Below are 72,089 nucleotides of genomic sequence, written 5' to 3' on the forward strand. Positions count from 1 at the left end.
ACACACACACACAAACACACACAAAAACAAACACACAAACACACACACACAAACGCACACAAACACACACAAAAACAAGCACACACAAACACACACACACAAACGCACACACACACACAAATGCACACACACACACAAACGCACACACACAAACGCAAACACACATACAAACACACAAACACATACGCAAAAACACACACAAACACATACAAACACACAAATACACACACAAACGCACACACACAAACGCAAACACATACAAACACACAAACACATACACACACACACACAAACACACACACAAACACACAAACACACAAACGCACACACACACAAACACACAAATGCACACACAAACACTGTCTCTCACACACTCTCTCTCTCGCACAAACACATACACTCTGTCTCTCTCTCTCTCACATTCTATCTCTGACACACACGCTCCATCTCTCACACACGCTCTTTCTGAAACATACACTCCAAGGAAAACCTTGCTAGCGCCCGTTTCATTTCTAACAGAAACGGGCCTTTTTTACTAGTATAAAATAGAACATCAACTGTCTTATGGCTGCAGTAAAAATGGCCTTAGAGCTAAAGGGGCTCATTTTCAAAGCACTTAGACTTACAAAGTTACATAGGGGCCCTTTTACAAAGGTGCACTGAAAAATGGCCTGCAGTAGTGTAGACGTGTTTTGGGCGCACACAGAATCATTTTTTCAGCACATCTGTAAAAAAAATGCCTATTTTAAATTTTTGCCGAAAATGGACATGCAGCAAAATGAAAATTGTTGCCTGTCCATTTTGGGTCTGAGACCTTACCACCAGCCGTTGACCTAACGGTAAGGTCTCACGTGGTAACCGGTCAGTAATGGTCTAAGCGCGTAAAATGCCAATTACCGCACAAGCACCATAAAATAAAAATATTTTCTGGCACGTATATCTGACGCATGTCAAAAATGAAATTACCACAAGGGCCACGTGGTAGCCGAGCAGTAACTCAAATTTGACGTGCACTGGGCACGCATAGGTGCCTACACGGCTTAGTAAAGGGCCCCATAGTAACCTATGGAACTTTCTAGGTGCTTTGAAAATACGCCTCAAAGTCGCTTTTTGCTGTAGCTTAGTAAAAGAACCCAAAATTTGTCACTTTGCTGAAAAGGTTTCTTTGAAAATATAACCAACTTCGAGTTATTACCACTGTCTGCTTACATGGCAAGTTGTGACTGAGATAATAATATTACTAATACTTAATTCTTTATGCTTTTTATAATAATGCTTGCATTTTTTGTTGCTTTCTTCAATTGCAGAAAATAGGGATTTTTCTAGAGACTTTCAAAATAATTTCTGTTTTTCATTTTCATTTCAGCCCTATGATTTTCTGCTCTACTGAAGTTAATAAATGTTAAAATATGTAATTTAGCTGAGAAACCTTAATACACCTTTAACTTTGCCAGTATTTTGTATGCACTGTAATTACAGTAGGCATCAGCTTCACTGTGCCTTAATATAATCTTGATTACAACTACATTTTGATTATCATATCTCACAGAAATTATTTTTTTCTTCTGGGCCTATGTCTTATCAAAATGGCTTAGAAAGAATGGAGCATAACACTGCAAGTACATTCCCTAGTTAGAAGTGAATAAATAAATCTGTTAATATATGAAACTGCTGGATATGTAGTAATTATTACATTAAATACTTTTTCTTCTATTTCTTGGCCTTGGAGTGTGTAGCAGGTATCACTGAAAGATTGTCTTTCATTGCAAAAATGTGTGACATTGCACCAGTAAATACTTACAATGAAATGTGAGGCTACATACTTCCTTTTAGTATTGTATTATCAGTCATAACACAAGTATTTTGACCTTCAATTTTGTTGAACTAATCCCTGTTAAGTAAATCTGAAATGTCAACAAATTGGCAGGTAGATTTATGTGTGCCTGCTGTAGCCTTTATAAATGATTAGATGGCCAGTCATTATAGCTAGTATGGGATTAAACTGGTCACATGTGTAGCCAGGACTAATGTGTCTTCTTCTCACAGACACCCTCTTTCATACATTGTGCATTCACATAGAGGGGCATAATTGAAAGGGGCCAGCCATCTATATGGCCGGCCCATAAAGCGGCGTCCCGACCGTATTATCGAAACAAGATGGCCGACCATCTTTCGTTTTGATAATACGGTCAGAGCCGGCCAAATCTCAACATTTGGGCCAGCTTTAGAGATGCCCGGCATTAGTTTTCAGCAATAACGGAAACTAATGGCGGCGATCTCAAACCCGGCCAAATCTAAGGCATTTGGTCGTGGGAGGAGCCAGCATTTGTAGTGCACTGGTCCCCCTCACATGCCAGGACACCAACCGAGCACCTAGGGGGCAGTGCAGTGGACTTCAAAAATTGCTCCCAGGTGCATACCTCCCTTACCTTGTTGCTGAACCCCCCAAATCCCACCCAAAACACACTCCCCACAACTGTACACCACTACCATAGCCCTTAGGGATGAAGGGGGGCACCTACATGTGGGTACAGTGGGTTTTGGGGTGGGGGGTTGGAGGGTTCCCATTTACCACCACAAGTGTAACAGGTAGGGGGTGGGCCTGGGTCCACCTGCCTGAAGTGCACTGCTGGCATAGAGGCTGGCAAAAAAATGATTTTTTTTGGGGTGGGAGGGGGTTGGTGACCACTGTGGGAGTAAGGGGAGGTGATCCCCAATTCCCTCCAGTGGTCATCTGGTCAGTTGGGGCACTTTTTTAAGGCTTGGTCCTAAAAATAAATGGACCAAGTGAAACCGGCCAAGTGCTCGTTAGAGCCGGCCTTTTTTTTTTCCATTATCGGCCGAAGCCGGCCATCTCGTAACCACACCCCCGTCCCGCCTTCCGTACCCTGCCTAAACGCCCCCTTTAACTTTGGCCTGCTCTGCAATGGAAAGCAGTTGAAGCCGTCCAAAATCAGCTTTCGATTATACCGATTAGGCCGGCTTTAAGAGATGGCCGGCCATCTCCCGATTTGTGTCGGAACATGGCCGGCCATCTCCTTTGAAAATAAGCAGGATAGTCATTTAACAAAGCAATTGAGATATGTAACTTGAATACTCAGGTCACAGATACAGCAGCACAAATAAGCATGTGACAATGCAAGAGCTGGCCAAACAGAGTAAAGATGCCCTTCCCCCCCCCCCCGTTTCTCCCCCCCCCACCCCCGCTCCACTCTGAGCAGTCCATCTGCGACAGGCTGTGTTTCTGGCATCACCTGGCAAAGAGAAGTATTCCGGACAGGCATTGCAAATATCCTGTAGCTTAGCAGATATGTTACTATGGGTCCATTTACCAAGCTGCAGAAAAAAGGGACCTGCGTTAACGGTGGAGACCATTTTTGTCACGCGGTGCGGCCCTTTATACTGCAGCAGGTAAAAAGGCCAAAATATGTCATGGCCATGCGGTACAATTTCACTTACCACATGGCCATGCGGGGAGCGGGGAGCACTTAACACCACCCATTGAGGTGCTGTTAAGGGCTCCAGCGCTAACCCGGCGGTAACCAGATAGCGCTTAGCATTGCCTGATTACCGCCAGATTAGTGCCGCACTGAAAATACAACACTATTTTTTCCAGCATAGAAAATGGCACGTGTTGGGGCTGGAACTACCAACGGCACCCACATTGGGCTGATGGAAGCTCCTGAGTAGCGTACGGTAAGCCTGCGTTGGGCTGACTGCCACTGTGTAAGAGGGCCACTACGTTACTAAGAAGACAAACTGCAAATTATGAAACTGTTAAACCCTATTTGCACAAGGCTTGGCAAACCAGCTCAAATCACAAAAGTTTGATTTTGAACTTTCATGTACACAGAATAGATTAGGCGGAACTGGCGCATTGCTGGATTGACATACTTTCTGTGCCAGTTTTGCTGATCAGTGGCATTGTTTGAGCCAGCCTATTCTTGTTTGCAAACAGGGAGAACTTGTTCAGACAGTACCGACATCCTAGAATGCCATTTAGGGATTTAGTAAAGTGTAAGCAGTCTTCAGAGGGCAGCTTTTTTTTTTTTTAATCCTTATTACACTTTTTCCACAACAAAGACAATTCAGAAACAATGAGAGAAAAGTCAGACTCCTTTAACAGCACACTGTGAGCTGAACATGCTACAATCTTAGCTATACAGTAATACCTCTGTTTTCGTTGACTTTGGTTATCGTCGGTTTCGGTTTTCGTCAATTTTTTCCGCAAAAACTTTGTCTCGGATTTCGTCGGTTGCCTCGGATTTCGTCGTCGTGCCCACATGTGACCTCGCTGCTAATTTTGCGAAAACAAAGGCGACCCACGCGTTCTCCTGCTCAGTGTGGTGTTGTTTCTCGTTGTGTGAGCATCCCCCCGCTCGTCTAGCCAAACAATTCCATATGGAAATAATTGCCTCAGTTTTCGTCGGTTTCGGATTTCGCCGATTGTTTTTGGACGTATTATCAACAAAAACCGAGGTATCACTGTACATTGTGGCTATATTCTTACTAGTAATTAAAATGAAGTTAGGAAAGGCGGAATAGCAAATGCCAATAAACTAAACTAACTAAACTAAATGTTCATATATTAGACCTTTGTCTGAAACGGTAAAGCACATTAAGGGGCCCTTTTACTAAGACGCACCGAAAAATGGCCTGCGCTGGTGTAGGCGCGCGCATTGGACGCATGCAGGTCTATTTTTCAGCACACCTGCAAAAAAGGCACTTTTGGGGGGGGGGGCAAAAATGGATGTGCGGCAAAATAAAAACCAGCGCGTGTCCATTTTGGGCCTGGGACCTTACTGCCACCCGTTGACTTAGCAGTAATGTCTAGGCATAGTTTTAGATGCAGAGGGCCATATCCTATAACAGTGTGTATAAATTTTGAAATGCCCACGAAATGCCCATTTCCTCGCCTATAACCACACCGCCTTTTGGTTGCGCACATTAAAATGTAGGCGCTCTGCATTACAGAATACACTTTAATGAGTTCTGCATGTAAATTCTCATTATTGCCAATTCATGCTCATTATTCCTTGTTAAGTGTTGCTATCAACGCTGATTAGCTTGTTAAGCCAATTAGGTTACACACTTGGTTATAGAATATGCTTGGATTTTGGCGGAACACCAGGCGCAATATATAGAATCCATGGGGGTATGTGTCTAATAATTTGAGGGAGGAAAAAGACCTCAGTGAGTCCTTCCCCTCTTGTCACTTTCTGATTCTGGGCCATCATTGTCTTGTATTGTATCCACTTGATTTATTGTAAGCCACCTTGCGCCTGCTCATGTGGGTAAATGTGGGGTAGAAATGCACTAAAATAAAATAAATAATAAATAATAATAAATCACTCTCAGGGGCATTTTCGAAAGAGAAGGAGCTCATCTTCAGAAACAAATCGGGAAATGGGCGTCCTTCTCTCAGGGTCGTCCAAATCAGCATAATCAAAAGCCAATTTTGGGTGTCAACAACTGCTTTCCGTCGCGGGGACGACCAAAGTTCCCGGGGGCATGAGGGCAGTGTATCGAAGGTGGGACTGAGGCATGCTTAACAGATTGGCGTCCTCGGCCGATAATGGAAAAAAGAATTGCGTCCCTGACGAGCATTTGGCCGACTTTACTTGGTCCATTTTTTATCACAACCAAGCCTCGAAAAGGTGCCCAAACTGACCAGATGACCACAGGAGGAAATGGGGGATGACCTCCCCTTAATCCCCCAGTGGTCACCAACCCCCTCCCACCCTAAAAAATAAATTTAATTTTTTTTTTTTGCCAGCCTCTATGCCAGCTTCAAATGTCATACCCAGCTCCATGACAGCAGTATGCAGGTCCCTGGAGCAGTTTTTAGTGGGTGCAGTGCACTTCAGGTAGGTGGACCCAGGCCCATCCCCCCCTACCTGTTACGCTTATGGTGGTAAATGTGAGCCCTCCAAAACCCACCCGAAACCCACTGTACCCACATGTAGGTGCCCCCCTTCACCCATAAGGGCTATGGTAGTGTTGTACAGTTGTGGGGGGGTTGGGGGGCTCAGCACCCAAGGTAAGGGAGCTAAGCACCTGGGAACAATTTCTGAAGTCCACTGCAGTGCCCCCTAGGGTGCCCATTTGGTGTCCTGGCATGTGAAGGGGACCAGTGCACTACGAATTCCAGCTTCTCCCATGACCAAAGGGCTTGGATTTGGTCGTTTTTGAGATGGCTGAAAACTGGGGACGACCATCTCTAAGGTCGACCATCTCAACATTTAGGTCGTCCATCTCTAAGGTTGACCTAAATGTTGAGATTTGGGCGTCCTCGACCGTATTATCGAAACGAACGATGGACGCCCATCTTGTTTCGATAATACGGGTTTCCCCACCCCTTCGCGGGGCCATCCTGCAAGGATGCCCTCATGAAAACTTGGGCTCCCTGTTCGATTATGCCCCTCCACGTATATCTTGGGAGGGATGGCAGGTGTCTTTTTCCAGATAATAGTACACATGCACCCCACCACAAACATAATCCTCAACTGGCATAGGGCTAGATTCTATATATTGCACCAAAAAAATATCCTGATTACTGCCGGGTAAACACTGGCTCTACAAAAATAAAAATGGTGTGCACTGGGGGTAGAAACTATGAATGATTCCCTAAGAGACAACTGGTCTAGTTTTTTTTTCTTTTAATTTGTACCCTGTGCTTTCCCACTCATGGCAGGCTCAATGTGGCTTAGGTGCTTATTTGTACCTGGGGCAATGGAGGGTTAAGTGACTTGCCCAGAGTCACAAGGAACTGCAGTAGGAATCAAACCCAGTTCCCCAGGACCAAAGTCCACCACTCTAACCACTAGGCCACTAGGCCACTCCTCTACTTAAATTATTTACTGTTAACTTTATGTTTATATTTCTAATTTGTAACCTGTTCCGGTTCAAGTAATGTTTGCTAGTAATTTTTGATGAAAGAAGGAAAAAAAAAAGAAGCACTGTGATAATATTTCAGCTGAAAACCTAAAAAGCACTGTTATAAGATTCCTCTGTGTTCTGACTGACAAACATATATGCTGCTGCCTGCACAAAACAATACTTTCAAAAATGATATTGTCAGAGCGATGAAACTGATGCCCATGTGATTAATCAAAACAGAGATCTGTTCCAAATACAGCCCAACAAATTAGGAAAAACTATTGTTGAGAATCTGCTCCAACTTTACATTATGGGGGTCTTATACTAAAGCTTAGCTCGAGTTATCTGCAGCAAGGCCAACAGGAATAAAATGGGCCCTGCTGCAGATAACTCGAGCCAGGCTTTACTAAAAAGACCCCCTATGTACATTAAATAGAAACTCAGATTAGGAGAAGTTTGGGGGCAAAAAATGGAGTACATCCTAGGATATTAAGAGTGTGCAGCGAGGTTCTGGTGGGTCGGTTGAAGAATCTATTCAGTAAATCTTTAAAGGAACTTGAGTGGTTCCACAGAACTGGAGATATATATGTATGTTTTCCTGATTCATAAAAATGGTGACCTAAAGGGAGATTACTCTTGCCTCAGTAGTAGGACAAGTACTGGAAAACCTACTGAAAGAAAGAATAGTGATGTATCTACAGTATAATTCAGTGGGTTGCAGGAAACAGTGCATCATAGTGTAACCAGAGAAAGGTGATGTCAAACAAATCTGATCCTTTTTTTTATGGGGGTGCATGAAAGCTTTTGATACTGTCCAGCAGAAGAAGTTCATAAATAAGCAGCCTGGGGGTGGGTCCCAAGGTGATAGATTGGGTTAGAAACTGGATGATTGAGAGAAAACAGAGAGTAATGGTTAATGGAATTTACTCAGAGGAAAAAAGTGATTAGTTGAAAGCCTCGGGGTTTAGTCTTAGGCCTTGCTCTGTTCAATATCTTTGTGAAAGATCTTGCAGAGGGGCTAAAAAGAAAAAGCTTTTTGTAGATAACACTATAATTTGCAAGAGTGGACACCATTTGAGAAGTAAAGAGAATGAGATCTATGAAAACTTAAAGAATACTTCACAACCAGGAAGATAATAGAGTACAAAGCGAGGGGTATAACCAGTAATAATGCTTCTGTACAGGGCATTGATGAAACCTCACCTAGAATATTGGCTTCAATTTGGAAGACAATATAGCAAAAAGTGAGCTTATGTTTTAGTATGGATTGACAATGCAAAAGTAAAAATGCAAAAATAAAAAACGGGGGGAAAGACATCAGAAAATAGTGACCGTCAGCTCCCAGATTAAAGTGGCTGAATCCAACTAGTCACAGTTCTTCTCTGTAATCATCGGTCTAAACCCCCCCCCCCCCCCCCAACATAACCAAAATATGGTTATGCAGGTTTGTACTGATCTTTTTGAATTTTCTTTTAAATTTTCTTATTGCATTATGTGAAAAAAGCAAAAAAAACAAACGAAAAAAAACAACAGGAAGGGAAATGCATCCAATCATCAAACGCTCCCCATCGCAATGCTGTAGTTTTCATTTTAGTTTTAAGGTTTAACTTAACTGGCTGAGCTTGACTGCGTGCAACTGTCCCAGGAAGGCATCCAGACCCGACGGACCCGTTTCACCGTGGGGCTTCTTCAGGGGATGTAGGACACTAAAACTCCTCAGTGCAGATTTCAACTCAGCAGATGCGCCACAAGGAAACAGAAAATAACAGAAAACATCACCACCGAACCTGTCAACTATATTGTCAACGTTGACTTTTAATGAGCTTTCAATTTGGAAGGCCATACATGCTAAGAACATGCACAGGTCAGAACTTTTCAATTCTTTGGCTTTTTATCTCAATTTTTAGACCTTTTTGTTTTATTACACATATTTGTTTTAATAAAAATAGTAATATATGTTAAAACTTTCTAATACATGCTAATCAACTTAACACACACTAATTCATACTTTAACACACATTCATTGAGGGCATGTTAGATTTTTTTTAAGGTACACTAACAAACCAAATATGGACCAACAAATACACATCCCTAATGGATACAAAAATGATGGCTTTTTCTGTAGATTCTGTACCATTTTGATAACCCTTTTCTGGACCCCCTTACAGCCTCTTTATATTGTATTGCATCAGATATTATATAGACAGGCTGGAGGTGGTTCAGAGAAAGATTACTGTTCTGCATCAAAAGTCACATATGAAACTGGAAGACCTAAATCTGTATACCATAAAGGAAATGAGAGACAGAAATGATAAGATAGAGGTATTCAATTACCTCAGATACAAATTATGTACAATCACCAAATGCTTGCCAAAGGAGACAATGTTCTAGGGCCAAATGAGCTGAAGGAGGGTTGCCAAATATCTTCCCATGTAGGGCTGCAACACTGTAGCAATGATATCCATACCTATCAGCCTCCTTTTCATTGGGGGGGGGGGGGGGTCATCAAGGAAATGGGTGTTTCCAAATGCTTCTACTGAGATATTCCTTGTCCTTCAAACAAACAACTCTTTCCCCCTCTCGTTCCATCATAAACTTGGGTAGAGAAGGTGAGAATAGCAAAAAAAACAAACAAACATGGAAAAACTAAGAACAACAACTAACAAACAAAAAGCAAAATGATGATGGGAACTGTCCCAGAGGTCTCCAGGGGCAGCCATTGGCCCCTGGGCCTTGCATTGAAGAACGCTGTTCTACAGCAAGAGGTCACTGTATGAAACTATAAAGAGATACTCGGGATCAGCACAAAAAAACATTTTTCCTGGAAAGGGTGGTGGATGCATGGGATGACCTCCCATGGGAGGTGATGGAAATGAGCCTAAGAAAGCCTATGATAAATACAGGGAACCATTAAACATAAGGAAGATATCAAGAATTCAACTAATACAGAATATAGATAAAAAAATATGTTTCAATGCCCAGAAATATGATCATATGACACAATTACTGAAAATCGAGCACTGGCTACAAAGTCTTTGGCATATTAAGTTCAAAAATTTAATCTTGGCTTTTTGGGTAATGCATTTAAGAATCCCTCTATAGTTGTCAAATCTTTTAATTCTCTGTGTTCATACATACTAAACAGAGAAAACACAATTCTTAATACTCACATCCAACTACTGAAAAAACACATTCCCCAGCATCACTCTAAATGGACACACCTACCCAATAGCAGACAGCCTAAAAGTCCTGGGGATTACATTAGCCAGAAACCTCTTACCTGGATATTGAAGTGTTTGTAATTAGTGAAAACATCCAGAATATGCTGGCAAAAAGCTACAAAACAATCAACATCAACTTTGTTAGTAAACAGAGACAAGAACTAGAAAATATGAGCACCAGAAGGGAAATATTCCAAGGGAATTCACTATCACCCTTGCTATTCAACATTGATTTGATCCCCTTTACTTAAATCCTATACAAAACAAAATTGGGCTAGAAAGTGTCAAAACAGATTGGAAAAATCTCCCATTCACTGTATATGGATGATCTGAAACTTTCCAGAAAGTCAAAAGTTGAAATTGAATCACTGCTGAACAGAGGAAAAATTTACGGTACAGTACTGATTGAATTTTGATTTGACAAGTGTGTGATGATCCGAATAAAGAACAGCAAAAATTAAGCAAACAGAAGAGATACGGATGAAAACAGTTACAAGTACCTGGAAATGTCAGAATTGAGTAACATGTTACATAATGTAGTTAAACGTAAAACATAATTGGAATACCTAAAGAGGGTCCAGAAAGCCCTAAATTCAAAACTATATGGTAAAGCACTATCAAAGGCATAAACACCTAGGTCATTCCATTAAGTCCGATAAACAGCTGAAATTGTAGACTGGACACAACTAAAATTGGATAATCTGGACCAAAAAACTTGACCCCTAAAGTGACATCTATTTATTGTGAAAAATTGTTGTAGGGGTCTGCTCTAAGTTATACAGACTGTGAAGAGGAAAAACAAGGACTGAATTATTATATCAGGACCAACGATGAGAAATGTTAATCAAAGTTTGCAGAGAGAACGTCAATGTAACAGAGAAGAAAAAATTAGTGTAGTTTGGCTAACAGAAAAAGCAAGGCCTTATATGGACAATACCAGAAGGAGATGATAGAGGCATATTTTCAAAGCACTTAGCCTCCCAAAGTTCCATAGAAACCTATGGAACTTAGCCTCCCAAAGTGCTTTGAAAATATGCCTCAGAGTGATTTTGCAGCTAAGAAGCATTACGAACTATGAAAGCAAACAATCAACATATTACAACTAATAGCAAACACAGCGGTCCTTTTACCAAGCTGCGGTAAAAGGGGGCCTGCACTGACATCAGTGTGTGTGTTTTTAATGTGTACTGAGGGCCACTTTTACTGCAACACGTAAAAGGCTGTTTGTGTTTTAAAGAAATGGCTGTGCAGCAAGCGAACCCTTTGCCACACGGCCATTTTGGGGGGAGCACTTACCACCACCTATTGAGGTGGTGGTAAGGGCTCCTGCGGTAACCCAGAAGTAACCGGGCAGCGCACAGCACTGCTGATTACTGCAAGGTAGACACCAACACTACAAAAATTAAAATATTTTTGTAGCACCGGAAGTGGCACACACTGGGGGTGGGAAATACCACTGGGCTGCTGCAGTAGACCATGTATTGAAAAAGATGAAACTATTGACCACTTACTTAGTGGATGTAGTAAAATCATCCAAACAGACTACAATGATATGACAGGGTAGTCACAATGATCCACTGGAGCTTGTACAAAAAGTACAACTTTAGAATCAAGATTTCATGGGACTTCATTCATATAGACCGGCATTTGGAACATAACACACTGAAATCATGGTAAAAGAAAATAACACTGATACTCATCAACATTGTGATACCAGGACAAACAAGAATTAAATAGAAAGAATTTGAAAATTTTAAAAAGTACCCAGTCCTGAAATGGCGAGACTTTGGAACAACCAAAGGCAAACAGAACAGTCCTCCACAAAACAATAGAGAAGAAAAAATTAAAGTGAACATAACTCTGGAACACGCCATATAAGGTTATCTCTATCGCTGTAGGAAGCTTAGGCAGTGTTACATCAAGGCTGAACAAAAATGGCTGTGCAGTAAGTTAAACAGAAACAACACGGGTGAAAGTGAGGAAAGTTCCAAATGACCAAGTCAAATAAGGAGTAAGTGCATCCAAAGTTTATTTGTCAAAGTAAACTGACCCAAAAGACCCTACACAGGTTGTGTTTTGGCACAGTGCCTTTCCTCACTTTCACCCGTGTTGTTTCTGCTTGACTTTTTGTGGAAGTTCTGAGGACCCCCCTCCTTTTTTCCCCACACAGTGTTTCACTTACCACATGACCATTTCTTTTTTCTTTTCAAAACATACCTTTTACCCACTGCAGTGAAAGGGGGCCTCAGCACGTATCAAATCTACGCACCGATTCCACTGCAGGCCCCCATTTACCACAGCTTAGTAAAAGGGGCCCTTAATCTTTACAAGTAAATAGTAAGTATTTGTCCACTCAAAGAATAGTTAGGTTTTGGAACTCATTGCTAGAAGATGTGGTAACAGCAGTTAGCGTATCTGGGTTTAAAAAAGGTTTGGACAAGTTTCTGGAGGAAAAGTCCTAAGTCTGTTATTGAGATAAACATAGGGAAGCCACTGCTCTCCCTGGGATTGGCAACATGGAATGTTGCTACTATTTGGGATTCTGTCAGTTATTTGTGACCTGGTTTGGCCACTGTTGGAAGCAGGATACTAGGCTAGATGGACCATTGGTCTGACCTAGTATGGCTATTCTTATGTTAATTATAGGTGGACGATTAGTTTTTGGAATCTTCAAGACTTCCAACAAGTACTTTCTAAACATGTATTTTGATGATATATTTGGTAGTTTAGCAAAATTTATCAAAAAAAGGTTTTTACTTTTTATTACATTCTCCATATTTTATTCTGTAGAACCAAGTTATCCTTCTTTAATGCAGAGTTTTGTTCAAAAACAGACTCTCCTTGAGTCTACTTTCTGGACACACAAATTAAGAGAATTCAATTCTTGTTGTTGAGCTTTAAGTTTATCACCAATATCCTGGTTTTGCAAAAATTGAGATGCAAAGTGTAAGGGTAAGAATTTACCAAATTCTTGAATGGCTGACGAAATAGAAGCAAAGGAAATTTCAGCTGGTCACTGCAGGGTGAAGGCTAAATGGAAGTAGAATGTCCTCTCTTCAGTTCCTGCTCTGGGATCAACAACCCAGATTTGCCCTGCAAATCCTCTGAGGGGGTTATCCCTCCCTCTGGGAGCTCAGCTATGCTGGAGTTGAACAACAGCCACCTTATAATTGAAAGAGAAAAACGCCTAGATTTCGACCCAAATCGGGAGATAGACGTTTATCTCACAAAAACGAATAAATCGGTATAATGGAAAGCCGATTTTGGACGTTTTTAACTGCACTCCATCGCGGAAGCGTACAAAGTTGAAGGGGGCGTGTTGGGGGCGTGGCAAAGGTGGAATTGGGGCGTGGTTATCGGCCGAGGAGAGATGGGCGCCTTTCGCCGATAATGGAAAAAAAGTATGCGTTTGTAGCTAGAATTTAGGGCACTTTTCCTGGACCCTGTTTTTTCACGAATAAGGCCCCAAAAAGTGCCCTAAATGACCAGATGACCACCAGAGGGAATCGGGGATGACCTCCCCTGACTCCCCCAGTGGTCACTAACCCCCTCCCACCATAAAAAATGATGTTTCACAACTTTTTATTTTCACCCTCAAATGTCACAGTCACCTCCCTGGCAGCAGTATGCAGGTCCCTGGAGCAGTTGTTAGGGGGTGCAGTGGACTTCAGGCAGGTGGACCCAGGCCCATCCCCCCACTACCTGTTACAATTGTGCTTCTTAATGCTTAGTCGTCCAACCCCCCCAAACCCACTGTACCCACATGTAGGTGCCTCCCTTCACCCCTTAGGGCTATAGTAATGGTGTAGACTTGTGGGCAGTGGGTTTTGAGGGGGAATTGGGAGGCTCAACACACAAGGGAAGGGTGCTATGCACCTGGGAGCTCTTTTACCTTTTTTTTTGTTTTTGTAAAAGTGCCCCCTAGGGTGCCCGGTTGGTGTCCTGGCATGTGAGGGGGACCAGTGCACTACGAATCCTGGCCCCTCCCACAAACAAATGCCTTGGATTTATTCGTTTTTGAGCTGGGCGCTTTCATTTTCCATTATCACTGAAAAACAAAAACGCCCAGCTCACAAATTGTCGAATAAAACATGGACGTCTATTTTTTTCAAAAATACGGTTCGGTCCGCCCCTTCATGGACCCATTCTTGGAGATAAACGCCCATGGAGATAGACGTTTTCATTCAATTATGCCCCTCCAGGTCCACTACTACTACTACTACACATTTCTAGAGCGCTACTAGGGTTACGCAGCACTATACAGTTTAACAAAAAAGACAGTCCCTGCTCAAAAGAGCTTACAATCTAATGGGCGAAATGTCAAGTGTCAAGTGAGGGCAGTCTAGATTTCCTGAATAGAGGTATGGTGGTTAGGTGCCGAAGGCGACATTGAAGAGGTGGGCTTTGAGCAAGGCTTTGAAGATGGGCAGGGAGTGGGCCTGGCGTATGGGCTCAGGGAGTTTATTCCAGGCATGGGGTGAGGCGAGGCAGAAAGGGCGGAGCCTGGAGTTGGCAGTGGTGGAGAAGGGTACTGAGAGGAGGGATTTGTCTTGAGAGCAGAGGTTACGGGTAGGAATGTAAGGGGAGATGAGGTTAGAGAGGTAAGGGGGCTGCAGATCGAGTGCATTTTTAGGTTAATAGGAGAAGCTTGAACTGTATGCGGTACCTGATCAGAAGCCAGTGAAGTGACTTGAGAAGAGGGGTGATATGAGTATATCAGTCCAGGCGGAAGATAAGACGTGCAGCAGAGTTCTGAACGGACTGAAGGGGGGATAGATGGCAAAGTGGGAGGCCAGTGAGGAGTAGGTTGCAATAGTCAAGGCGAGAGGTCCACCTTTGACACTATACAGGCCGAGGCCTCCACAGCGTCAGATCTGAGTTATCTTTAGATATGACCTTCAGTTATCCTTTGTACTTCTGGTATAGGTTTGTATGTACTATATAGACACTTTAACACTTAACATTGCTCTCAGTGTTAAAAGCAACATGACAATTAACAGTTTTAATTTATTTATAGAATGTCCCATATATCAGGCTCAGTATTTGGGTAAAGCCAGCATACCTTGAAAGAGAAAACATGTTTTACTTTTTATCCATATTTGGGAAGCTGTAAGAATCTGAATATTCTTACTAAGGGACCCTTTTACTAAGCCGCGTGAGGTGCCTACAATCGCCCAAAGAATACCAAATTGGAGTTACCACCCGGTTACCGTGTGGCCCTTTCTGTAATTCAAATTTTGGTGTGCGTCTGCTACGCGTATCTGAAAAATATTTTTTATTTTCTGACGCGTGGCAGCCACACGCGTCAAGTGGAACTTGACACGCGTGGACAATTACCGCCCGGTTACCGCTTGAGACTTTACCACTAGGTCAATGGATTGCGGTAAGGTCTCAGACCCAAAATTGACGCGTGGCAATTTTCATTTTACCCAATTCTGCATGCGCCCAAAACACGTGTCTACACTACTACAGGCCATTTTTCAACGCACCTTAGTATAAGGACCCCTAAATGTGCACACAGCAATGGTTTGCACCTTTGCAAATCAAAGCAAGGAAAACTAATTTTGTTTTTAAATGCATTTCAAGAGCTGAAAATCTCCAGCAACTGAACAAAAATCTGTATTTGCCGAACCACAGTGCTTGTTAATGGCCCTTCGAAAGTTATGGTGAAAAGAGAGAGACAGTGAATGCTCTTGTGCATTGTTTGTACGTTTAGAGCCACATTAAAGTAAATTGTGACCCTCAGGATGATTTTACATGTTTAGTTCTTTTCTACGGTTTACAGAATGATGATCCACATCAATTAAAAACAGATGAGAGAATGTTTTAGTTGAAGAGTTTGTTTCCTTGTAATCAACAGTAAAGAGACCAAGGTCATGAAACAGATTTTCTTCCTCGTTTTGTGTTAGCCAGGAAGACTAAGTGAATGTAAATTGCTTTATTTGAGAAGGGAATTAAAATTACAGAAAGCAAAGCTGAAAGAAGTACAAAATCAGGACTGTGTCGGAAGAGGGACAATGTAATTGTGGTATGGATTCCCAAATGGGACTAAATTATCTAGATTTCAGTAATGTCAGCAGTTCCATGTGGTTGCTGGATTCAAGCCAATGCGCCATATTTACTTCATTTTTAAAAAAAAGATTTGTTCTAATTCTTCACAACTTGAAAAATAGGAGAATTAAATTTATAGGTAAAATGATGGCTTTTATCTGATGCATAAATTTGATTTTATGCATTTTATTTTACTAGCAGGAACATAACTTCTCTGATTTCCTTTGCGTCAAGGGTAAATAATATCTTATTATTTTGTTTCAGTTATATAAAGTCTGGAAAAAAGAGCTTTCATTTTGTGCTAGCACATGTCAAGATTGTCTTTCTTTATGCACCATTCAGTAATACTATTCTGTAGCAACTCAATAAAGCTGATAGTTTTTCTGGGTAATTACCCACAGCCCCCTGCAGGACAAATTAGCATTCATGACCTGAATAATGCTTACTAGAAAGAGTTCAATGGAATTTATTTAATCAGAATCAGTGCTCTGCTTGAATATATTTTACCTGCTTCATATTATATTTTAACAGCCAAACCCTTTTTCAGCTCATAGGGCACATTGACACATGCCAAATACAGTAAGTGAGAACAGGAAAAACATATGTAAAGCTTCTAAATACATTTTGACATGCACAATATCCCAATGTCTTATACAAACAAAAGTATTCATTAACATTCCCCCTGGCTGCATTGTTGTTACATGGAACTTCTAAAAGACTGTAAAAGGAGCTATGTTTTGTTTGTTTTTGTTTTAATGGCTGTTAATGACTGTTTCTGTCTTTAATTCATTTTCTAATTTTGTTCTGTAAATAAAGACTAGACTTTGTTTATCGTAAGTTTGCCATCTTCGGTTTACTTCCCTTTCCCTCTAGAATTCTGTGACATTTCAGTACCCTGTTCTGGGTTGAAGGTTAGCTGGTTTTGCTGTAAATCTTGGGTTGTTGCAAGCGGGTGATGGCACATAGCTGTTGGGAGATTTTATCTGTAAAACAAGGGTGGTTGTATAATTTCAGATGCTCAGACTTCACTCAGTTATATAGTCATAAATCACTTGTCAGCCACAGAATTGTGTTAACTCTTTCAGAAATCTTGGATCTGTATCAAATGCTCGTAAAAAGCAGGGCATGGTCTAACTACGGAAATAAATTAAAAAAAAAAAACACTTTACCAGATATTGAAAAAGAATAACTCACTAAGGTATAACATTGGTCCTTTTATCTGTCTGCAGTTGTGGTATATGGTTAATGTATAGGTTTGATTTAAAAGAAAAAGTAGACTATTAGTGGTACATGAAGCAGCACTGACAGTTCAAAACCAAACAATTCTGTTTTATTTCAGGCATCCATTTAAATCACTATCTAAAGCTAATGGTATGGGCAATGTCATCTAAAGCCATGCGTCTGCAAATCATGATTCAGGCTGGCAGTGTGAAACTAAACAGAAAGACTGCCCACTTATTGCATATTTTTGGAGTAACTATACTAAAAGGCTTCCGTGTACCTACTACCTACTACTGCTAAATATTTTTATACTGCTACAAATATGCAGTCCCTGCTTTACAGAGCTTCCAGTCCAGTCAACAGAGAGACACTGAGGACAGGACTGCTTTTGTGAGTCAAGAATCTTTCCCTTGTAGATTTAGGGTCCTTTTTCTGTGGTAAGAAGTGGCTTTAGCACACTCTTACATGGTTTTTTCCCATGTGCTAAGGCCATTCTTACCGTAGCAGTAAAATGGCCGATTTTCTATTCCTCCTATTCATGGCCACGCACTAATATTACACAAAAATTAGTGGGATTCTCACATGAAGAGTAAGCTTTCCAGAAAAGTGTTAATGTAGAAGGAGGAAAAAGGCTTGAGAAGCTCCCAATTGTACATATACACTGCAGGAGCAGGACTTTCTCATCATCGGCAAAAAACCTCCTTTCTTCTCCAAAAGCAATGAAAAATAACTTAGCTTTAGCTGTAAATCTCTTCTCTTCTTGCTAACAAGGTCTTCAGCCCAACCGTGACCAACAATGGCCAGCGTTTCGAGAGGCTGCGTCAGGATCACAGGTCCAGGAAATGTAAATTCCGTTCAAGAAAAGCCAACAGTAGCTGCTCAGACCTGGTCTGAGCACTAATTTTTGTGTTGTGTTGATATCTAGGGTGTCTCTTCCTCTTAATATTGTTTAGTTCACATGCACTAATATTGCCATTAGCACATGTCCACTAAAAATAATTAGCGCCTGAGCACTTCCCAACCCCTATTTTATAGGCAGGAAGAGCTCACGCGCTATTCCTGCGTTAATCAGTTAGCATATGGTAATGTAGCTGTGCTAAATCGTTAGCACAGGAATGTCTATTCTCTGCCCCCAGGCACACACCCTCAAAGAAAAATTAAAAAATCTATTTTAGCGCACGGTTACCATGCGCCGATTTGGAAATTACAGCACAATGCCTGAGAGCTTTCTACAGTACACCATTTTAAGCTGTGGTAAGTATGTGTTAACACTTACTGCAGCTTGGTAAAAGGGTCCCTTACAGAGAGACTAATCAGAGGCAGCTACGGGTCCAGGGAAGGGATGCCGGTAGGATGATTTGCTTCTGTTAGTTAAGGTGTGTTGCATAGAAACAAGAGTGTGGTCAGAATGCATGGTCAGCGTTTTATCTTACTATCTTCATCTTCCACATTATTCTTTATCAGCTGGTTAGGTCATGGTGGAATCTGTAATAGGAACATTTATGAGGGGGAAAATAGAACAAAGCTGTAGTTAAGAAAGGCCGTGACTACAAACGTTATTCCCACTACTGCAGAGAAACATCACATCACTACAATCACACAAGATACCTTCTGTGCGCTGTCTGACCAGGCACACATGAACTTTGAATTACAACAGAATTTTAAGTAGGACTTCTAAATTTAGGTTTTAATCAATAAACATTGATAACCCCCACCCCTAAAGCAAAATAATGATAATATTAGTGCCAGTATTCAAATAATTTCTCTGGGCATATATTGCTCCTGGCTAGTTAAATTGCCAGATTGGGGCTAACTGCCGAACTGAAAACCAGCTTTTTTGGGGGGTGTTCAGTGGGGCGGAGGAAAAGACAGCATTGGAGCTATTCAGCACTTAATCAGCCAGGGTAACCACATAAAGAGGAACACATAAAAGTCAATACTGTCCTTATGCAGTACCCTATAGCCAATTAAGTACTAAATATTGCACTTAACCGGCTGTGCGTTAGCAGATGAACCCAGAAATTTAATACCACATGTGGCCTGGCATTGAATTTCTAGATTTAACCCTGGCGGCGATCAGCAAAAAACTTATCACAGCCAGCTGAATATCGTACCCAATTAATGAATAAATAAACAAACCAGTGGCATAGCTACGTGGGGCCACGGAGGCCTGGCCCCCCAAACTTCCTCTGGGCCCCTGGTTTTGCTGGCAGGGGTCCCCAACCCCGTCAGCTGAAGCTTTCTCCAGCGCCGGTCTCGGCGCCACCATGTTGCCTGCCCTACTTTTTCTTCCTTCTGATGTCCTGCACGCTCCTTTTAGTGAAATTCAGTTTCACTAAAAGGAACGTGCAGGAGATGAGGGGGAAGAGAGAGCAGGGCAGGCAACGCGGCGGCGCCGGAGACAGGCGCTGGAGAAGACTTCAGCTGGTGGGGGTTGGGGACCCCTGCCAGCCAAGGTATTCGCTGCTGCAGGACGGCAGGAGGGGAGCCACCAAGGTATTTCCTGCAGCAGTGGCTGGGGAGTGGCAGGGCAGCAGGGGGGTGGCCAGGTAGTGGGGGGGGGGGTGGCGGGGGGGCAGAAGACCAAAATGTGCCCCCACCTCAGGCTCTGGCCCCCTCCCACCATATGGTCTGGCTACACTCCTGGAACAAACACACAATTAATTAAAAAACAAACATTTCCTCCCTTACTCTTTCACCCTTTTCCTTCCCTGCCTTGGTTCTTCCTCTCTTGTCAAAGCAGACAACTTCTCAGCTTTATAAATGGATATATTGGATTCCACCAGAAAAGATACTCAGCTGTGGCACCTAGGCTGCAAAAACAGAATAGGTTCCTACCAGGTACCCAGTTATAGAATTACCCCTACCCTGCAGAACACATGTTTTCTTTTATGTGGGGGAAACTGCTGGGGTGCTTTCGCCCTTACACTTTTGCTGAATTCTAATCTGTCAAATCACAGAAAAAGGGGGCTGGTAAATAGAGCTCCAGGACAGTCATTTAGGACAAAAGTAATATTGCACTGGCCAGTAATGTATTTTATGACAGCAGGTGGAGGAACACGAATGAACTGCAGAGCAAATCAAGGTCTGGGAGTATATAAATATAGGACACAGAGAATAGGGGAGGGAAGATGGAGACTTAGCATGACAAGTTAATTGGAGAGTTGGTGTTTCAGAGAATGGCAGGTGCATTAGAAACTCATTGTCTTTAACGCTGCTTGTGCCTGTCAAGAGATAGTGTTCCTGAATGTACTAAGGCTGGTCACATAAGGAAGCTTCTCGGGAAGCACACGTAGCCATTCAGATTTTCAGGATTACCACAATGAATGTATATGCAATGAGTATATGCAAGTTTATCCATGCACAATTATTGTGGCAATCCTGAAAACAAAACTGGGTAGGGGGTCCTTTTACTAATATGCACTGAAAAATGGACTGCGCCGGTGTAGACGTGTGTATTGGACACGCTCATGTCCATTTTTCAGCGCACCTGCAAAACAAGACCTTTTGTTTTGGCCAAAAATGGACGTGCAGCAAAATAAAAATTGGTGCACATTCAGTTTGGGCCTGAGACCTTACTGCCACCCATTTGACTTAGCGTTAAAGTCTCACGTGTTAACCAGGCAGTCATGGTCTACACCCATAGAATTACTGCCCGGTTTCCACCATTCGCCAGAAAATAAAAATTATTTTCTGGCGCGCATAGCAGATGCACGTAAAAAATGAAATTACCACCCGGGCCACGTGGTAGCTGGGTGGTAACTCTGAATTGGTGTGCACTGGGCACGCGTAGGTGGCTACGCGGCTTAGTGAAAGGGCCCCTAGGTGTGCCTCCAGGACAGGGCTGAGAAGCACGCAGTGGAAAGTCAGTGACACAAGAATGCTACTACCAGTCAAGAATCAGTGTCTTCATCAGGTCTAGATTTAGGATGGGTTTTTTTTTCTGGATCCACATAAGCATGCAAGGAGGATTCATCAGATCAGTGTGGAAATTCTACTGTGTATGTTTGACCTTTATTTCTGTGCTAACTTAAGTAGAGAGGTGTGGTAGCCGTGTTAGTGTACTCTTAAAGGTTATCAATAGAAATCAAACAAAATAAAACATGGAAAAGAAAATAAGATGATACCTTTTTTATTGGACATAACTTAATACATTTCTTGATTAGCTTTCGAAGGTTGCCTTTCTTCCTCAGATCGGAAATAAGCAAATGTGGTAGCAGATAGTATATATGAGAGAAACATCAAAGCATTACTTTGATAGTCTGACAGAGTGGGAGGGTGGGGGTATGCATGGGGACATCAAAGCATTTCATTGATATTCCAACAGGATGGGTGTTGGTAGGTGAGAGGAGGGTAATAAACAGAGAAATAAACAGGCTGCTGCATTGGGCCTACCGCCGCTTAGAAAAAGGGGCCCTAACTGATCAGCACAAAACACACTTACTCTCTGCCCCACCCCAGAGCTAAAAAAATAAAGGTAAAATTATGTATAATCATACCTGATAATTTTCTTTCCATTAATCATAGCTGATCAATCCATAGACTGGTGGGTTGTGTCCATCTACCAGCAGGTGGAGATAGAGAGCAAACTTTTGCCTCCCTATATGTGGTCATGTGCTGCCGGAAACTCCTCAGTATGTCGATATCAAAGCTCCATCCGCAGGACTCAGCACTTAGAGAATTACACCCACGAAGGGACACTCTGCCCAGCTCACCACCGCCGAAACGGGGGAGGGGAATCCGTCCAGCTCATCCCCGCGGAGCGGGGGAGGGACACCACACCCGCCGATGCGGGGGGATCTGGCTTATCCTGCAACCGCAACCGCGGGAGGAGCTGACTGACCCTAACACCGCCGAAGCGGGAGGGGTACAAAACTGCCCTACAGCCGCACGAAGCGGGAGGGAGTGCCGGCAGAATTTTAAGTCTCAATCCAGCCCCGTAAAACGGAGGGGAGAGGAATGCAGCAGCTCACTGTAACACAAACTCGTCTTAACTCTTGAAGAATCCAAGTGAAAAAACTTGAACACGAAGTCTTTCTGAAGTAACTGAAGACTAAACTTGAACCTGAAATGCAACCAGAATAAAAACAATACAGATATCTGGGAGGGGCTATGGATTGATCAGCTATGATTAATGGAAAGAAAATTATCAGGTATGATTATACATAATTTTACCTTCCATATCATCAAGCTGATCAATCCATAGACTGGTGGGATGTACCGAAGCAGTACTCACCCAGGGCGGGACATAGAAATCCCTGACCGCAACACTGAAGCTCCAAACCGGGCCTCCGCCCGAGCAGCCACAGTCAAGCGGTAATGCTTGGAGAATGTATGGGCCGAAGCCCAAGTTGCCGCCTTGCATATCTCTTCCAAGGAGACGGAACCGGCCTCTGCCATCGAGGCCGCCTGAGCTCTTGTAGAGTGAGCCTTCAGCTGGATAGGCGGCACCTTCCCCGCGGCCACATAAGCCGCTGCAATGGCTTCCTTGACCCATCTTGCCACTGTAGGCTTAGCAGCCTGCAGACCCCTACGAGGACCTGTAAACAGGACAAACAGATGATCCGATTTCCGGAAATCATTGGTCACTTCCAAGTATCTGATGATGACTCGTCTCACATCCAGATATTTAAGAGCAGAGTACTCCTCTGGGTAGTCCTCCCTACGAAAGGAAGGGAGACATAGCTGCTGATTCACATGGAAGCGAGAAACAATCTTGGGCAGGAAGGAAGGCACTGTGCGAATAGTCACTCCTGCCTCAGTGAACTGTAGAAAAGGCTCTCGACACGAGAGCGCCTGGAGCTCGGAAACTCTTCTGGCTGAAGTGATAGCCACCAAGAAGACTGCTTTCAACGTCAGGTCTTTCAGAGATGCCCTTGACAAGGGTTCAAACGGCGGCTTCTGCAATGCTCTTAGCACCAGGTTGAGATTCCACGCAGGCACCACTGAGTGCAGAGGAGGGCGCAGGTGATTAACCCCCTTGAGAAAGCGCACCACATCTGGCTGCGAAGCCAGGGAAGCACCCTTCAGGCGGCCCCTGAAGCAAGCCAGAGCCGCTACCTGGACCTTCAGGGAACTGAGCGACAGGCCTTTGTCCAGACCTTCTTGCAGGAACGTCAACACTGAAGAAATTGGAGCAGTGAAAGGAGAAAGAGAGCCTGCTTCACACCACGCTGCAAAGATACGCCAAACCCTGGCGTAAGCAGTAGAAGTAGAGCGTTTCCTCGCTCTCAGCATAGTGGCGATGACCTTGTCTGAGAAGCCCTTCTTCCTCAGACGCTGCCGCTCAATAGCCAGGCCGTAAGACCAAAGGGGGAGGGATCCTCCATCACCACGGGACCCTGATGTAACAGGCCCTGCTCCACTGGCAACCGCAGAGGATCGTCGACTGAGAGCCTGATCAAGTCCGCATACCAGGGACGCCTGGGCCAATCCGGACCCACCAGGATTATCCTGCCGGGATGCTTTGCCACCCGGTCTAGTACCCTGCCCAACATGGGCCAGGGCGGGAACACATAGAGAAGCTCTTGTGTCGGCCATTGTTGGAGAAGAGCATCTACTCCCAGGGATCGAGGGTCCCGTCCTCTGCTGAAGAAGCGCGGCACTTGGCAATTGGCCGATGACGCCATCAGATCTAGGCTCGGCTGGCCCCAGCGCTTCGTGATGTCCAAGAACGCCTGAGCAGATAGCTGCCACTCTCCGGGCTCCAAGGTATGGCGACTGAGAAAGTCCGCCTTGACATTCATGACTCCGGCAATGTGGGCCGCTGACAGCTGTTCCAGGTTCGCTTCCGCCCACTGGCATAGACTCATAGCTTCCCTGGCTAGAGGGGCGCTCTTGGTACCTCCCTGGCGGTTGACATAGGCCACAGCCGTGGCATTGTCCGACAGGACCCGTACAGGCTTGAACACCAGTACCGGGATAAACTCCAAAAGCGCCAACCGAATGGCTCTGAGTTCCAGGAGGTTGATAGACCACTTTGCCTCTGCAGGAGACCAGAGCCCCTGCGCTGTCCTTCCCAAGCAGTGGGCTCCCCAGCCCGATAACGAGGCGTCCGTCGTGACGACAATCCACTCTGGGGACACCAGAGGCATTCCCGCAGACAACTTGTCTGTCTGCATCCACCAGCTCAGCGCCTTGCGCACTGCTGGATCCAAGGGAAGACGCACAGCATAATCCTCCGACATCGGAGTCCAGCGCTGCAGCAGAGAGTGTTGTAGTGGTTTCATATGAGCCCTGGCCCAGGGCACTACTTCCATCGTGGCCGTCATAGAGCCCAACAGCTGCACATAGTCCCAAGCCCGAAGAGGAGAGGCTACTAGGAACTGGTCCACCTGAGCCTGAAGCTTGACAATCCGATTGTCTGGCAGGAACACTCTGCCCACTTGGGTGTCGAATCGAACTCCCAGATACTCCAGGGACTGAGTCGGGCGCAGCTGGCTCTTCTCTCAGTTGATGATCCATCCCAGGGAGCTCAAAAGAGCAACTACCCGGTCCACAGCTTTGCCGCACTCTGCATAAGAGGGGGCTCGGATCAACCAGTCGTCCAGATAAGGATGGACTTGTACTCCTTCCTTTCGCAGGAAGGCCGCTATGACCACCATTACCTTGGAAAAGGTCCGCGGAGCAGTAGCCAACCCGAACGGGAGGGCTCTGAACTGGAAGTGTCGGCCCAGGACTGCAAAACGCAGAAAGCGTTGATGAGGAGGCCAGATGGGAATATGCAGGTACGCTTCCTTGATGTCCAAGGATGCCAGGTACTCCCCTGCCTTCACTGCCGCTATAACAGAGCGGAGAGTCTCCATGCGAAAGTGCCGCACTTTCAAGGCCCGATTGACCCCTTTGAGGTCGAGGATAGGCCGGACCGAACCTCCTTTCTTTGGTACCACAAAGTAAATGGAGTAACGCCCCTTGCCAAGCTGACTTTCTGGCACCGGAACGACCGCACCCAGGCGGATCAGATTGTCCAAAGTCTGCTGCACTGCCACCGCTTTGACCGGAGACTTGCAGGGAGAGAGTACAAACCCGTCTCTTAAGGGTCGGCAGAACTCCAGCTTGTAGCCGTCTCTGATGACTTCCAGCACCCAAGCGTCTGAAGTTATTGTGGTCCACTCGCCCAGAAACGAGGACAGCCGTCCTCCAATCTGCACTGGGGCGTGGACCAATACCCCGTCATTGGGTACGAGACCCTGGGGGAGGACCGGAGGGAGCACCTCCGGGACGGCGGTCTCTGCGAAAGGAATGCTGCTTGGGGGAGAAATTCCTCTTAAAGGAAGTGGGGGCAGAAGCACCCGACCTGCCCGAGCGGTACCGACGGGCTTCCTGAAACCGTCCTCTGGAGGTACCGGGACGAGCACTCGCCCGAGCCCTGACCTCCGGCAACTTCTTGCCCTTAGACGTGCCGAGATCAGTCACGATTTTGTCCAGCTCGACCCCAAAGAGCAGCTTGCCTTTAAAAGGCAATCTAGCCAGGCGGGATTTTGAGGCGTGGTCAGCAGACCAATGTTTCAGCCAAAGCCACCGCCGCGCAGAGACAGTCTGAGCCATGCCTTTAGCTGAGGCTCTCAAGACATCATACAGCAAGTCTGCCAAATAGGCTAAGCCCGATTCCAGGGCTGGCCAATCATTCCTCAAGAAATGATCCGAGGGGGAAGCCCGCTGCACCATAGTCAGGCACGCCCTGGCCACATAGGAGCCGCAAACTGAGGCCTGCAAACTTAAAGCAGCCGCCTCAAAGGACGACCTTAAAGCCGCCTCCAATCTCCTGTCTTGGGCGTCCTTTAGGGCCGTGCCACCTTCCACCGGCAATGCCGTTTTCTTAGTCACCGCAGTGATTAAAGAATCCACGGTAGGCCACAGATAGGCCTCACGTTCACTCACAGCCAAAGGATAGAGGCGGGACATAGCCCTAGCCACTTTAAGGCTCGCTTCTGGGACATCCCATTGAGCCGAAATTAAGGTGTGCATGGCATCATGCACGTGGAAGGTTCTAGGCGGGCGCTTAGTCCCCAGCATAATGGCAGAGCCAACAGGGGCTGAGGGAGAGACGTCCTCCGGAGAGGATATCTTCAAAGTGTCCATGGCCTGTAACAACAGGTTGGGCAAATCCTCCGGGCGAAAAAGCCGCGCTGCAGAGGGGTCATCCGCTCCATCCGAGCGGGGATCCGTCTCCACCAAGGAATCCGCAAAGGACCGTTGGGAGACCTCAGACACGCTGCCCTCATCTACATCGGAGGAGACAAACTCCTCCAAGGCCTGGGAATCAACCCGAGGGCGTTTACCTCTGGGAACCTCAACCTCTTTACCAGAGGAAGGAGCGGGGGCAGCGTTGTGCATGAGGAAGGCCCGATGCAGCAGCAAAACAAACTCGGGGGAGAAACCCCCCAGACTGTGCACCTCCGCAGCCTGGGCAACAGCCCTAGGCGCGCTCTCAACCGGCGCTCGCAATAGCGGGGGAGAGACATGCTGCGCATCCAAAATGGCGTCCGGCGCGAAACTCCGCGAAGGAGCCGCGCGGGAAGAACGGCTCTTAACTTTAGCCGCTTCTGTGCCGTCGCCCAAATTAAGGGCGTTCATGGCATTAATGTCTCCAACCTCAAGGGCGGCCCAAGAAGAAGCCGTCCGAGCCGCGTGGCCGGCCAAGATGGCGGAGGCGAGGAGCGGGGGATGGGCGTTTATGGCGGGAAAAACCGCCACGCCGGAGGAAGGACCGGGACATGCATCGGTCGCGAAACTGTCACCCACCAAGGGCGAATCCGGCTTGAAGACCCCCGCATCCCCTCTAGAAGCGCTCGAGCGACCCGGGGAGCGACCCTTTGCGCCCTCGCCCTCCGACGCCATGAGCCACGAGGAGAAGAATCGGGGAACCCCCGCCCGCTATAAAAAGGTAAAATTACCTGCTGTCCGCTCCGAGTTGTAACGACCTGGTGTCTCAGTGAGTAGCTGCAATAGACGCTTAAATAAACGTCGAAATAAACGCCTTTAAGGCCGTTCAAAAATTTTTTTTTTTCAACGGAGCCAGCGGGAGGGGGGAGAAAAGGAGGGACCTGGCACCACCAGGTTTGCACTTGCTCAAAAGAGCCCTCAACCCCAGGCACTCAACAAAACCTAAAAATTAGGCTTGGAGGCCTAGCCAGAGCTGCTGCTGTGTGTGACCACCACCTGCTGAGATAGAGAACATACTGAGGAGTTTCCGGCAGCACATGACCACATATAGGGAGGCAAAAGTTTGCTCTCTATCTCCACCTGCTGGTAGATGGACACAACCCACCAGTCTATGGATTGATCAGCTTGATGATATGGAAATCTATTTTTTAGCGCTTGGGAAGTGCCCACTGATCACAGAATTGCAATGGGACACCTGAACATGTCCCACGGTAAGGCCTTTTTTATTGCGGTAAGCATGCGTTAGTGCTTACCGCAGCTTAGTAAACGGAACCCTTACTTTTGTAGGCTTCATCCAGTGCACTTTTTAGCCCAAAAGGACTTTGGCATGATGATACTGCATTTGAGGGTCCTTTTATTAAGGCATGCTAGATAGTGGCTCGTTCTGAGAGAAGTGAGTGGGTTTGCCATGTGCTCTGGCCACTTTCCATTGCGGCTAAAAAAATAGCCACAGTTGGCTTTTAATTTTTAATGGCCAAGCATTAATTTCCCCATTACCACCGGGAGTCCTTACCGCTACCTATTTAGGTAGCGGTAAGGGCTCCCACACTGCTCCTGCACTAATTAGGTTGCGTGCAGTAGCGTATCCACGTTACCTGATTAGTGCAGGCATGCCTAATCTCTGCCCCCAGACACACCTCCCATGCTGGAAAATAAAAAAATAATTTTCCATTGCAGGAGTAGAATGTGCTAAGTTGAACCCTTCCATGGGATGCCTCAGTGTGTCCCACAGTAATGCTTTTTTAGTACATGGTAGGCTTACTATAGCTTAGTAAAAGGGTCCCTTGGTAATATACAGGGGCAGTAGAATCATTCTCACTATGGTGCAGAATAATGGATTTTTCTAGATAAATGGAAGTTTTCTGATAATAGAATTTTGAATACTAGAAATTCTTTCAGAATTTTCAGTTGAGGTTTTTACAGATAATATAGATAATGGTCCAGAAACAACAAGGTTTTTTGTTTTTTTTTTCCAGGTAATGAAAGGTTTAGATAACAGAAGAAGAGAGAGAGCACACAATGGTTCTTAACCCAATCCTCAGGACACACCCAGGTTTTCAGGATATCCACAATGAATATGCATGAGATACACTGACTTGCACAACCTCATTGTATGCAAATGTATTTCATGCATATTCATCCTGAAAAACAGACTGGCTGAATGTGTCACGAGGACTAGGTTGAGAACCTCTGAGGTAGAGAGAGAGGAATACATATTGTATAGCAAAAGACATCTACTGATTTATCACTTATAAATTTTACTGACATACCAAGGACAGATATTTATAATAAAGGTTTTGCTCCATTGCAATGATTGCTCCAGTTTTACTCTGACACTCTATGAAAATTCAGAGATACAATTTCTGATAAGTGTGAAGAAATCTTTTCCCTGGAGCAAAATGTTTATACATCTGCCCCTTCATATCAAGTTGCTGAATCAGTGAACTGCATCAGGGAGGTTATTCTGGAAGCCTTTCTAATAAATGGGAGGGTGGATGGATATTTCAGGATATGTGGGTGGGTGGATGGGTGTATCTGTCTGTCTGTGTACTATAAATAACATTGAAGACTGCCAGAAGCAAACATTTTTTTAAAAGCTGCATTCTTTTCTTCTTCCTTCAAAAGACTGGTCTCGGAGTAATTGTCTTATTCCACCTAATACAGTACCGTCAATCAAAACAATACAATTTGAAGGTGGATTGGTTAGAATTAGTAAAAATCCCATTTTTTTCTAGGTCTCTGGCAAATTAGATTTAATTTCTTCTGTCCCTTTGGGACCAGTATTCATAATAATACCTGTGCTTGATTCCTTAATAAACATGCTTTCATCATGTTAAACCAAAAATAAATTACCATTATTCAGAACCTAATTATTACTGAGCTTGTTTGCCATGGCTGTTGTGCCATCAGGTATATATGGTAGATGTTAGGGTCCTTCATATGGTTACTGCTTTTAGGGATTAGCTCTATTATTTCACTCATAAAAATTGCACATCATTTTTAAGAGTAATACATTATATGCAAATTAAGCATTTGATTCTAATGGTTAGAAACCAACAGTGATTGCTAGCAGTGTCAAACGTTGTAAATGTGTGTTCGTAATATGAAAGACAAAATGCATCACTGGAAAACTGACTTGCAAAGCAATTAACTAGATAATTTAGAGTTCCAGTCTGCTTTAGAATGCCCATTCAAGATGTTCTCACAGTATTTAAACAACAAAAGAACATGAGCAGGGATGGCTCATAGGACTTCCAATACCCAAGATCTGGTACCAGACGGTCAGAGTTTTAAAATATTAAAGTTTATTAAACATTCACTACTATTGAACTGAAAAAAACAGCAGTTTATCATCAAGGAGTCTATAACACAGAACTATTTAAAAAAAAAAAAAATGGACTGAAGACCATGTGAAAAACAATGGACTCAACACAGAACTATTTCGGCAGACATTGCCTGTTTTAGGAGTCCCAAATTCTAAATTATGTATTGCCTGGCTGATACAGGAAAATAGGCTCCACGGATGAACCATATATTAAAACCAATTGATGTGAGGGCAATGGAATCCAAACTGTTGTGTGATGCTGAAAACTAAGTGCATATGCTCAGTTTGGTTTATTTCTCACAGTATTTTAGCCACCAGACACTGATCATGCTTAGGGTTACCATATTTTGTCCCACAAAAAGGAGGACACATGCCCACCACACACCCCGCCCCTTTCACGCCCTCGCTCTGCCCCTGTCACATTCCCCCCCCCCCCCGTCACACACCCCGTCACCCCCCTCCCCTTACCTTACTACTGCCCAGGTGGTCTAGTGACCTCTTTGGGGCAGGAAAGAGCCCCCCTCTTTCCTACCCGGAGCACTGCTCTGCATGCATCTTTCCTGTTGGTGATCTCGGTGCCGATTCAAAATGGCCGCCGAGAGTTGATGTGACCTCGCAAGACTTCAACTCTCAGTGGCCATTTTGAATCGGCGCCGAGATCACCAACAGGAAGGATGCATGCAGGGCAGTGCTCCGGGCAGGAAAGAGGGGGCTCTTTCCTGCCCCGAAGGCGGAAGAGGTCACTAGACCACCAGGGCAGTAGTAAGTAAGGGGAGGGGAGGCTAGCAATCTGCCCGTTTGTCCGGATTTCTGGACAAATGGGCAGGCTGCCGGACAAACAGGCAGATTGGCAAAACCTGCCCGGTTGCCCGCGATGTCCTCAAAAATCTGGACATATGGTAACCCTAATCATGCTCAGTCTGCTCTCTCTTGCATTCTAGGGCACCTTCTCTGAAGGAAGGTCAAACTGGGCATCTTTCTGTATGCTGAGACAGAGAAGGAAACATAAAAAGATCCCCAGCCAGAAAAGGCATAGCAGACTTGAAAATAAGCATTTAGAAAAGTCAGGAAAAAAGTGAGAGACATTAAGGGGCCCTTTTACTAAGCCGCATAAGCATCTACGTGCGCCCAATGTGAGCCAAAATGGAGTTACCGCCTGGCTACCATGTGGCTCTTGCAGTAATTTCATTTTTGGCGTGCGTCCAATATGCGCATCCACAAAGTTATTTTCGGACACGCATATCGGATGCGCGCAAAGTGGCATTTTACGCGCTTAGGCCATTACTGCCTGGCTACCACATGAGACCTTACCGCTAGGTCAATGGCTGGCGGTAAGGTCTCAGGACCAAAATGGACACGTGACAATTTTCATTTTGACGCATGTCCATTTTCGGCAAAAATGTAAAAAAGGCATTTTTTTACAGGGGCGCTGAAAAAATGATTCTGCGCATGCCCAAAACACGTGTCTACACTACCGCAGGTCATTTTTCAGCATGCCTTTATAAAATAGCCCCTATGAGAGAGAAGCCTACAAAGACCAATCATACATGTGGGGGTAATTTTATGTGGCTTGAGCATATATAGAACAGAATTTTACATACTTTATGCACCAGGGGGTTCAATTGTGTTTTATAGGGAAAAAAAAAGATCTTTATTTTATTTATAATTTTTTATTTGTTACATTTTTACCCCACATTTTCCCACTTATTTGCAGGCTCAATGTGGCTTATATGGTACCGTAGAGGCTGTTGACAATTTGGTTGATAACAGATACAAAGTACAGTATATGGTGATCAGGTAACAAGGGGTTGATGGAGGTAATGATTATACATTGTCCAGTACGATCATTGGTTAAGATATGTTGCTGGGTGCTGAGATTTTATGTTGGATCATTGGGATAGGCTTTTTTGAATAGGTGAGTCTTGAGTGATTTCCTGAAGTTTAAGTGGTCGTGAATTGTTCTCACTGTGTTTGGGAGTCTGTTCCATAATTGTGCGCTTATGTAGGAGAAGTTGGATGCGTAGGTTGTTTTGTATTTTAGTCTTTTACAGTTCGGATAGTGTAGGTTTAGGTATGATCTTGATGATTTGATTCTGTTTCTAGTTTGGTAGATCTATTAGGTCTGTCATGACAATGGTTGACATTTCACTGTATAAATATTATCTGGGCAATTCTAAAACTAGGCACTAACATTTTCATGCATGGGAGGCAGGTCTATAATAGGTCACCACATTAGCTGCCAAAATAACATGGTAGCCCAGTGGTAGTGCCAGATTGATACATGGCAAAGCAGTGGTACAGGTACCGCCACTTTGTAAAAGGGGCCATTAGAACACACCAAGTTTTAGTAAAACGGCCCCCAAGTGACACAATTCTATAAGATAGGGATGAACACTGTAAATATTTCACAACTGCCAAAGGACTGGTTCAACAAATTATCAATCTAACCTTATATATTTAATTTACATGTTTATCCACTCCTACCCTAGCTAAGATAACATTCAAGCACCTTTCTGACCTCGTGTGCAGATTTCTTAAATTGATCTCCCTATCTTCTCACTCCTGCTACTCTCTTATCCTATATAATAATACTCACCTCCAACGTTCTATGAGCCTGGCTGCCTGTGTCCGTAACTTTGGGCTCCAAAGCCCCAGCTGACGTCACTGGATGCATTACGCTGAAAACCCAGGGGACATGATCACGTTGGAATCTGTGTGCGTGCGTCAGACGTCAGACGCACAAGCACAAACTGATTCAAACTTGATCACGTCATTCGTCCACACTGCGCAGCCGAGGAGACTTTGGCTGGCGGAGGTTGGGGTCCCCCGCCAGCACAGGTACGCAATGGCGGCGGGGGAGGTTTGGCGGCAGGAAGGGGGCTCGAGAGGGTCGTGACAGGGGGGTCCAGGGGTCAGGAACTCCGAGGGGGGTCTGGAAATCATAGGGAGGGGGTCTGGAAATCGGAGAGAGGAAGGCAGGGAGGTGGGCTCTGCAAATCGGAGGGAGGGAGGCAGGGAGGCAGGGAGGTGGGGTCTGGAATTCGGATGGAGGGAGGGGGGTCTGGAACTGGGGGGGGGGAGGGAGGAAGGGGTCCGGAATTCAGAGGAGGGGACTAGAGGGGAGGAGGGGGGAATGCACCACCTGTACAAAAACTAAAAAATAAAAAAAGGGGGAACTACCCTGGAACTCGGAGGGAGGGAGGGGGGGGGACAATGACAACCCTGGAACACGGAGGAAGGGGGGACACTGGAACTGGGTGGGAGGGAGGGACCCCAGGCACACACACTCTCTCTCACAGACACACACTCGCACACAGTCTCACTCACTCTGTCACACACACACACTCGCAAATTCACTCTCTCTCTCTCACACAGTCACTCTCACACACACTCTCTCAAACATACACACTCTGAGGAAAACCTTGCTAGCGCCCGTTTCATTTGTGCCTGAAACGGGCCTTTTCTACTAGTCTATCTATATTTTCCATCTTTGCTTATAAATTATGCTGTTTGTTAAAATGTTCTATTACATATTGTGTTGGCATTGTAACTAATTTACTATGCCATACTTTATATTGTTATTTGAATATTTTTACTGCTGTAATTGTCTATTGTTTGACTTATTCTTAATGTACGCCGCCTTGAATGAATTCCTTCAAAAAGGTGGTAAATAAATCCTAATTAATAAATAAACCTATATTTTAAGGACACAGACATAAATGTCCTTATAGAATACAGGCGCACACACATTTCTGACAGCTGTATAGCTTGCATAAATATGATATTTGCCCATGTAGCTTACAGTATTCTATAAGCTGCCTGCATAAAGGGCACTTTTTCTAAAGCTTAGTAAAACTAGTGTGTGCTAAATGCTAAGAAGCCTATAGGTTTCAGGATATTCCCACCAAGATTTCTGTGCATGAATATTTTTTTTGGGGGGGGAGGGGTCATCTCCCACACTTTTTTCAAAAAAACTTTTTACATGCAGTATAACTTTATTACATGCACAAATTGATTATATGTATGCTAATTCATAGGTTAATGTGTGCATATAATTGATTTTCTGTGCATTAAAACTTTTAAGGTACCCAAATGAACCACATTTTTGGGCTAACAAATATGCTTGTAGCTGTGCTCCAAGGAAGCATTTCCAGAGACTTGTTTAGGTCGAAGGAAAGAAAGCAGCATGCGTGCCTGACATTTTTGTTATTGCAAATACCATTTTATCCCTCTGAGCTTCCTGACAATATGCCTACAGTGCAACAGTGTCCGATCCTATTGAGCACATGGCTACTAATTTTTATTTTACTTTATATCCCCACCCCCACCCCCAGGGCAAGAAAGAGAAAGAGATGGGTCACTCGAGGCTGAACGGAATCTGCAACGTCAGAAACCAAATTCTTCTCATTGCTGTGTGTTACACAGCTTTTGACCGAGGACTACAAAAAGGGGCATAAACCAGATTAAAAGGAGAACTCCTATGGTGCTTAAATGTACATCAGTGCATGGTCGACACCAGCAAAATCGAGCAAAAAAATGCTGTAACATTACAGCTATGGCTTTGATACCTCATAGCAAGGCGTATCTGCCAATTTTAGTTCCTTTCAACAGACTGGAAGCCGTCACAGTCTCTTTATGTTGTTATTCTTAGCAAATGTGCTGCTGGTGGGACTCTCATCCCCATCCAATCTCTCTAGCACCATTTTTACTCTTGTTGTTACTTTCTCTTCATTCTCATTTGGCTTTCAAATAAATGGAGTGGTGCGGCTGGCATTGATTGTATAAGAGAACAAGCACTAAGTTACCCAGACATGTGGTGCCAGTATGTCTACAGGGAAAATATTGCAGTCCCAGAGAAACTAGTTGCAATTTTCTTCCAAACTATATTTATAGTGGAATAAAGCTGCTGTATTCTGCATTTTAGAAGACCCCTACCGCAGTCAGTACAGTAAAAGTGATAGAGCTGGGGGGGGGGGGGGGGGGAATATCCCAATTTTGTAACTTATCTGTACAGAAGCAGGAGAGATGTAGAAGCAGCAGGCACAGAGACGGAGAATAAAAGTCTGCAAAAGTCTCTGACTTCATTTCCTACTTACAGAGCACAGCAAGGGTACTACTATACCAGAGAATTTCGACAAATCGAAAGAATATGCCCAGCTGGCTCAGGAATACCTGTGGCTGCAGAAATGGCAGCAGCTGATCCCTAACATATCATGCCAGTGATTACCTTTGGCCAAAATGTATTACAGGTTTCCCCCAATTCTTATTCCACTCTATAGTGAACGTTTAAAACTCCGGATTTATATTTAAAATATTTAAAGCTTGCATTCCACAATGCAACTTTAAACAGTGTTGTTTTTATCGTTTTCAAATCCATATAGCAGTGAAAAATGGCCCATGATGTTACAGTATTTAACATTCAGCTAGGCATATATAAAAAGGAAAGGTTTACAATTGTTAGGTGAACACACAAAGCCCTCCCTTCCAAATGCTAAGTATCTACAATAATTATTCTAGGATTGGTCTGATGTTAATTTATCCTGTGAAATGTAGCTACCTGTATTTATTGCAGCTTATGAGTTGTGTTTATAATAACAAGGAATATGAAAACACCGTGAGTCATGTTGCCTCAAGAATATCTCATTTACAAAGTCTAATATACCATCAAATTGATATATTTCTCTTTTTCATCTTCTGATGAAATAGATGAAAGGCTCAGCTTTTTCATAAAGCTGTGTTATGCTTTTGGCTGTGCACATATACTAACATAAATACATCTAGATATTTTTGTGCATGAATTAGTCCTTTTGTAAATTGATTCTTACTTGTTTTTTGCTGTGCTTTGGGTTGTTTTTTTTTTAATTTCATTTCCATCTGAAATCGTCTTCTGTGTGACTGCTGAATTTATGGGCCAGTTGGTAGAAAGAACGAAAAATAATTGTTCTGTAAAGGTCTCTTTCTTATTAATCATCCATAAGAGAATCTACATCTTGCATACATCAAAGCGATGAGTTAGTTAGTTATGGACATCACTTCCTCCATGTACAAAGGAAGATGCAAAAGCTGTATCTAAAAGAGGGGCTTTTTTTAATTCTATATATTGCATATATGACTAGCACTTTCTTTAAAACTATGTTAAATTAATTCTTGTTGTTGCTGAAGTGGGCTTTTTTTTTTTTTTACTTGATAGGAACTGTCACTGTAGCTCTGTGATATCAGTGACTACAAAAGTTGCTGTCTTCTACCACTCAGTTTGTAAAATTAATTATGGTTGATCACATCATTCTATCCTAAGCTCGTCAAACTCCAAAAATGAGTTATGTAAAGGAGGCTGTGTTTTTGGCCATCTATTCCTCCGGGTCATTGATTCTCTATGTGGAGAACAAGACCACTGCAATGAGGGTGTGTAGATGCATAATTGTGTGAGGAAGTGGAAACAGCAGAAGCATTTGCTGCCTTGCTGGCAGCAGTGCAGGAAGCATTCTCACCAACTCCTCCTTCCTGCTCATCCACCATCAAAGGCAAGAGACAGACCAAAATTTTATTTTTATTTTTTACTTTTGTTACCTTTGTATCCCGCACTTTCCCACTCATGGCAGGCTCAATGCGGCTTACATGGGGCAATGGAGGGTTAAGTGACTTGCCCAGAGTCACAAGGAGCTGCCTGTGCCTGAAGTTGGAATGGAAATGTTCCTTACCCTACAATTATCAAAGAATGGGGAGCCTTAGAGGAGAGGAGCTGCTGGGAAGGATGTGCATCTATAGACTGTATATGTAGAACTTTACTCACATATCAGGCAGGCAAGTTTACAAAAGCCCATATTCATCTTTATCCCATTTCTCTCTCCAGTGCAAGGGGTGGTTATCCCAGCTGCTTAAAGGGAAACATCATTTGCCAACTTTCAAGGGCAGGATTCTCCAATAAGAGCTAGGAAATTATATCATATTTTCTACAATGAAATTTATGCAGCAACACCTCATAACTCCAAACTACAGAAACTGGGAAATATCTGGAGAAAAATGAGACAGGAAGGGTTGAGTAAACGGGCCTTGGTGGAAGGTACTGATCTAGGAAATGTTCCTTATTCTTTGATTCATGTTTTGAAAGGAACTTGTATACAATGTAGAGCTCACTTTATTACAAACGCAGGGGGTCTTTTACTAAAGATTAGCACATGTTATCTGCAGCAGAGCCCATAGTAATAAAATAGGTCCTGTGGCAGATATTATGCACTATTCTTTAGGAGGAAAAAAAACCCCACAGTATTTCTTTTAGAGATGTATGTTTTAATGTGCACCATTTATTTTAGAATGCACTAACAGCTTGCACAGTGTGTGATGTTGCAAGTAAAACATGAAAGAAAAAAAATAAAATGAATTTTTTTCTCCCTGCACACACCTAGTTATTCCTCTTTTCCTTTGGATTACTGTACAGAAGTGGCCATAAAGTAACTCTGAAGAAGGTTGGATTTAGTGAACTTCTGATCTTGTTTCAAATGTGCCTGCATTTCATCTAAACTAAAATTGGTTTATATCCTTTTTAGTTTTGTATCATGGATTTAAAAGTTTCCAAAATATAAGGAACAAAAACTTTTAACGTAACATTCATCCACTTTCTAGTCCCCATAACTTCTTTTCTGGCATAGGTGAGAGCCCCAGTTTAAGATTCCTTGTTCAGTGTTGACTAAGACCTTGAAGAGTTCTTCAAGCCCCCTCTATGCCACAGAAGAGTCTATGGAGGTTTTCACATTCGTTTTCCTGCCAAGCTACTTTTTATTAGGCTGATAAACTCTTGAATTGTTAAAAAGCAGCTGCTTGAAGGAGGATTTAGCTGATTCTCATGGTGCTTCTGGGTATGTGGGAGATATATTTATGTCTGGGCTTTGGAGGATCCCAGGACTGTTAGACCTAGATGACCTCTTTTTCAAGTTTAGAAAATTGTGTTGGAATGCAATTAAGAAACAGTGCTCCTTTAAAGCAAAACCTTCTGACATAAAGGATTTAGCTTTTTCCTTGAGTCAGTTCCTCTTAACCCTTCACTGTATTGATTATAATTTCAATAATTTGGTCTTTGTCATAATTTGATTTTGCAAGTGTTAGGACCAATTAATGTGACTCAATTAAGAATGCAGCATTATATTTAAGAATACAATAAATACCTGTGAATATCTGAGCTGCTTCTTTTCAGATAATATTCAGCTAGGCTACTACTACTACTTATCATTTCTATAGCACTACTAGATGTACGCAGTGCTGTACACTTGAACATGAAGAGACAGTCCCTGCTCGACAGAGCTTACAATCTAATTACAGAACTATAATATGTGCATTTTTTTTTTAGATTATCTCAATCATAATTCAGTACAATTAAGTATGTACATTCTCTAGTCCAATAAATCTGTGTAGGAGGAGAACCCATTACATGGAGACATTTTTCAAAACTGAAGCATAAAATCAGGCTGAAGTATGTACATTTATGCACTTTTGTTTTTAAAACAAAAAGATAAAAACACCCAGTACTTCTAAGTAGTAAATTTCATGGTTATACTTATAAGGAAACAAAATGGATGATTGAAAAGAAATGTCCATTTCTGAGAGCTGCGGCATTGTTGGTTTCAATTTGTTATGTACGTTTACCTGGCATTCTATTTCACTCTTCATGACACACATCAATACCTTCTTTATGTCTGGCTATTACTACTCATTTAAAAATCTATTTTACATGATTCCCTCAGCCAAAAATGGAACATAATGACATAGAATATAGCATGAGCGTCATAAATTCTCTAACAATCAATACTTTGGCTGGGAATTTGTCAGTCTATCCAAGCTATGCATCATTAAACTTTATTGTTATTACAGTGGACTCATCTTCAAAGTTCAGTACACAGATATCACAGACTGGATGAACCCTTACAAAGCAAAGAGCTGCAGTGTACTTCTGCTAATTGCATTGCCATGTACATGGCTAGCTCGCATTCAATTTATGAAATATACGCTACGTAACACCAAACCTATGCTGCTTCCTAACTGTAGTCTGCTAGAACCAGGTTATGCTACAGAGACGTAAGCTCTTATTATAAATATCAGTATCTCTATAGTTCCTTTGACTTGTGAGAAAAGGCACCCTTCACATGTCTTGCGAGAGATCCTTTATTTCTAATTACACCAAAAAAGCTAACAAAAATAATCTTAATGCGTCCATTCTCTTTACCTGCACTATAATTGCCCTATTCCAGAAGCTCAAAACATATAGGATTGAGTAGTCAGGAAAAAAAGTGAGATCTAATATTGTATTAATTAATATGTGGTTAAAATCTACTACTGAACACAGTCACTTCACATGAATTACAAACTGCTAAATAATCAATAACAGTTTTATTTTTTTCTTGCCATATTTGTTTGTAGCACTTATATTTCCATTTGTGTCATATACTAGGGAATTTATGTGATGTTTAGTTTTTAGCATTTCCACATATTATGTTTACATTGAATTTTTAGAAATTGCAGGCCACAGATTTTTACATAAATTTAAATAAATATCTCTAGGAAAGATTGCTGGTGAAAGAGTTTACTTGATATCACAGGGTATTTTAGTGATAGAGGAACTATTCAGTTTATTTATTTATTAGGTTTATTAAGGGGTCCTTTTACCAAGCTGTGGGGAAAAAGGGCCCTGCGCTGGTGGCAGGGGCTGTTTTTCTGGCATGCCATGGCCCTTTTTACCGCAACTGGTAAAAACACCCTAGGCGCACATGGCTATGCAGAAAGAGAACTCTTACCACATGACCATGCGACACAGAGCCCTTACCACCATCCATTATGGTGGCAATAAGGGCTCCCTTGCTAACCCAGCAGTAACTGGGCAGCGTGCAGTGCTGCCCGATTACTGCCAGATAACCCCCCGTGGTGATCATTTTTGAAAAACTTCTGGCAGCACTAGATATGCCACGCGTTGGGGCAGAACTATGGCCGGCAGCTGTGATGGGCCAGCGATAGTTCCAAATTGTCGCATAGCAATCCTCTAGTAAAAGGATCCTCTAGTAAAATCCTCTAGTATTGTGCAAATCACAACCTCACACATGCCATTTGCCGCACTACGGAAAATAGCTAGCTATTTTCCAGTACAGCACTAACCCAGCAGTAATCAGGCAGCGCTGCATGCTACCTGGTTACCGCTGGGTTAACGTGGGAGCCCTTAACACCAACTCAGTGGGTGGCAAATGCTCCCCCTGCATGGTCACGTGGTAAGTGAAATCTTACAGCATGGCCATGCCAGGTTTTGGCCATTTTACTCACTGCAGTGAAAAGGGCTGCAGAGTGTGGCAAAAAGGGCCACTGACGCTAGTGCAGGGCTCTTTTTACCACAGCTTGGTAACATGACTCCTTAAAGAAGAAAAACAGAAGTCATTAGCAGAGCAACAGAAGTGTCTCATTCACTGCCATCGCTCTGCCTCTACCCAAACAGGTCTGGCTGCTGGCTTCACATGCTTCCCTAAGCTACAATTTAACTACTTCCGGTTTTGCAAGAAGTAGTTAATCTGTGACTCAGAGAAGCAAGCAGTGCCAGCATGCCAGACCCACCTGACGAGAAGCAAAGTGGCCAACAACTCTGAATACCAGGGCAGCTAGAAGAAGGGGGTTGACGTGGACAAGTCTGATACTGGGGAAGGGGAAAGGGGAGACTGAGGAAGGGGCAGGTGGGGCTTAGAAATGGGTTGATGCTGGGCAGGTGGAAGAAAGGGGCTCGTGGCTAAACAAAAGAGCATTTGAGAGAAGGGGGCCAGAGCTGGGGGCATGATTAATGTGTTAAATTTTTTACGCACATTAAAATTTTAACATGTTAACGCCATCATTGTCTGTCCCCCACCAGCCCACACCTCTTCTTACCTTTCTTGGCATGACACTCCAGCAGCCCCTCTCTCCTCTGCATGCTCCTTCTCCCTGCCCTCACTGCTACAGTGAAAACAGTGCTGCTTCTCACTCAGCCCAAAGTGCCTCTCTGCAACAGGAAGTACCACCTCAGAACTTCCTGTTACAGAGAGACTCTTGGCTTCGTGCTGGGTGAGAAACAGCACTGTTTTTACTGCAGTGGTGAGGAGCAGGGAGAAGGAGCCACAGAGGAGAGGGGGGCCGCTGGAATGTAGAGCTCGGAGAGGTAAGAAGAGGTGCCAGCTGGAAGTTGCTCACAAAAATAAAGGAAGACAGAAAGAATGATGTGGACCATGGTGAGGGAGGGGTCATGGGAGAAAAAGGAAGCAGAAAAAGCAGAGAGAACGATATGGACCATGGCAGGGACGGGGCAGGGGCCATGGGAGAAAGAGAAAGAGAAAAAAGGAGACAGAGAGAAAGATGCAGACCACGGTGGGGGGGCACAGAAGAAAGGAGACAGAGATAGATGAAGGAAGGGTGTTAGAGGGACAGATGCTGGAAATAGGGGATGGAATGATCAAAGAAGGCAGATGGGAGGCGAGGAAGGAGAAGGGAAACAATGGTGATCATGGATGGAGAGAAGGGAGGAGATGGTGACATGGAGGGGAAGTGAGAGGACGATATGGTGCCCGTGGAGAGGAGGGGAGATGGTTCCCATGGAGGGGAGGGAGATGGGAGGAGATGGTGCCCATTCGGATCATGCAATTAGTAGCATGATTAAACATTTTGGTAACGATTAGTCATGTGATTAAAACATTTAATTGATGTACAGCCCTAATAAATATTAAATTATAGTATACACATACATACCTTGAGAATGAAAAGGGGAACTGACACACAACTATTTACTAAAATATGGATAAAACCAGTGTCTGGTACTTATTCCCTTTCCTTATGAGAACTCTTTTTGATCTTTTCAAAGCAGACAGTATGTAGAATTAAAACAACAGATGTATTTTGAATCATAGTAAAGAAAAAAAGAGTACACAGGGCTTTTTAAATTAATACTCATTCTCATTATAATTGTGCTTTTTGAGTACAAAAGGAACCAACTAATAAATTATTAGAAAAAAACCTTAGTTCTAGAAAATTAAATATATTACTTTAGAAGAAAATATTTTTAAAGACATCTAGTGACTTTTGACATTCTGCCTGGCAGAAAAGTATTTTGCTGTTTTATTTTTCCTACATTGTCTTCTTTATGTTACAAGAAGACTCTACATCATGCTTGGTTGGATAGACTTCAGAATCCTCAAAGGCTTCAAGCAGGTCCAGTTTTCAGGGCGACTAAAATATGTAAATTAACCTCTTTAAACCCATGTACCTGCAGTTCAACATTCCCTCTAAGCTATGCAGGAGTCCTCCACCTACATCCTTGCCAGTGGTGGTGCTGTTTTAATATCTTGTTTTCAATAGCGAGGGACAGGCAAGTGCTACAGGACTCCAAAAGACCTGCCTTTCCCGAGGGGTCCTTTTACAAAGGCGTGCTGAAAAATGGCTTGTGGTAGAGTAGGCATGGGTTTTGGGCGTGTCCTGATCCATTTTTTATCATGCCTGTAAAAAAGGCCTTTTTTAAATTTTTGCCGAAAGTGGACGTTCGGCAAAATGAAAATTGTTGCACGCCCATTTTGGGTCTAAGATCTTACTGCCAGTCATTGACCTAGTGGTAAAGACTCAGGCAGTACCCAGGTGGTAATGACCTACGCTCACTAAATGCCACTTGGCGGGCGTCCATTACGCGCGCCTGAAAATAAAAAATATTTTTTAAACGCGCGTATCAGACGCACACCAAAAATGATATTACTGCAAAAACCACACAGTAGTCGGGCGGTAACTCCACTTTGGCGTGTGTTGGGCATGCGTAGATGCGTATGCGGCTTAGTAAAAGGGCCCCCCCCCCTAGTGAACAAAAACAAGATATTAAAACAGCACTCCCCACTGGCAGGAATGATGTTGAAGGACTCCAGCACAGCCTAGAGGAAACACTGCTGCAGATATAGCTCATGAATATTCCCTGTGAGTATCCTGAAAACCAAACTAGTTTATTGCCCTTCAACACAGATCCTAAACTTCCACAATTCTGTGACATGTGAAGGGCTACATAATTTGCCCCTTGGCACAAAACTTGTGGATATACTACTAATCATGTCTAAAGCACTACCAGTGTGTTTTTTCTAGCGAAAATGGTGCTGGTACTCAAATACCAGGCCACCCTTCAGGGATGGGGTGATCACTGAGGGACCCACCTACTGCAACCAGTCACAGAGCCTATGACAAAGGCAGAATTGGTGTGTAGAGCCTGAGCGCTTTCATTAAAACTTGGGGACCATGGGCCAATTTTAGCAAACAATGGAAAAAGTGCCAGTACTCAGTATCCCTTCAAAAAAGCCCTGGCACTACCAGACATATGCAGTACTGTACACATTACCCCCCAGATTCTATGGAGCGCACCAAGAGATCCATGCTGAAATCCAAGCATATTCTATAACAATGCGCGTAACTAAATTGGATTAACAAGATAATTAGCATTGATAACAGCTCTTAACAAGCAATAATGAGCACTAATTGGTATTAATTAGAATATACGTGCACAACTTGCTAAGTGTATTCTGTAATGCAGTGTGTCTAACTTCTAACACACGCAGGCAAAAAGGGGAATGGTTATGGGCGGGGAAATGGGTGTTTTGTGGGCATTCTGAAATTTGCGTGCAGAGTTATAGAATATAGCCCAGAGCACCTGAATCTTTGTGCCGGGATTTATGCCACAGTGCCATTGGTGTAAATGGATGCATGTAGTTTTAAGCGCTGGAATATCAACTAAGTGTATTCTATATACTGCGCCTGAATATGCTTAGTTGCAGGGCCACCGAGAGACTGAGCTGGGACTGGGGCGAAACTGGGCCTGGGCCCCTCCCCCCCGCCGCCACCCCGCCCCCCCAATTGCTACTGCTGTCGCCTCTCTCAAGAGGCCTTGCGTCTGTGTGAAAGTGGTAGATCACCTCAGGCCTTCCCTCACTTTGCCCCGCCCTCACAGAGATAGGAAATTACATCAGACGAGGGCAGGTGAGGGAAGGTGCAAAGTGATATGCCCAGGAGTGTGCTGGTAAAATTTTAACAACAGGCTCTTTCTTCGGACAGACGTAGCCAGCTCTGCAGTTGGAAGGGCCAGGGGTGGCCGGGGGTGGGGGGGGGAGCAACACTTGCCTCTCCTCCCTCCCTTCGTGCGGGCACGCTAGGCATACCTTTGCTGGCAGCCAATAAATGGACTGCCACCACTCCCAACATCTTGCTCTGAGCAGCATGCTGGAACTTCTCTCACATGCTGGAGAAGTCCCAGCCTGCTGCTCAGAGCTGGAAACATGGAGTGGGGTGCAGCAGCAGTCTATTTACTTGGCTGGTAGGGCTCAGCATCCCCACCAGCAAAGTAAAAGAGAATTCAGCAGGAGGCCCAAGCCCAAATTTTGGGAGCCAGTTGTTAAAGTAGCCATGAAGGGCCCTACTTTAACAACCGGCTCCCAGAATTCTTAAAAACCTAACAACCGGCTCTTGCGAGCCTGTGAGAGCCTGCTCCAGCACACCACTGGATATGCCGCTTTCACACAGACACGAGGAGCTGTTCGCTGGTGCTGCACTGCCAATTTAGAGATTTTTTTTTAATGCAGGGGGCCCGGTGGCAGAAAGGGAGCTGTCGAGGGAGCTGAGGGTAGGGAGGTGGAGACTGGGGACTGCGGCGCCGGCGGCCCGGGAGCAGGAGAGGGAGAGAGACCCCAGTGCCAGGCCCCCCTTGGAGGCCCGGAGAATTTTGCCCCCCTCTCGGCGGCCCTGCTTACTTGGCATTCATTTCCAAGCTGATTTTGTAGGTGTCATATATAGAATCTCCTATGCAAGTACTTTCTCTGTCCCTAGAGGGTTCACAACCTAAGAGCCCTGTTAACTAAGCCGTGCTGTAGGCGCGCTAACAGTAGAGACACCATATGGGTGTCTCTAGCATTAGCGCATGCTAAAAACACTAGTGCACCTTAGTAAACAGGGCCCTAAGTTTTTGTACCTGGGACAATGGAGAATTAGGAGGCCCTTCTACTAAGGCGCGTAGACGCGTCAAATTGGAACTACTGCCTGGCTACCATGTGCCCCGGGCAGTAATTCTATTTTTGAGGTACGTCCAAAACACATGGTAGACCTTACCGCTAAGTCAATGGGTGGCAGTAAGGTCTCAGGTCGAAAATGGACACATGCTGGTTTTAATTTTGCCGCAAGTCCATTTCCCCCCTCCCCCCCCCCCCATAAAAAGGCCTTTTTTTGCAGGCGCGCTTAAAAATGGACCTGCGTGCATCCAAAACATGCGCCTACACCAGCGCAGGCCATTTTTCTGCATGCCTTAGTAAAAGGACCCCTAGATGATTTACCTAAGGTCACAGGGAACTACAGTGGGAATCAAACCTATATTGCCAGGATCAAAGCCCACTGCATTAACCATTAGGCTACCACTCAAAATTAAGCTGGGCTGGGGAGAAGTGGTAGCTGACTGTGCATACCCTTCCCCAAAACCCCCAATATTTCCTCTCCCATGCTGATTCCTTCTTTTGCCCCTCCTTCCATCAGTATTGTTATCCTGAATGTGTGTTTCCTCATCTCCCATCACTTCAAGTTACATGATTTTTGAAGACTATAATTTCCAAAAAAAAAAGTAAACTTAGCATATTAAACATCTGCGATGCAGTATTATGCAAAACTTCACATATGTATAAAATGGCAAATTAAAAACCTTAAGTTTAAAATGAACGCAGCTGTTTATTATCAGCCTCAGAATCATAATTATATATTCACAGATATGAATTCTAGTGATCAGCTAAAACGGAAATGCTGTACCTACTTTATTGCAGTGCCTGATGTCCCCTTGCTCCCTCTTTCACAGTGGAAAAAAACTACCTGTGACAATATCATTCCATGATAATGTATTGCCATTAAAGCAGCTTAGGCTATGAAAGACAAATTTCTGAAAATGCTGGTTCAGCATCAGCTAATCAATGTGTATCAAATACGGCAATATTTCTCAAAGAAATCCAACTTTGCAGATTATTGCTGCTCCAAATGACAAAATTATCTAAGTGCTCACCATATAAGAGAATGTGGATAAGTAACATAGAGGCATGGTAGTAAATTACCTACTCTTATGTGGTTGCCTGAATAGCTCATTATTGGGAAGTGGATACCATTTGTCCTATGTCTATTGAATTTCTTTCTTTTTGAAATTGCATTTTTTTTCTTTTCAATTTTTCAGTTTTTAAATCTTTGGAGAATTATGAAAAAAATATGTTTTGCTATTTCATAAAGAAAAAAACTGGGACCCAGAATAGGAATGAAGGGGGCACTCCCTTCCCCAGTTCAGAAAACAACTAGCAGCCCCCCCCCTCCCCTCCCAAACCTGGTCCTGGAGGCAACCCATCCAGTCAGTTTTTCAAAACTTCCACAATGAATATTCATGAGAGAGATTTGCATGAAGTAGAGGAATTATTAAGGCAAGAATGGAGAAAAACCTGAGAATATTATACTATCTTTGTATCGCTCCATGGTGCAATTCTGGTCAGTGCATCTTTCAGAAATGATATAGGGGTCAATATTCAGCCAACATGCTCAGTGTTTTGCTGACCACTGCCAGCATTATACCTGGAAATTCAATGCCGAGCCACTTTTGGGCTCTGGCATTGAAATTCCAAGTTTACGGAACTAGCTAAACCGTAGCTGGTTAAGTGCAGTATTCTGCACCACATATAGGACTGACTTTTATGTGGTCCTATTTATTCCGTTACCTTAGCCATTTAAGTGTTGAATATTGGCACTTAACCAGCCAAGTGATGACTCCATCCCTAGAGTGCCCACAAAATAGCTGGTTTTGATATGAGGAGGAGTGGCCTAATAGAGCAGCGGTCTTTGATCCTGGCAACTTGGGTTCAATTCCCACTGCAGCTCCTTGTGACCTTGGGCAAGTCACTTAACCCTCCATTGCCCCAGGTACAAAAACCTAGATTGTGAGCCCTCTAGGGACTGAGAAAGTACCTGCATATAATGTGTCCTGGCAGAAGTGGGAGAGTACCAGGTAGTTCAGAGATGAAATGCTGGGTTGTGCAATGCTGTGGTAAAAAGACAAGTTTACTTCAGAGGGGAGAGCGCATGGTTCTGAGGCAAGATGGTTCTGAGCTTGCAGGGGCAAAGGGACCAAGAAGAATCCACAAGGCCAGAGGGCGCAGTGAAGGGACCAATAGGGACAGAGCCTGAGACAAAGTTACAAAGGAGGTCATAGGGGGTAGCTCTTGTTTGGAGAGGGGAAATCATACCTATGCTGACCCATCAGAAGGAAGATAGTAAAGATAATCAGGAAATAACAGCAGATATTCATTGCCAGAAAATGTGGTAAAGGCGGTTAGCTTAGCAGAATTTTTAAAAGGTTTGGACGGCTTCCTAAAGGAAAAGTCCATAAACCATTATTAAATTGGACTTGGGGAAAATCCACTATTTCTGGGATAAGCAGTATAAAATGTTTTGTACTTTTTTGGGGATCTTGCCAGGTATTTGTGACTTGGATTGGCCACTGTTGGAAGCAGGATGCTGGGCTTGATGGACCTTTGGTCTGTCCCAGTATGGCAATACTTATGTATTTATGTACTTATGACTCAAACTCAGTTGAGAGCCAGAGGAGCTCTTTGCAGGAGAAAAAAATCACTAGCAGTGAAGCTCATGCGGTTAAGGATAAGCAGAGGTGGCTGCAGTACATATGAAGAATACATTACACACAATGCATTGCTCACATATCATGGCAGGAAGTGACTGCAGTAATAAGGAGTGAGAATAGCATTAAACACATTTTACAGCTACACTATAAAGACTAGTGTAAGGCTGCCCGGGGCAGAACAGAGTGTAAGGCAAGATATGAATCACTTATGTAGAACTCTTTCCAAAAATACAAGTGCTAGAAGGCACACAATGAACTTACGAAGTAGTAAATTTAAAAGAAATTGAAGAAAATATTTCTTCACTGAATGTGTAATTAATCTCAGGAATTTGTTGCCAGAGAATGTGGTAAATGTGGATAACATAGCCGAGTTTAAAAAAGGTTTAGACAAGTTCCTAAAATAAAAGTCCATAAACCATTATTAAAGTGGAAGTGGGGGAAATCCACTGATTGTTCCTAGGATAAGCAGCACAAAATCTGTTTTATTTGTACCCTGTGCTTTCCCACTCATGGCAGGCTCAATGTGGCAATGGAGGATTAAGTGACTTGCCCAGAGTCACAAGGAGCTGTCTGTGCCTGAAGTGGGAATCAAACTCAGTTTCTCAGGACCAAAGTCCACCACCCTAACCACTAGGCCACTCCTTCACTCTTTTGGGGTTTTGCCAGATACTTGTGACCTGGATTATCCACTCCTGGAAACAGGATACTGGGCTTGATGGACCTTCTGTCTGTCCTAGTATGGTGATGCTTATGTACTTATTGCAGTAGGGTGGAACTTGATGGTCAATTATCAGCTATCATATTGTGTGTTACTTAGTAAAAGCTGAAGGGAAGGAGAGAGAGAGAGACATTTTCAGAGCTCATAACATAATTTTAAGCTTTGAAAACTTTTAAATAAATAGTAGTATGTATGCATGGTCTTTAATATAAATTCTGGACTTTAGTCCACCTTTCCAAATGATGCCCAAAGCAGTTTGCAGCATTATTATAATTCTGGTATAAGTCTCTTCTCCAAAGAGCTTATAATCTAAGGCGCCAATACAAAAAGGCACCACAAGCCAAATTGCACACGTTGTTAGATGTAGAATGCAGAGAAGGGTTGAGCATGTGAGTTAAATCACGGAAGATACGGCTGCACACTGTACTAAAATTTATGGTAATAGACTCATTTACACATTCTGTGCGATGTACAGAGCATTCCATGTGATGCAGAGAGCTTTTGAAGCACACACAATATGAAAAAGTTTTCACCAGGTCTGAGGCAGTCTAGATGGGTTCATGGAAAGAATTTCTTGCTAGTTTTTGAGATTTAACTGTCAGTTTTGTCTTCTTGTGAAACCAGAAGGAAGTACCTTCAAGTTTCAAAGGCAGACAGCAGGTAACAGATATGTGTGCATGTCTGAACAAAACCAAAAGTAAAAGCACACATCAGAGCCTGTTCTTCTGCACCTAAATATGAGCTTTGCAAAATTTTATGTGCTTGAAATGTTTGGGAGGCTTATTTAGCTTCAAAAGAGCAGGCACCAATGTATATATGTGCACTTCTGTTGTCCTTTGAACTAGTGCACTAAGGAGCAATGCTTACTGTGGAAACTTTGTACGCATGTGTCAGGCACGCTCCCCTTCCTGTTAACCACAAGTTTTCTGTGCATAAAATTTGAATATATTTCTGCGTGATGAATATTACGCTTGTAGTAGAAGCCATGTGCTCTGACAATCACCAGTGGCTCAATCATAAGCCTTTTTGCTTCGGCACCTGAGTACAGGGGAGAATGGGATATAAGTTGAGCTGCCCAAGGTCATTTTGTCCTTATCAGTAGGCAATTTTGTACCCAGGGGATCTGTCAGTCTGTTGTTTTATATTTAATTTTCAGCATATTTTCCCCACAGTCCCCCCCCCCCCCCCCGGATTCTATATAGCGTGACTTAAGTTGTGCGTGCAAATCCGGTCATATTCTGGATTTGTGTGCACAACTTAATTAGTTTAGCCAATCAGCGCTGATAATTGCCAATTAATAAGCAATTAGAATTTACATGCACAACTGTTTAAGTGTATACTGTAACATGATGCAAGTAAATTCTAAGTTATATAGTTGAAAAGAGAGCATGGCCATGGGCGTTTTACAAATCTGTGCACGTTGTTATAGAATAGACCAGGACCATGCCTCAGTGGCGTAGCCAAGGGTGGGCCCAGGCCCACTCAATTTGGGATCAGGCCCACCCAGTAGCCACACAGCCACACAGCCTTCCCTCTGATGTATTCCCGCCTATGCGGAAACAGGAAGTTGCATCAGTGGGAAGGCTGTGGGGCCAACTTAAGTACTGTATATTATTTGCTGCTTGCTGCCAGTGATATTTTAGAAACCATATGGCATGCAGGTGAGAGAAGGAGAGACCAAATCACCTGTGGGATGGGACGGGGTTTTTCTGTCCACCCATCTTGGGCCCAGGCCCACCCAAAATTGGGTATCTGGCTACGCCCCTGCCATGCCTAATGTAGGTGTCGGGATTTACATCGTTTTATTTAGCGTAACTGGCCGTGACTAAATTTAGTCACGCAGATGGGCGTGCGGTGTATTCTATAATTCACGCTGAAATTTAGTCTTAATCTATAAAGTACGCCTAGATTTAAGTGAACTTTATAGAATACACCTAGGAAATTTTTTTCTGCATGGATTTTTCTGGGGCCCTATATAGAATCTAGTCCAGTATGCCTTTCAGAGAAAAGTTCCTGTTCAACTCTGCAAAATGTAAGGTCATCAATAACTAGCTAAATACCAGAGTATTTGAACATTTAAAATTTGGTTCATAGTTTTCTAATTGGTGACGTGTTGGAAAAAAACTACATAAAAACACTGTTTAACCCATTTGTCAGGCGTGCATCTTATTCAGTAATCTGTATGTTAAGAGTATGGATGATAGATAGGTTGTCCTGTCATTAATGACTTCTCCAGTTAAACAGACATTCGAGTCACACTTGCCTGTTTACATGCTTAGGAATTTATCATAGATCTGCAGACTTTTGCTCACAGTCATGTTAAGAGTTAGGAAATGCACAGAAGACAGATAAATGAAGTGAAAAACAATTGATTTGCTTCAGACTAACTAACAGTACTATTTTTATATTTCTTACAATTTTTCCATCATCTTCTTTCTTTCGTTCATTGCTTTTGGTTCTTTTTCTCTCTCTGGGGTCCTTTTACTAAGATGCGCCAAAAAAGGTCCTGCGCTGTTGTAGACGCCTGTATTTGACACGTGCAGGTCCATTTTTCAATGCGCCTGCAAAAAAGGCCTTTTTGGGGGGGGGGGGGGGCTGAAAATGGACATGCGGCAAAATAAAAATTGGCGCACGTCCATTTTGGGCCTGAGACCTTACCGCCACCCATTGACTTAGTGGTAAGGTCTCACGCATTAGCTGAGCGGTAATCGTCTGCACGTGTACAATGCCGATTGCCACCCGGTCAGTAACGCGTGCCATAAAATAAAATATATTTTCCAGCGCACGTACTGGACACATATAAAAAATGAAATTACCGTCTGGGTCACGGGGTAGCCAGGCAGTAGTTCCAAATTGGCGCATGTTGGGTGCTTGTAGGTACCTCATGCATCTTAGTAAAAGGACCCTTTTATCCCATTAAGAATAGCAAAATATTGACCCATTCTGTGTTCTAATGTTCCTAAGCTCTCTTGTAGGAATACAAACTCACTTGCGTGAGTTGGAGTGGGGGTGGGGGAGTCTTTCAAGTACAGTGCTTTAAGTTTTTGCACTTATTGCACTGTAAGTGCAAAAATTAAGATGCAATTAGCGCTAGATTCTACATATGAAAAAACTGTTATGAAGAAAACCGTGCTTAGTGCTACTCTATAACCCAAGCCTAATATTAGGCATCGTTTATAGAACACACGTAGTGTTCAGACCCATGACTTAATTTAGGTGTGACCATTTACGCCAACTAAAACCTGGTGTAAATGCCTACACCTAACTTAGGCACGGATTAGACATATTCTATAACAGTGCATGTAGTTTCCAGGAACATCTACGACCTACCCATGCCCCTCCCACGGCCATGGCCACTTTTGAGATCCACGCAGGGCCGCTGAGAGACTGGGCCAGGCCCGGGACAAGGCCGCCCCCGGGCCCCCTACCCGAGGTCGCTGGGCCCCCCTCCACCCGCCACCGGCCCTCTCTCCATCCCGGGCCCTCTGCAATGACCTTAAGCGCCTCACCTTCGAAAGCGCAGCAAGCGGCAGACCACTCCTTCCTTCTGTGTCCTGCCCTCACGGAGATTACGCCAGGCGAGGGCGGGACACGGAAGGAAGGAGTGGTCTGCCTCTGCTTGCTGCGCTTTCGAAGGTGAGGTGCTTAAATTCAATACCAGGGAGCGACGGAGGGTCGGCAGGCCGGACTGAGGCGGTGCCGGGCCCCCCCGGAGGCCTGGGCCTGGGGAATTTTGTCCTCCTTGTCCCCCCCTCTCGGCGGCCCTGAATCCACGCATTAAATTTGTGTGTATAAATTCTAATCAGTGCCAATTAGTACCAATATTTGCTTGTTATTGACCAATTATTGGTGACTATGGGCTTGATAAACAATTAATGTTAATGTTAATATTTGTGTTATATTCCCTTCAACGCCTTAAAATAGGTTCAGAGTGGATTACAGTTCAAAATACAACCAGTTTACAAAACTGGGAGCTCACAATAAAATATACAAATTAACATAAAATAAAAAATACAACTTTAGTATCTAACATTGAAATATTCTAACACACATTAATTATTATCAAAATGAATGTGTGAAGTAAACCACAGATTGTCAAGAAATTGGGGGAAATTTCTGGAAATGGCCTGAAAATGAAATAATCTCTTGGTTATAGATCCAGGATCTAAGATGTTTCACTAGAATAGTATGAATAGGGTGGGGGTTTTTTTTAATATACTTTATTCTATTTCAAAATAAACATCAAGAACAACCTAATATTTTAATAATATAAAACAGCAAAATTCTGAACTTCTAATCATCTAACAAGTAAAACCAGTAATATGAATTCCTTCAGTGAAGAAATAGTTTACATACACTGAATGTAGAAAAAGCTTTATTCATAAATCACAGCTAAGAAAGCACCAAAGAATACACACAGGAGTAAAAACAGCATAACTAATGATTGTACTGGACAATTTATAATCTTCATTCCTTCGACCCCTTGATGCCTGATCCACACCTACCTCATCTGACCACAATATAACTTTGTATCTGTTATGAACCGAATTGGCAAACGCCTCTACGGTACTATGTAAGCCACATTGAGCCTGCAAATAGGTAGGAAAATGTGTGGTACAAATGTAACAAATAAATAAATAAATATTAACGTCTACAAATATAGAGAGATCAATAGGAAAAAAACTTAAAAGTTAATTCAAATAAAAATGGAAACAAAAATTAGCTATAGAAGATATCACCACATTTCCATACTTTTAAATGACCTCAAACCCCTTGCTATAGTTTCAGTCAGGCTATCCCACCATATCCTAGTGGCCATTGTTTTCTATGAAGTTCAGAAGGTTTGTAGAATACATATTGCACATTAGATAATTTACATAAACATTTACAAGGAAATGAAGGAGTCCCCTAAAGACGTTGCCTCTCCTGGCATAGCCAGAAATTTCTGCCTGTCTTCCTGTGTACTTCTGTATTCATCTGGAAAGCACCACACATTTTCTCTTTTAATCAAAGCCTTATAATTCTGAAAGAATACATTTCAAGAAAAAACTCAGGGGTCCTTTTACTAAGCCGCATAGGCACCTATGCACGCCCAATGCGCATTAATTTTGAGTTACCGCACGGCTACCACGTGGCCCTTGCGGTAATTTCATTTTTGACGCGCATCTGCTATGCACGCGCGCGCAGCAGAAACCGGGCGGTAATTGTCATTCTATGCATGTAGACGATTACCTCACAATTAACACATGAGACAACACTAAGTCAATGGCTGGCTGTAAGATCTCAAACCCAAAATGGACGCACACCAATTTTTATTTTGCTGTACATCCATATTCTGCAAAAATTTTAAAAAGGCCTTTTTTACAGGCGCACTGAAAAATGGATCTGCGTGCGCCCAAAACACGTGCCTACACTACCGCAGCCCATTTTTTGGTGCACCTTAGTAAAAGGGCCCCTCAATTCTACACTCAAAGCACCGGAGCATAGCTGGAGACCATCAACGGTGAGGTTACCCCACCATCTTTAATCGCAGTCTCAGATTTCTTCTTGAAATAAATGGAACCGTCAAAACATCTTGCAATTACATTTTAAATAAATTCACTGGGAAGGATAGAGCAACATTTTAAAAATGCAGGATGTATAGAATAAGGTAAACTGTTTCTAACATTCTCTGTTTTGCGAAATGTCAAGGGTCTAATATTTAGTGGGACTCTAGAAAATGCCACTGAAAATTCTTTCTGACTGTATTGGAACTATCCAGATAATGCCAGAGCGGTCTAGGGCGGCGGAGCCAAGGCAGGACTAGAAGTTATTAGGGTACCACTGATATTCAGCACTGGTATCCGGATAACTATGTAGACAAATTAGGACAACAAAAGAACTATCCTATCTTGTCCAAAAAAGTTATCTGGATGCCGATGCTGAATATCGATGATACCAAGACAAATTCCAGTGGCTGTCTTATATCAGAATATTCAGAACTAGTATCTGGATACGACCCGGCACCAAATGTCCAGGTATAATTTTAAATACCACAATTGGCATTTAAAGCAACACTGACCATGTTGCTTTAAATACCGGAGGACAAGTTTAGATATCCTGCACTTGTCCTGCTCGAACAGGCGATACCTAAGCACATGCCACATTCAGATACAAGCATAAATATCAAATGCAGTGTAACCTATGGAAGCAATGGACTGTTCCAACGAAGTGAAGCATTCCAGTGCTCACTAAGGTTATACAAGGTGGCTTAACCAAAGAGGATCTTACAGATGGACTGGAAATCACTGAATCACCACTGCTACTATCACAGGGCAGCAACATTTACTCTGTCATACAGTGATAAAGTCTAACAATTCCAACACTATCAATTTGCTGCACTGAGCCCCCTGTGGGAGTCTCAAAGCTGATGCTGATTTCTTACTTCTCATAAGAGTTATCAACATTGTGGGCCAAACCACCAGCACAGCTGCCTCTCCACCCCCACCCCTCTCTACCCAGACCAGGGCCATGCTAGAGCCCAGGGAAGAAATTTGGCTACCCATTCTAAAAATTTGGCACATTCAACAGAAGTCTTACCCAATTAAGATTCATTTCCCCAACACCGTTATCATTACATCTCAGATGCAACAGGAACAAATGAGGTTGCTCCTGCCCTCTTTTACAGCAAGACAAGAGTAAGATATGGAGAAATGGGAAGAGAGTCCAGGTTTGTCAACAGGAAAATAAATGAAACAAAAAATTGATAACATTTCTTCTGATTAAAAGAAAAAAAAAACTAAAGATAATGATACAGATTATTTCAATAACATCTTCTTTTTCATTTCCAGAGAAATCATTTTCCTGATTTTAAGTTTAATCAGTAAGGAGACAGGAAAATGATCTAATCATCTAACGAAGTAAAACCAGTAATGTGGCTGATATTATGGAAAACAATGGTAATTCTAGAAGGGAAACTATATATTTATCTCTAAAACTAATGTTTGTATGTACTGCCAGAGGCATGAGACACAGGTATCTATTTATGCCTGCTCCAGAAAAGGTGTAAAAATGTGTGGGGGAGAAGGGCGAGGGGTTAGCAGAGTATTTACTCATATACCAAACTCTGCCCACTTCTGGCCCTCAAAACATCTATTTTATACTCTCAGAAAAAGAGGGTTCACTCCCTGTGGGGCTCATTTTTGAAAGAGAAGAATATCCAAAATTATCATAAAGCACCATTTGGATAGATTTCTTCTCAAAACGTCCAAATCAGTATTTTAGAAACCAGTTTTCCAGATGTCTATCTATGCATTTCATCTGTAGTGCATCCAAACCACAAGGGAGTGTGTCGGGGCACTTACTACTACTATTAAACATTTCTATAGCGCTACTAGACTTACGCAGCGCTGTACAAATTAACATGAAAAGACAGTCCCTGCTCAACAGAGCTTACAATCTAAATTGGACAGACAAACAGACAGCTAGGGGTGGGGAAATTGCAGTGGTAGGGGTGATAAGTGAGGGTGTTGAGTAAGAGAGTCATGGTTAGGAGTGGAAAGCAGTAGCAAAGAGGTGGGCTTTAAGCCTAGACTTGAAGACAGCCAGAGACTGAGCCTGACGTACTGGCTCAGGGAGTCTATTCCAAAGATGGGAATATTCAAAGATGGGACTAGGGCATGCCTAAGCTTGGATGTTTTACAACCATAATAGAGCAAAATGAAAATATCTAGGGCGAAAGCTTCAATGTTTTGATCTAGACCTGTTTTAATAAGACACAAAAAGGTGCCCTAAATGACCAGATAAGCACTGGAGAGATCAAGGGATGACCACCCCCTTACTCCCACCTCCCAAATCCCCAAAAAATGTGAATAAAAATAGTACTCATCAGCCTCTCTGACAGCCTCGGATGTAATAGCCAGGTCCATTAGAGCAGCATGCAGGTCCCTAGAGTAGTGTAGTAGTGGTTGCAGTGCACTGAAGACAGGTGAACCCAGGCCTATACCTCCCTTCTACTTGTTATACTTGTGGTGGAAACTGTGATCCCTCCAAACCTCACCAGAAACCCAGTGTACCCACATATAGATGCCCCCTTCACCCATAAGGTCTATTGTAACGGTGTACAGTTGGGGGTAGTGGGTTTGGAGGGCTCAGCAAACAAGGGAGGAACAGTGAGAGGTATACCTGGAAGCATTTATATGAAGTCCACAGCAATGCCCCCTAGGGTGCCCCATTGTTCTCCTGGGATATCTGGGGGACCAGTCTGCTGAAAATGCTGGCCCTTCCTACATCCCAATGGCTTGATTTTCTCTGTTTTTCATTTGTGCATTTTCTTTTTCAGAAAATGACCTGAAATGATAAATGCACAGAGCACAAAACCTTGTTACAAATTGTAGTTTTGAAAACAAAAATAGACATTTTGCTTTTTCGAAAATGGTTACATTTGCTATTCAGATCTGAGTCATTTAGGAGGAGATTCTTAAAAAATCAGCGCTGAATCAGTGCCAACTATGCGTATTCTGTAATCGGCACCTAGATTTAGGTGCTAATGATAGAATATGCTTAGTTGATATTTCAGCATCGATATCTGCATGCATCATAAGTACATAAGTAATGCCACACTGGGAAAAGACCAAGGGTCCATCGAGCCCAGCATCCTGTCCATGACAGCGGCCAATCCAGGCCAAGGGCACCTGGTGAGCTTCCCAAACGTACAAACATTCTGTACATGTTATTCCTGGAATTGTGGATTTTTCCCAAGTCCATTTAGTAGTGGTTTATGGACTTGTTCTTTAGGAAACCGTCTAACCCCTTTTTAAACTCTGCTAAGCTAACGGCCTTCACCACGTTCTCTGGCAACGAATTCCAGAGTTTAATTACGCGTTGGGTGAAGAAACATTTTCTCAGATTTGTTTTAAATTTACTACACTGTAGTTTCATCGCATGCCCCCTAGTCCTAGTATTTTTGGAAAGCGTGAACAGACTCTTCACATCCACCTGTTCCACTCCACTCATTATTTTATATACCTCTATCATGTCTCCCCTCAGCCGTCTCTTCTCCAAGCTGAAAAGCCGTAGCCTCCTTAGTCTTTCTTCATAGGGAAGTCGTCCCATCTCCGCTATCATTTTAGTCACCCTTCGCTGCACCTTTTCCAATTCTACTATATCTTTCTTGAGATGCGGCAACCAGAATTGAATACAATTGGCATCCATTTGCCAACAAAAACCTAGTGTAAATCTCAGCACGTAGATTTAGGTGCACTGGGCCATATTCTATAACTAGGTGCCTAAAATTTGGAATGCCCATGAAATGCCCATTTCCTCACCCATAACCATGCCCCTTTTTGCCTCCACATGTTAGAAGTTTGGTGCACATCGTTACAGAATATGCTTAGCGAGTTATATGCCTAAATTCTAATCAGCACCAATTAGTGCTCATTATTGTTTGTTAAGTGCTGTTATCAGCGCTCATTAGTTTGTTAAGCCAATTAAGTTACATGTGGTGTTACAGAAGCCATGCTGATTTCAGCGCCTAAATCTAAGTACACTATATAGAATCCGGGGGTTAGTATAAAACGTCCAAAGTCTGACTTAGACGTCATATCGAAAATGCCCTTCCATGTATACTTGCACACATATATGTGGTGGTAAATTTTACACATTGAGGGCCAGATTCAGTACATGGCCCCCACAATTAAGACACTGTTAAGATCCATGTTAAGCACCGCTTCTATATAATTTAGGCACACATGTTATAGAAAAGGACATAGGGTAGATTTGCATGTAACTCCTAATTACTTCCAATTAAGTGCCTCCAATTAACTCCAATATTTGATTTTAGCACCTGATTGACTAATCAGGTTATGTGCGAATCTGGGATCTGTGCACAAAATTTAGGCAACCAACTTCATGCAACCTATATAGAATTTGAGGAAGAATGCCTTTCTCAAATTATCATCTAAATCTAGCCCATCAGATTTTGAATTGTTAGGTTTCCAGGAATTTGCAGCTGGAAACCTATGAGCCGATGCTCAAAACCTAACACCAGCACTAAAGACGATTAGCATCACTTTTAGTCTGCTGCTCAATGTCCTAATGATTTCAGCATGGGCGCTGAAACCATTAGTGCAGACTGCATTTAAATGCGGTCATTTAGTACCCCACCAGAATTCTTTAAAAAAATAGCTCGAAGGCACATTTAGCACCAGAAAAAAATAACGTCAGTTTAGAGCAGCATTAGAAGGGTTGGTTGAGAGAAAGGGTGTCTTACAACACCTCTTCTCTCTTGCCAGCCTGACCACCCTGCCTCAAACAGGCTTCCCTGCTGCCATGCCATGCCCCCTCCCTCAAGCATCTACTCAACCTTTAAAAACAATTGGTGATCTGGTGAACCCCTGAACCCACCCCCCCCCACCCCCAAAAAATGTAAAAAACCTTGGTAGTCCAGTTGGAGCCCAGCCCAGCCAGGCCAGGATCTCCCCCCCCCCCCCCAAATCCACCCTGGTGGGCAATCCCCTGAATTCCTTCCTGGTATGTGACCCCCCCCCCAACCCCTCTATACCTGATAGAAGGCAGGAGGGAGGTGAGAGAAATGCCTCCTCGTGCTCTGGGATGCATCATGAAAATGGCGGCACCCCGCCCTGTGCATCTTGGGATGCACTGGGCAGGGCCTAACTACTATATATGGGACTAGATGGGATAGTTTTTTTTAAATTTATTAATAGGGAAGGGGTTTGGGTAAGGGACACTGCAGCATACTTTTTTGTTTGTTTTAAGAAACGTAAACTTTCCTGTCAGTGCCTGAGCCAATCAGTGCTCAGGCATCATCAGGAAAATTAGCTCAGAATAGTGAGCAGCTAATCAGTGGCGTTCTTAGGGGCGCTGACACCCGGGGAGGATCACCAATGCGCCCCACCCGCCCCCAGAACAGTGCAACCCCCCCCCCCCCCGGCAAAATAACCCCCCGGTGAAAGTACCCCCCCCCCCTGGGTGCACGCCGCTGGGGGGGGGGGTGCCGCGCACCTGTCGGCTCTTCGTTTCCATGCTCCCTCTGCCCCAGAACAGGAAGTAACCCCCCCTTAGTACGCCAAGCCCCCTTAGTATGCCACTGCAGCTAATTAATACCGTGATTGTGACATAGCATTAGTTTGCATGGTTATTATTCTGAGCATGCCACGACAATTTTGCTGCGCTAGGTTTGCGGTAGAATTTGGTTCTACCCTGAACCTTTGAGCATCGGCCTGCTAGCCAGTTAGAGTCAGGTGAAAATTTTCCTAATATTGACATATTGATTCCTAAGCAAGGGAAGGCCAAAAATATTGGCAAAACTTCTCATTTTGCTCTAATTGTGAGCTCTTTGCATTCTTGTGCATGGAAACGTGTTTAAATTAGGATTATGCTCTAGAGATATTTGTGAAGCAGTGCCATAGAAGTGCAAGATACATTATTGTGGATTCTGGAAACATGTTTTTGTATATTTAAGGTAGCATAAAAGGGCCTAGATGAGCCTTTTTCTAAAAGATGTAAGAATTTCAATAATAATGATTTTTTTTTAAGCATACCATATAATACCGTAATTAAACCCATACCTCCATGGCTGAATTAGGCGCTTCCACCTATGTGAATATCTGAACTCTGGCCAGGCTCTAGCTGTGCCTGGAATTCCACAGGGTAGGTACAATATTCATCCCACTACCCAGTTAGCTAACCAGGTACTAGGCTGAATATCAGGTTTTCCATGTGCTGCTGCTTCTGAATCCCCACCTCCACCACCACCAAAAGCAATGGCCCTCTGCTCACCCCCAACAAGAACTTACACCCTCCCAGCAACCTCAACAAGGACATATCCCCAAAAGCACTGGTCCCTCCTGATCCTCTCCCCCAATAACAGCTTACCGCCTGCTGAACCTCTCTCAAGAGCAGCCTCCTCCTGCCCTCTCCCACAAGCTTAACCCCTCCAAAAATCCCCCACAGTCCTTTAGGCCTCCTCCAAGCCTACCTTGGGGTCCATGGTGGTCTGGAAAGGTAGGCCAGGCAGAGCTCCAGGCAGCCGTGACCTGTAACGGTAAATGCAGGCTGCTACCACCAGGGATCAAACGTCCATATAAGGACCACTCAATTCTCTTGTACAGAACACAAAACATTTTTAATAAGTAATTACCATGCTTCTGTATCGCTTCCAAAGCACAGCTTTCTCACAATTTCATACAGTTTTACAACAAATTATACATCTGCAGTGGAAAAGGAATATGCACATGAAAAAAAAATGATGTGGCTGCTACTGTTCTGTATGATAACAAAACATTAGCAAAGGTAAAAACACTATTTGTAAAGAAAAACACTATCTTTAGCATTGTTTCAGAAAGGCAAAATCAATTTCTTTGCTTTTCTAACACAAAACCCCTTACGTACTGATGCCGTTGGGCATTTAGCTATGGGATGCAAAGGATTTCCTGGCTCATCTCCATCCACTAGCTAAATACAAATTTTTTTCACACAAGGAACTTTACACATTCCATTCTAGTCCTGAGTCAGAACCCCCATGTTTAGGATTCAAGTGCAAATTCTAGAGGCCCCCGCCCCCACTCCTCATAAAGGATCACTTCCTGGTGGCAAGCCCTCTTCCCATACCTCCAAAGTAGGTCTGGGGTCGTTGATCGAGGCTATTGAGTCCCTGGTAGCCTAATGACCCTCTTCTCCAGCTCCACTGTGGGATTCAATGAAAAAAAAAAAAAAACCAGGCTTCAGTGGTCAACCTCTACCCCTTGAAAAATTAGAGTTCCCTCTCCCTAGGATCCAAGTTTCCCCAAATCATAATAATCTTGAATGTGGGCAGGAGTGATTCATACTTGTTTCTGCATTGCAGCCACCATTTGCTGGATGATGTCTCTTGACACCCAACAATACATTGGAACACACATATGGCAATTCTATAAGCTGGAGCCTAAATTTAGACTCCAATAGCGCACTCGAGGGCCTTTTACTAAGGTGCACTAACAGATTTAGCACACGCTAGTGATTAGCATGCGCTAAATGATAAAACACCCATTATATTCTTATGGGCATCTTATCATTTTGTGTGTGCTAATCGTTACAATGCACTAAATCTGTTAGCATGCCTTAGTAAAAGGAACTCCCCCCCCCCTCCAGTTTATTGAATAGGAGTGCTTATGTGTGTAATTGATGTCAATAATTGGCAATTATGCTCATAAATGCTAGGCACTATTCTATAAATAGTCTGGCTGATATTCAGCCAGTGGCGGCCAGTGGGTTTTTTAAACGCTGACCGTTGTCAGCTAATTTAGCCCCAGATATTCAGTGTCAGGTTATGTGAATATCTGTAGGTGCCAGAGCTTATAGTTTATAGTTATAATTTATTTATGTTTGCTATACTGCCCAAGCTAACTGGCAGATCTGAGCAGTGTACGATCTAAAAGAATACATTAACAACAAGAAACAAACTACAATGTAAGACAGAAAAGAGGCAATACAGGTACATCAAAACGGTCAAACCAATCAAGATAATAAGGGAAAGAGAAGGCAGGATGAGAAACAGATAAGAAAAGAGGAAGAGGTAGGGAAGAGTGTAGGGTAAGAAATAAGAAAAACAATGAGATTCAAGGAGCTCCTCCTACAGCAGGTCAGCTTATGCAGGTCTCGGCTGATATTTAGCTGGGGCTCCGAGTCCCAGGAGACAGTTATGTGGGTCCTGGCTAAATATCAGCTGGGACCCGTATAACTCTTAGAAATTAGTTTGAGCCCATCTGAGTTCCCTCCAGTCCACATGAATTAGCCCTTTCCTCCTCAGCACACGAGAGTCAAAATCTCCCTCCCACCCCCTCAGAATGACCACCCACCCCCCCACCCCCCAACTTGCATCTCAGTAGATCCTCTGGACCTACCAGATATCCCTGGTGGTCCATTGAGGGCAATAGGGGCAGAAGCGAAGCCCACTCACTCCTGCCCCTTGCAACTGCCTTCAAAAAATGGCTGCCGCAACCTCTGGCTAATAACTGCTGGCTCCTCTTCAGTGTCGGCCCTTGAACTGGCTCTGACTTGCCCACTTTCAACAAGGGTGATCAGAGATGATATTCAGTGGCCCAATTTATTGCCACTGAATATCAGTTATTGGGTGGCTCAAAGTGATTTAAGCAAGTCAGAGCCTCTCCAGCTAGCTTAAATCACTCTGAATATTGGCTGGTGTGCATCTAAATTGCTTAGCATTGAACTGTCAGGGAGGCTCATATGTGGGTAGAGCATGAACATGTCATGGGCATGTCATCAAGGATGTGTCCAACTTATAGAATACTGCCCGCTTATGCCAATCATTGACCTTTGGCAAGTAGGTGTGCCTACCTTTTACCAGGTCCAAGCAGCTTGGATGCTTCCTTAAGCTGTTATAGAATTGGTTCTAAGCATTCCCCTTTGTAGCACCAAAAAAATGAGGCACCAATATATAAAATTGCTTCCAACACCTTTTTTTTTTGTATTCCTGCTTTGCAAAATGGCACACTAATGAGATGATTTGTATGAATTTGCAACACAGCAGCTCATTAATGAGTGGAGGAGTAGCCTAATAGTCATTAAAATGGCCTGAGAACCAGGTTAACTGGGTTCAATTCCCACTGCAGCTCCTTGTAACTCTGAGCAAGCCACTTAACCCTCCATTTCCCAGGTACAAAATAAGTGCCTGTACATAATATATAAACCATTATCGTAATCACAGAAAGGCAATATATTAAATTCCATCCTGTTTCCTTTTAATAAGTAATTTGCATAAACTGTCTGAAGTGGGACTCTGTGTAAAAAATGTACAACAGAACAGGACCCTTTCTTAAACTGTCTTCCCAAAAGGTGATTCACACATTAAAGCAAAAAAAAAAAAAAAAACCCTAGCATTTGGGTATTTCTGCATGTATCTGACATTTCAATCTTTAACATGTGAAGCCCATTTTGCAAAAATCTTCAATACATCAGTTTAGACAAGAAGGAATTGATGATTTTGAACTTTATTAACCTTATGCAGTTTTCTTTTGCTGAAGTCATTTAAAGAAGATTACCACAAGTAAAACTAAAATGACAAAAGTTTACTTTATTTTCCTGAATGTGAGATGGTGGCCTTACAAAATTAATCCATCCTAGGCCATCTATCAGTCTGCTTGAATTTGTTTAACAGATTCCCCAAAACTGTGCTATAAAAACATAAATCAATGGATTAAGTCTGTAGAGCATGATGAAAGTTGAATCATGGAGCTACATGTGGTGATACAAATGGACTGTGTTATTATTTAACCTGGATGAAAGCAATGAAACAAGTTTAACTGATGATGTTAATAATCTACAACAGACTTCATACATGTTAAATGAAGATTGGTTTGGTTGGATGATTCCTTAGATTAAACATAAGGATGGAAAATTTAAACAATCTGGCAGGGATTATATTATTTTACTTCTCGACCTAAAAGAATATTTATCATTTTTTCCCAAAGTAATGATGACTGGAATCCCTGCTTCTTTTGTAGGAGACAGACAATGAAAACACCCAGAGGGCAAATCAGTAACAAGATGCCTAGTAGAAGTCTGTTCTATAAACGAACATAGGCAAGAGCTTTCTTTTATAGACCACTAGCCTGAATGGGTATATATGCACTTAAGGGCCCTTTTACTAAGCTGTGGTAAAAGCAGGGCCGTGCCGATGCGGTAAGCGAGGTAAGCGCCGCAGGGGGGCGCCCACCTCTGGAGGGCGCCACCGCGGTGCTTACCCTCGCCCCGCGCCGCCGAGGACTTTAAATTACCTCGGTCGCAGCAGCGTCGGTGAAAGCGCTGCCGACGTCTCCCTTCCCTTGCACTCATTGGTTCCCTCAGTGTCCCGCCTTCTTCTGACGTCAGAAGAAGGCGGACACTGAGGGAACCAAGAGCGCGGTGGGGGCGGTCCGCCCCGGGTGTCAGCGGGTGGGGGGTGCTCCGCTCCCGCTGCTCCCACCCTACCTTCTTAAAAAAAAAGAAATCAGTAAAGCAGCGTGGCAGGCAGCGCAGCTTCGCGTCTGCCCTGCTTGTAAAACAAGTAGATCTCCTTGTCGGGCCTTCGCTCACTGGGTCCCGCCCTCGAGGAAATAGGAAGTTACCTCAGAGGAGGGCGGGACCCAGTGAGCGAAGGCCCGACGAGGAGATCTACTTGTTTTACAAGCAGGGCAGACGCGAAGCTGCGCTGCCTGCCACGCTGCTTTACTGATTTATTTTTTAAAAGAAGGTAGGGTGGGAGCAGCGGGAGCGGAGCACCCCCCCCCCACCCACCCGCTGTCATCTCGACGGAGCTGGTAGTCGGGTCGGATCAGGGGTGCCCAGATGACAGAAGGGGATGGGGTGCCCAGATGGCAGAAGGGGATGGGGAGGGGAGCCCAGATGACAGAAGGGGATGGGGAGGGGTGCCCAGATGACAGAAGGGGATGGGGTGGGGTGCCCAGATGGCAGAAGGGGATGGGGAGGGGAGCCCAGATGGCAGAAGGGGATGGGGAGGGGTGCCCAGATGACAGAAGGGGATGGGGTGCCCAGATGGCAGAAGGGGATGGGGAGCCCAGATGGCAGAAGGGGATGGGGAGGGGAGCCCAGATGACAGAAGGGGATGGGGTGGGGTGCCCAGATGGCAGAAGGGGATGGGGTGCCCAGATGGCAGAAGGGGATGGGGAGGGGAGCCAAGATGACAGAAGGGGATGGGGAGGGGTGCCCAGATGACAGAAGGGGATGGGGTGGGGTGCCCAGATGGCAGAAGGGGATGGGGAGGGGAGCCCAGATGGCAGAAGGGGATGGGGAGGGGTGCCCAGATGACAGAAGGGGATGGGGTGCCCAGATGGCAGAAGGGGATGGGGTGGGGTGCCCAGATGACAGAAGGGGATGGGGTGGGCCCAGATGGGAGAAGGGGATGGGGAGGGGAGCCCAGATGACAGAAGGGGATGGGGAGGGGAGCCCAGATGACGGGATGGGATGGGGTGCCCAGATGACAGAAGGGGATGGGATGGGGTGCCCAGATGACAGATGGGGAGGGGAGCCTAGATGACAGAAGGGGATGGGAGCCCAGATGACAGAAGGGGATGGGGTGGGGTGCCCAGATGACAGAAGGGGATGGGGTGGGCCCAGATGACAGAAGGGGATGGGGAGGGGAGCCCAGATGACGGGATGGGATGGGGTGCCCAGATGACAGAAGGGGATGGGATGGGGTGCCCAGATGACAGATGGGGAGGGGAGCCTAGATGACAGAAGGGGATGGGAGCCCAGATGACAGAAGGGGATGGGGAGGGGAGCCCAGATGGCAGATGGGGAGGGGAGCCCAGATGGCAGAAGGGGATGGGAGCCTAGATGACAGAAGGGGATGGGAGCCCAGATGACAGAAGGGGATGGGGAGGGAGCCCAGATGACGGGATGGGATGGGGTGCCCAGATGACAGATGGGGAGGGGAGCCTAGATGACAGAAGGGGATGGGGAGGGGAGCCCAGATGACAGAAGGGGATGGGGTGGGGTGCCCAGATGACAGAAGGGGATGGGGAGGGGAGCCCAGATGGCAGATGGGGAGGGGAGCCCAGATGGCAGAAGGGGATGGGGTGGGTGCCCAGATGACAGAAGGGGATGGGGAGGGGAGCCCAGATGGGGTCTGGGGCTAAAAGGGGAGGCCCTAATGCAAGGCATGTGGATGAAGGGAGCTGGAACTGGGGGCTGAAAAGGAGGGTAGGTGGGATAAGGGGGCTAGTAGTAGTAGTAGTAGTAGTAGTACTGGGACTGGGGGCTGAAAAGGGACAAGAGCTGAAACTGTGGGGACTGAAAAGAAGACAGGGAGAAGTGGCTGGGGCTGAAGCTCGGGACTAGTGAGAGGAAAAGGCTGGGTTTGAAACTGGGGGCTGAAAAGGGGACAGGGAGAAGTGGCTGGGGGCCGAAGCTCAAGACTGGTGGGAGAAAAGGGCTAGGGCTGAAACTGGGGACTGGTGGGATAGTGGGGCTGGAACTGGGGGCTGAAAAAAAGGGGCAGCGAGAGGGGACAGATCCTAGATGGAAGGGGGAGTGAGAGGGAGGGCAGACCCTAGATGGATGGGAGAGGGAGGGCAAATGGTGGATTGAGCGGACAGAGAGAAAGGGCAGACAGTGGATGGAAGCAATAGAAAGGGCAGACAGTGAATGGAAGGGGGAGAGAGAGAGGGCAGACAGGGGCAGATGGTGGATGGAAGGGGCAGAGATAGAGGGCAGATGTAGATGGAAGGAGCAGGGAGAGAGGGCAGACATTGGATGAAGGAGACAGCAGAGAGGGCAGACACTGGATGGCAGAGAGAGAACAAAGACAGATGCTGGATGGAAGGAAGGAAGGAAGGAAGGAAGACAGTGAAAAGAAGATGAGGAAAGCAGAAACCAAAGACAACAAACTGTAAATAAAATATTTACTTTTATTTTTTTGCTTTAGGATATAGTAGTATTGTAGCTGTGTTAATAAATGTTTATAATAGGTAATCTTTTTATTGGACTAATTTTAATACATTTTGACTAACTTTCGGAGAACAAAACCCCCTTCCTCAGGTCAGGATAGGATACTGTAACAGCACTATACTGTATTGACCTGAGGAAGGATGTTTTGGCCTCTGAAAGCTAAATGTATTAGTCCAATAAAATGGTATTATTTTATTTTCTATATTTGTTTTATTTCTATTTGTTAATTTGTAAAGTGGTGATTGGTTCTTGTTAGTTTTTTTTCAAATTTACATCTGCAGTCTTTATATTTTGCACAGTACTAGGGGACATTTTCTGTTTCTGTGGTGTTGCATTGTATGCAGAGTCTGGCATCTTGGGGGTTCAGTTTAATTTTTGTCTAAATAGCGTTTGGAATATGTCCACTTTGAGAATTTACATCTGCTATCTTATTTTGCAATGTATAGCAATTTGTTTCTAAGACTATTGCTGACAATTCCTGTCAGTGTGGCAAGTGGTGAGCGATCATTTTCACCGGGGGGGGGGGGGGGGTGATCATTTTCATGGGGGGTAGGGGCGCCAACTGATAGTCTGCAGGGGGGCGCCAGAGACCCTAGGCACGGCCCTGGGTAAAAGGGTCCTGCCCTAGCGGTGGTGGCCATTTTTGCTATGCACTGAGGCCCTTTTATCTCAGCAGGTAAAAAGGCTGAAAAAAGAAACAGCCATGTGGTAAGATTTAACTTACCGTGTGGCCATAAGGGAGGAGCACTTACTGTCACCCATTGAGGTGGTGGTAAGCACTTCCACACTAACCCAGCAGTAACTGGCCAGCGCACAGTGCTGCTCAATTACCGCCGGCTAACCCCCTGCTGAAATTTCCACTAGCACCAGAAATGGCATGCGCTGGAGGTGGAACTAACCGCCAGCACCTATGTTGGGACGGCTGGAGTTCTGGATTGTCCATCTGTAAGCCCGCGATGGGCTTACTGCCGCTTAGTAAAAGGGCCCCTTAAAATTTAGGACTGATCACTTACAAGCGCCATGGAGCTTGTGTGCGCTTGCATCTAATTGCTGCAGATAAGGGCATAGCTTACATTATTCTATAGGTTACACATGGTTTGTCTGATCCCCCACCCATGCTCCATCCATGGTCCGCACATGTGTTCACATTCTTGCTAATGTGTGCTCTATAAGTTAAGCAGGTGGTTGCAGAATAGTGCTTAAGTGGAATTTTGCCATTTCCGACTAAGTTAAAGGAGGGCGCTATAACTTGGCTGAGCCCTCCCCGAAAAAGATGTGGTTTTGATGATTAGCAATGGATTTTGGAGGGTGAGGAGGTGTTTAGGTTTGGGGAAAAGGTGATTGGATGAAGTAGGAGTGAGCGGAAAAGTTCGAGTGGGAAAGGCGCTAAGGGAAAGTAGTCTGGTACGCGAGCTGCGGTATCGCTGCGGTATCGATGCGGCTAAAGTGGGGGAGAGTCTTAGTGAAATTTTCTGTCTAAATTAATTATTAAAATTGCCCACCCACCATGTTTTCGGAAGGTTACAGAGTTTTGTGCATATTTTAAATGCACTTAGCCTTCCAAAGTTCCATAGTAACCTATGGAACTTTGTACGTCTAAGTGCTTTGAAACTATGCTATTTTTTCTCATCTTAAGAATTTGTGATAGAAGTCAAGTTAGGTGAGCTTTGATTTTGTAAAAGTGTGGGCGATAAGGCACTTGCGATACCGCCGTGCTTTTAGGTTAAAAGAAGGAAGGTTAAAAAATAATTAAAATTATTTGCAGTCTTGCATTACCGTAGGCTGTGAAGAGATAGTAACATAGTAGATGACGGCAGAAAAAGACCTGCACAGTCCATCCAGTCTGCCCAACAAGATAAACTCACGTGTCATTTTTTGTGTATACCTTACCTTGATTTGTACCTGTCTTTTTCAGGGCACAGACCGTATAAGTCTGCCCAGCACTATCCCCACCTCCCAACCACCCACCCTGCCTCCCACCACTGGCTCTGGCACAGACCGTATATGTCTGCCCAGCACTATCCCCACCTCCCAACCACCAGCCCTGTCTCCCACCGCTGGCTAAGCTTCTGGGGATCCCTTCCTTCTGAGGAGGATTCCTTTATGTTTATCCCACGCATGTTTGAATTCCGTTACCGTTTTCCTCTCCACCACCTCCCGCGGGAGGGCATTCCAAGCATCCACCACTCTCTCTGTGAAAAAATACTTCCTGACATTTTTCTTGAGTCTGCCCCCCTTCAATCTCATTTCATGTCCTCTCGTTCTACCGCCTTCCCCTCTCCGGAAAAGGTTCGTTTGCAGATTAATACCTTTCAAATATTTGAACGTCTGTATCATATCACCCCTGTTTCTCCTTTCCTCCAGGGTATACATGTTCAGGTCCACAAGTCTCTCCTCATACGTCTTGTAACACAAATCCCATACCATTCTCGTAGCTTTTCTTTGCACCCCTTCCATGAGTTATGTATTGAATGAATGGACTAGTATGACACTTTCTGGTCCTATTCAGTTATTTATGTTTATTTATTCTTAAAATTTTTATTTGTAATACATAACAGTTGGTATAATAAAGGTATGGCCAAGATTTGCCACCTAATGGTTTCAAAGGGTGGTTTATTGTGATTCATTTAATGCTTTGTGATTTATGTTCTGAATGGGGAAGGTGTGAATGCCTAAGTTAATGCGTCAATGTCATTATGCTAAACTTTGCATGTATAATGGGTTCCTAAATACTAAATCCTGTGTTATGGTATTGCATCTGTTATGACCTCACTTGTCATTAATGTAATAAAGGGGTCCTTTCCCCAAGCTGCGGTAAAGAGGGCCTGTGGTGGTGCCAAGACGCCCTTTTACCACAGAGGTAAAAGGTTTTTTTTTTTCCAAAGTGGGAGTAAATGGTAGTAAATGGCCATGCGCTAAGTCAGAACATTGGGGCATGGCCATTTACTCCCGCAGCCCTTACCCACCTCGTATGTAGGAGGTGGTAAGGGCTTCTACGCTAATCCGGTGGTCACCAGACAGTGTGCAGTGCTACCCAGTTACCGCTGGGTAAGCCCCTGGCACCAGAAAAATAAAAATATTTTCCTAGTACCGGAAATGATGCGCGGTGGAAGCTGGAACTACCACTGGCTTTCTGAGTGAGCCCGGCAGTAGGGCCGATTTGCCACATTATTGCCACAGTAGCCCTATCGTGGCTTGATAAAAAGGTTCCAAAGTTAACGAGAAAGAATTGTTGTAGGTTATTCAGCCAGCTGAAGTCAGTGTTTTGCTGCCACCGCCGGCCTGCCCAGGCTTCGACATTGAATATCTGTTGTTTTGATTTTTTTTTTTTTTTTTTTTGGGGGGGGGGGGTTAAGCCGACTAAGTCAATATTCAGCCCTTGATCGCATAAGCCAAACCACTTAAAGATAGGACTGCTATTTATGTGACCTGATTTAAGCAGATTACTTATGTGGTGAGGAGCTGAATATCTAAACTTAATCCACCTCCGCTCCTGGAATGCTCACACGTTAGCCACTTTTGAATTAGGCAGTAACCAATCACTTTCAGTCCTTGTAACTGATGCTGGATGATTGGCTTATTTTGCAGCCATGGAAAACATCAGTTACAAGGACAGGAATGTCTGAGATTGGCCAGTAAAAATGTGTGTGTAACCCTTATTTTGCTTGATAAGGACTCCTAATGAAGGCCTGCAGGCCAAAATATGGCCCGTGTTGGGTATTTCTTGTCAGCGCATCCTGTATACCGTATCTGAAAAATAAACTGTGGCTATATCTCGTCATCGTACTCTATATATTGGATTTGAAGAATATATTGAGCTATGGGCTGTCCTGGAACATTTTTATGGTGTCTTTCACCCTTTTGTTTGACTCTTCCCTATATTTTAGCATCTTGATGTCCACTCTTAGCCAAAAATTGAAAAGTCAGTTTTTATTCTAATGCAGATGGCATAACTCTGTTCCAGTTCTGACATAGTAACATAGTAACATAGTAGATGACGGCAGAAAAAGACCTGCACGGTCCATCCAGTCTGCCCAACAAGATAACTCATATTTGCTGCTTTTTGTGTATACCCTACTTTGATTTGTACCTGTGCTCTTCAGGGCACAGACCGTATAAGTCTGCCCAGCACTATCCTCACCTCCCAACCACCAGCCCCTCCTCCCAACCACCGGCTCTGGCACAGACCGTATAAGTCTGCCCAGCACTATCCCCGCCTCCCAACCACCAGTCCTGCTTCCCACCACCGGCTCTGGCACAGACCGTACAAGTCTGTCCAGCACTATCCCCACCTCCCAACCACCAGTCCTGCTTCCCACCACCGGCTCTGGCACAGACCGTATAAGTCTGCCCAGCACTATCCCCGCCTCCCAACCACCAGCCCCGCCTCCCGATCTTGACTAAGCTCCTGAGGATCCATTCCTTTGGCACAGGATTCCTTTATGCTTATCCCATGAATGTTTGAATTCCGTTATCGTTTTCATTTCCACCACCTCCCGCGGGAGGGCATTCCAAGCATCCACTACTCTCTCCGTGAAAAAATACTTCCTGACATTTTTCTTGAGTCTGCCCCCCTTCAATCTCATTTCATGTCATCTCTGAATGATGTTACAACTGTAGTCCAGGAGTACTTTAATAAAGTAGAAATTTGGGCTAACTATCTTTTGAACACAAAGACAAAATCTAGAAGCACGGCCTACACTTTATTAGGTCCTGCTTCTAAGGCACCCTTTTGTGACAAATTAGGGATTAATAAAAAAGACTTAGGGCCCTGATTACAAAGCTGCACTAATAGCCTTTCCAGTCTCTTGTAAGCCACTTTGAGCCTGCATCCTGTGGGAAAAGGTGGGGTATAAATGCAATAAATAAATAATAATTAGTGCATGCTAGCACTATTTTATTTTTTATTACATTTGTACCCCATGCTTTCCCACTCATGGCAGGCTCAATGTGGCTTACATATAGGTACTTATTTGTACCTGGGGCAATGGAGGGTTAAGTGACTTGCCCAGAGTCACAAGGAGCTGCCTATGCCTGAAGTGGGAATTGAACCCAGTTCCCCAGGACCAAAGTCCACCACTCTAACCACTAGGCCACTCCTCCACTAGAAACACCCATAGGAATATAATAGGTGTCTCTATCGTTAGTGCGTGCTAATTTTTAGTGTGTGCTAAAAAGATAGCATGCCTACAGCGCAGCTTAGTAAACAGGGCCCTTAGTGTTTGAATTGTCCCTAATGGTACTGGAGATAGTTCTTGCTTTGAATTTATCTATGGAAATTCAGATTTTTTTTTCTTTTCATTTATCTATGGAAATACAATAAATATTCTACAAGTTGAGGCAGCTTCATTGTATTCAACATTATTTTTTATCAGATCAATTTAGGATCATTGTTCAAGCAGT

The 72,089-nt window shown here is 44.1% G+C and overlaps 1 long non-coding RNA gene across 1 annotated transcript; it reads right to left on the bottom strand.

The window, feature by feature from the left end:
- Positions 1-16,632: 16,632 nt before the first annotated feature.
- On the bottom strand, positions 16,633-40,816 carry LOC115472918. Its single transcript, XR_003942577.1, has 3 exons — positions 40,753-40,816; positions 18,649-18,857; positions 16,633-17,134 (listed from the first exon to the last, which is right to left on the bottom strand). It is a non-coding gene; the product is annotated as an uncharacterized LOC115472918 (long non-coding RNA).
- Positions 40,817-72,089: the final 31,273 nt, after the last annotated feature.

The sequence above is a fragment of the Microcaecilia unicolor genome, chromosome 6 (assembly GCF_901765095.1).
Source record: "Microcaecilia unicolor chromosome 6, aMicUni1.1, whole genome shotgun sequence".
Taxonomy (NCBI): Eukaryota; Metazoa; Chordata; class Amphibia; order Gymnophiona; family Siphonopidae; genus Microcaecilia; species Microcaecilia unicolor.